This window comes from Coregonus clupeaformis, chromosome 23, assembly GCF_020615455.1.
Source record: "Coregonus clupeaformis isolate EN_2021a chromosome 23, ASM2061545v1, whole genome shotgun sequence".
Lineage (NCBI taxonomy): Eukaryota > Metazoa > Chordata > Actinopteri > Salmoniformes > Salmonidae > Coregonus > Coregonus clupeaformis.
Window position 1 is genome coordinate 31,196,007 of NC_059214.1, and position 62,114 is coordinate 31,258,120.

Below are 62,114 nucleotides of genomic sequence, written 5' to 3' on the forward strand. Positions count from 1 at the left end.
AACACTACCATTCATCCATCCTCCCTCTCTCTTCTCTCTGTTCTCTCCATTCCTCCCTCTGGGATTGTTTATAACAAAGTGCTTCACTTATGTTACATGGTAAATACAGTAATACCACCGTGCACCCATTACTCACAGGCAGAAGATATGATGGATGACGTAGTGTTTTGTGGTTTTATACTATGTGGTGATATGCATCAGCAGAGTTGCATGTGTACGAGAGAGACTGAGACAGACAGACCGACCGACAGAGAGACTGAGAGACAGACAGACAAAGAGAGAGAGAGAGAGAGACAGACAGACAGAGAGCGTGAGAGAGAGTGACAGAGAGACAGAGAGAGAGAGAGACAGAGAGAGAGAGAGCGAGAGAGACATAGACAGAGAGACAGAGAGACAAAGAGAGAGAGACAGAGAGAGAGAGTGACAGAGAGAGAGAGTGACAGAGAGACAGAGAGAGCGAGAGAGAGAGAGAGAGACATAGACAGAGAGAGAGAGACAGAGAGAGAGAGAGAGAGAGAGAGAGAGAGAGAGAGAGAGAGAGAGAGAGAGAGAGAGAGAGAGAGACAGAGACAGACAGACAGACAGACAGACAGACAGACAGACAGACAGACAGACAGACAGACAGACAGACAGACAGACAGACAGACAGACAGACAGACAGACAGACAGACAGACAGACAGACAGACAGACAGAGAGTGCAGTGCTCCCATGTGGCTGCCTGTTTCTCCCATCAGTCCCCAGACTCTGCTGTAGATAGTGCAGTAGGGGTCTGTCTGAGGAGATCTGCTTCTCATTACAGCATAGAGGGGCTTTAGAGAGGAGTCTAATGGCTGACTCCAGTCTTAACCCTGTCACTCCAAACCTGCCCTGACACCCCCAACCACCAAGCCCCACACTGAGCCTCCCAGTCACAATCACACTATACCATTGAATATGAAACAGCCCGTTGCTGTCTCATGTCAGCCCCTTAGTGCCTGGCACTCTATTCATCGGAGCCAGAATGGAGGCCAATGCAGGCTGATGTGGAGACATTCATTAGAGCCGGAATTACCGTGTGCTTTGGGCTGTATCGATCTTAATCCATGGTATAAAGGATCTGTCAGGGGTCTGACCTGAGAATGTGTGAGTCCTTAGAGGATAAAATACAGTTGATACCGTAAGGAACCATGGACCATTTAACCTAAAACATACTGTAATGACCAGATGGTGTGTGCGAAGTCCCACTGTTTCCAGTCAAAATGGCTTCCTGTACGCTCCTGCTAGAGAGAGTATATTTTCACAGTGGAAGGAGAAGTGGAGGAAAAAGCAGAGGATGAAAGACATGGAGTCCAGTAAGTGAAGGAAAGAGAGGAAGGAAGGAGCTGGTGTTTGTTGTGGTATTTTCTCCCTGAGGGTTACTTTCCCTCGATTCAAACCTTAACAAATAGAGCATTGTAGTAATACCGACCGACACAGCTTATTTGTTGCCATCTCTCTGACTGTTCTCTGTGGCTGAGACACACACACACACACACACACACACACACACACAAATGCTCTAAATGAGCGACAGAAGGAAAATAAGTCCATAAAACCATCTTCCTTAGAGCAGACGGCAGTAAATCGGGCTGGCTACAGTGTGGCTAGTACTGGTGTGAGGCTTGTGTCTGCATTCACCACAGTAGAGTGTGGTTCAGAGATGGGATAATAATAATAATAATAATAATAATAATAATAATAATAATAATAATATGCCATTTAGCAGACGCTTTTATCCAAAGCGACTTACAGTCATGCGTGCATACATTTTTTTGTGTGTATGGGTGGTCCCGGGGATCGAACCCACTACCTTGGCGTTACAAGCGCCGTGCTCTACCAGCTGAGCTACAGAGGACCACCGTAGTTACCGTAGTTATTGACTACAGCATATAATTAACCTACAGTACAGTGAGTCACTTCCACAACTTACGAGAGTCATAATGTATGTTTATCTCTGTATGTTTGATTTAGCTCTCCACCCGCTGAGCTCTGATCCAAAGGTGGTGTGTTAGAATTGCTCTAATGAGCAAAGACCAAGGGCGGAAGCTTAAAAGTACTAAAGTCTATAAGGGGGAATTTTGATCTGAGTTAAGCGTGCATAAATGGAAAGTACTTCCCTTTTTATGCACTGTTCTCTCTATGGTTATTCTGACCTTGAACTTAAGCATGAGAATAGCATGCTATTCACCAGCTATTCATTTGAGGTGGAGATCAATGAAAGGAAGGTGTGGTGGAGTTGTGTCTACAGATACGCTGTATTCTGATCTTGACTTAACGCTCTCATAATTCCACCACCTTTGTGCGCGAGGAAACCATGAATAAGGCCGAGCGAACCTGCCGGTTCCAAGTGGAAAAAGGTCAGAATACGGCATATCTGTAGATACACCTCCGCCACAACCTCATTTATTCAAGCTCCACCTCAAACGAATAGTGGGTGAATATCATGCTATTCTCATGCTTAAATTCAAGGTCAGAATACGCAGAGAGAGAACAGTGCATAAAAAGGGAACTATGTTCAATTTACGAGTGCTACACTCGGGTCGGAATCTGGGCCTACCTCTCTAAATGGATGGTGTGTGTGTGCACACACGACCCCTGGTTTTCTTTCTCAGTGGGTAATTGATTGTGTTTTAATGTGTCTTCTGACAAGAGTGAAAGGATAACACATGGGTCATATAAATCTCCCTCAGTCTTCACCTCTCCACCTCCATTTCTCTCCCTCACTTTTTCTCAGTCCACTCCTGCCCAACTCTCCCCATCTCTTTCTCCCCATCGCTCTCCCTTACTCTCTTTCGTCAACTCCATTGCTCTCTCTCCATCTCTGCTTCACTCTCTTTATTTTTAATCTCTCTCTCTCCTGGTAGCCTGCTGTGGCGGGTCATCATTTTTAATGACTGACCTATTGTTAACCCTTTTTCATGTCTGGCACAAACAGAGGGATTAATTTACTGTCCTGTCAAAACACCCCGTGGCCAGCGGAAAACAGATCAATCACAACAGACTTATATGGTTCATCGCTGCATTATCTAATAAACAGACATTCAAACCTCTCCCCTGATACATAGTTACTGCTCTTATAAGTGTCACATCCATTTAATTCAGTGATTTAGCTCATTGTAAGGGGTCTACTATAATGTCAGTATCAGTGAAGGTTCTACTGTGTGCTTAATTTGAGATACTATTGGTTCCTTTTGGATATTTTCAAACAGTGCCAGAAAGGTTTTTCTGAATGGATGTTTGTATTTTGGCTCCCTGAGAGATCCAGATCTGCTCTTCCAGACAGCCGGGCTCTGGCCTAGCAAGAGAGTACCCACTTCCTTGTGGGGAGAAGTGTGGGAGAAGAGAACTATAGAGGACAATAGCAGAGCAGTATGGGTACAGGACTGGAGACTGGGGATCTCCCTCTAGACATACCTTACCCAAACACTTCAACTATTTCTGACAATCATGACTACTTCAGAGCCTGTACATGCTTAAGTATACCTACTCTTGATTTGGCGAATATTAGATGCCAGAAAACTCAATTACACGTTCAGGGAAAACTCCTGGTCCTACGTCATAAACACACTCTCTCGCTCACATAAACACTGCAAAAAGCATCAGCTCCCCCTTAGCTGTGCGGTTTTGTTTCCTACAGTGCCGTCGGAAAGTTTTCAGACCCCTTGACTTTTTCCACATTTTGTTACGTTACAGCCTTATTCTAAAATTGATTCAATTTGTTTTTCCCCTCATCAATCTACACACAATACCCCATAATGACAAAGCAAAAACAGGTTTTTAGAAATTGTTGCTAATTTACAGTACCAGTCAAAAGTTTAGACACACCTACTCATTCAAGAGTTTGGCTTTATTTTTACTATTTTCTACAATGTAGAATAATATCAAATCAAATCAAATTTTATTGGCCACATATGCCGAATACAACAGGTGCAGACATTACAGTGAAATGCTTACTTACAGCCCTTAACCAACAGTGCATTTAATTTTTTTATAAAAAAGTAAAATAAAACAACAGTAGGGAGGCTATATATACAAGGGGGTACAGGTGCAGAGTCAATGTGTGGGGGCACCGGCTAGTTGAGGTAGTTGAAGTAATATGTACATGTGGGTAGAGTTAAAGTGACTATGCATAAATAATTAACAGAGTAGCAGCAGCGTAAAAATATGTGGTGGGGGGTGGGGGTGGGGGGGCAGTGCAAATAGTCTGGGTAGTCATGATTAGCTGTTCATGAGTCTTATGGCCTGGGGGTTGAAGCTGTTGAGAAGTCTTTTGGACCTAGACTTGGCACTCCGGTACCGCTTGCCATGCGGTAGCAGAGAGAACAGTCTTTGACAATTTTGATGGACTTCCTCTGACACCGCCTGGTATAGAGGTCCTGGATGGCAGGAAGCTTGGCCCCAGTGATGTACTGGGCTGTACGCACTACCCTCTGTAGTGCCTTGCGGTCGGAGGCCGAGCAGTTGCCATACCAGGTGGTGATGCAACCAGTCAGGATGCTCTCGATGGTGCAGCTGTATAATTTTTTGAAAGGTTTAAAAAAAAACTAATTTACCAAATTTATAAAAACCTGTTTTCACTTTGTAGTTATGGGGTACTTTGTGTAGATTGCTGAGGATATATATATATTTTTTTTAAAATCCATTTTAGAATAAGGCTGTAACGTAACAAAATGTGGAAAAGTCAAGGGTGTGAATACTTTCCGAAGGCACTGTATGTTCTGGAACAGCCTTCCCAGTTAACCCCATGCGTTCTGACCATGTTCCAAGTGCGCTTCTGCTGTGTGGTGAACCATGGAGGGGCGTGTGGCAATGGGTTGCGTTCAGCCGAAACGAGGGTGCTCCCACTGGCTCCAAACATCACATGGGAGTCATAAATCAATGAGGCCTCTTAAGCCTTCTTCACACTGCAGGACTTAAAGCTCAAATCAGTTTTGTTTTATGATTACTGTGAGCGTAGTTTCCAAATGTAACAACGATAGTTTGAATCTCTGTCTCTCCCTTTCACCCTCTTCTACTGACCCCTCTTTCCCCTGACCAAGCAGTCATGCTATTGTTAGTCCAGTCCACTATGGACCTGTTTTCATTGTATTACGTTAGTAATCAATTACCTATACCGTGTGTGTGTGTTTATGTATTCTGTGTTATTTAGTTAGTAAATAAATAATTAAGCCAATTTGTGTATTGCTGATTCATCAATATTGATTATAAGCTATGTCAACTGTCTACTTTCACTAGGGGCCAATGCCACTCATAGTCTTCAAAGTGAAACACAACGTAAAACATAAAGCTGTAAGTCATTTAATGAGATGTTCACTTTGTGTCATTTCCCAATGCCAACAAATGGGACTTTTTTTATTTTAGGGCAGAAATGCCTTCTGGAATGTGAACTTTCATGTGCCTTAATAACAAACTTGTATGCCATCTGTAAATACAAATAAATCTCTGTCTGTGTAAGGGGGGACGAAGCTCATCTGCGTGCTCGTCTTTCTCACTAGGGTCTTGACCAGACTGCAGTTCGGCGTAACCGACTTCAGTGGGCAAATGCTCACCTTCGACATCAACTGGCATGCTGGAGAAGTGTGCTCGTCACGAATGCATCCCGGTTTTAACTATCGGGCAGATAGCGTCGTGTGGGTGAGCAGTTTGCTGAGGTCAACGGGAACAGAGTGCCACATGGTGGCGGTGGGTTTTTTGGTATAAGCTACTGACAATGAACACAATCACATTTTATGCCACAGAGATACCGTGATTAGATCCTGCAGCCCATGTCGTGCCATTCATGTCGCAAGGATCTGTACGCAATACCTGGAAGCTGAAAATGTCCCAGTTCTTCCATACTCAGACATATCACCCATTGAGCATATTTGGGATGCTCTGGATTGACGGTGTTCCAGTTCCCGCCAATATCCAGCAACTTCGCACAGCGGGACAACATGCCACAATCAGCCTGATCAACTCTATACAAAGGAGATGTCGCGCTGCATGAGGCAAATGATTACACCAGATACGGACTGGTTTTCTGACCCACGCCCCTACCTTTAGGTATCTGACCAGATGTACATCTGTATTCCCAGTCATGTCAAATCCATAGATTAGGGCAAAATGTATTTCAATTGAATGATTTCCTTATATGAACTGTAAATTGTTGCCTTTATGTTTCTCCCCCCCGTGTATAAAACAAATATTTGATTAGCTAGCCAATTGAGTTGATAGCAAGCTGAAGTTTTTAGCTTGGGCTGAATAATGCACATTAGTTGTTACTTGTTGGCCACAAGACCATTTAACAGGTTGCAGTTGTCTGTCACTTGTTTTAGTGTGGAAGGGTTATAACGTTTTGAACATTTGTGATTTATGCACCCTATTCAGGCGAATGTCTGAACTCCTAAGGCTTGTGCGTTCATTATGGAACGACTGGATGGAAACAGGTCTGGGGCAGTCCTACATGAAATGTATCATATTTGTTCAATTAGGAACAGGGAGATCGCCCCAGCGTAATGTGGCACTTTGAAGCGAGGGCACAGCCCCTTCATTGTCGCTTTGTTCTGACAAAGCAGCAGTTCCAGACTCAAGAATGAAATCTAGCAGATACCAGGTCACATTCAGGATTACTTTACTGCAAAAAGCCTAAATTGGAATGAACAAGCAGAGTAGTCATACCACAATGCAGTAACTGCTGAACATCACCCTGATTTAAAGTCAGATTGTGAGACTCCTTCTCCTAGCGACTACATGTCAGACCGTCTACATGGCACCATTTCCTCTCTGTATGAGGTGGAGGGCGTCGAGTGGCAGGGTACAGGCCCTTCGTAGTGACCCAAACCAAAGCCTCTTCTCTGGCAGAGAAGGGTCTGAAGCCTCAAGCCACACCCAGCCCTTCAGTGGGAGCAGGCATAAAGGTCAGCAGCATGTCTGTGTGGAGAGGGTATAGAACTGACACGTAAACTACAAAAGTAATGATGTAGATGAAAGAACTGTAAAAGCCTGAATTTAGTCAAACTATTTCAAAAGACGTTTGAATTACCCAGTTGACTACTTAAGCTACCTAGGAAAAAGCATTTAACACCACACTTGTTAAAGTAGACACCATTAAGTTTAAGGAAACAAATATGTATTTGTGGTTTAGAGCATAAACAGCATGTATAGAGAAGAGCAGGACATTCCTATATTTTCCTTCACACCCCAGCTTTGATCTGGCTGTTGGGTGGGAGCGGCTTGCCCAGGTGGATTCCGACAGACAGGCCAAACTCATTGGCTGCGTGCTTCTCCTGGACATCCTCTTTGAGATGGAAGCCCCACCCACCATCAAAGCTGTCCGAGGGGGTGAAGGTAAGCGGCATTTCTCCGAGAAGCCCTTGCAGCCGTGTGCACCATGCCTCCAGCATGCTGTCTCGAGCCTCAACGGGGATGTGGAGTGGAGCCCAGAAGATCTGAGGAGCCAGAACCTGGAAACCACAGTAGTGCAGGATGCCATTCTACAGGGGGAGAATAAACATGCTCAAGTAGATATTAACACATTAATTGATTTGGTCAAATTATGCAATCCTTCATCAATATTAGTACTTGCCAATCTGAAAGTCAAAAGCAAAGATCCAGTGGGGATAACAGATGAAAGCTTAGGCTCATTACTGTAGAGCAATCTACATGCCAGCCAAGCCTAACATACCCGCAGTGGCCACAGGGTGACATTCATGTCTCCATTGATACCATTGGCACTGAACATAGACTCCTGGGATCCAGTGGTGAAGGACAGCATGGCTTTCTTGTCCTGGAGGGAAACAACGTGAGGAGACATTGATATGAATGGACCACAGAATGGGAGGAACCTTGAAGGAGCATGTAAACCAACCATTTGTGGTGTTATTAAAAGGCCCATTGCAGTAAATGTCTCCTGTGTCATTGAACAGCAGCTGACGTAACAGTAACAGCAAAATCTGAGTCATTTCTTGATCATTGCTGGTTGAAAATATAATCTATGTAGGCCCTACATGCATCCCCTACCTTGAAGATGCCCTGGCTGTACCTCTTTTCTGAGGTGTAGGCAAATCCCAGTGTGAGCACCCGGTCCATCCAGCCCTTCATGATGGCAGGAACAGTGAACCAGTACATAGGAAACTGAGAGATGAGACACTAGTCAAAAACCAGTACCTGGAATGGGTGCATTTCAGCCACCATCCAAAAAGCACTAAAGGCTCTACACTTAAAATTAGGTTAGGAAAATTGGCTTCATCAACGTAAGCCTAAGACACTTAACAGTACTGCAGGAGATCACCTGGAATATGACAAGCTCCGCTTCAGAGAGTTTGCAGTGTTCCTCAGTGATATCAGCAGAGAGTCGGCCCTCCTTCCATGCCAGCATGGTCTCCTCTCCATACTGGAAGTGCTCAGCATCCTTCACCTCCCCTGATAAATCATAACAGACTGAGACTAAGCAAGTTGAGGTAGAAAAGAAAAAGCTCTTGCCAACAGAAAATTGTTGTGACCTTAAGCATTTAATAGGCACTCAAGCTTACACACTTATATCATTCACTACTGTAATTAAGTAACGCATGGTTCAGACTTACCAGTGATGTCGTCAACAGTAGCAGAGGCTTTAAACTTCATGGCGTAGAGGTCAGACACCTCCACCTTACAGCCCTGAGCAGTCAGAGCTGTCACAGCTGCATCTTTAGCTGCAGCGTTAAATGACCCAGTACACTGGTGGGCGTACACGATCAGAACCTTCTCGGCTGCAACCAGATCAGATAAGCCACATCAAAGTATTGAAGATAATGCTTTTCTTACTCAATGAAATAAACTCATTTCTTCTACCTTAAAGACAAAGTGAAAATGGCATCTAATCTGGAACACACAAAAGCGTTTAGGACTCTTACAAATGACTCACCCATTTTGTGTGGCATGGTCTTCTGCTTGTGATGAGCTAAGGGTCAAGGTGACTTGGAAGGAAACTAGCTGAGACTGACAAGGCTGAGACTGCTGCTCTTGTAATGCTCTCTGGACCAAACACACCCTCTCACACAGCTGCCTGTCAATCAGCAATCACGCTAATCGTCTGTCAGTCAATCAATCAAGAAGTCTGTCATATCTCTTTCTCCCCAGGAGAATCTCAATTGATTTTGTTCGACTCCTCAGGTCCTTGTGGACTCCCGAACTATATGTGTTGAGTGTTGAAAAGAAATTGAGCTGATTATAGATCAGTGTGTTTACATGTGTTGTGGGTGTGTTCGCTATAGGTGCAGATAGGGTTGCAAAGGGAGGGTATATTTCTGGTAACGTACAAAGTTGAAGTTAAGTAACTTTCAAGGATTTTATGTAATTTATAACATGACATCTAGTGCCATTTTTCTACCCAGATTATCACAGGTGTCTGTAATTATCTCTGGCCCTTTGTGTTGCCTTATTACATGTAAAATATATAAAATAATACAATACGATGATTTTAAAATAGAAAATATAATGACAAAGCTGTAAAAGATTATCCTAAATATAACCTATCAACTTAGTGAATACCATTGGTGTTTAAGATGAGGGTTTCAGCCAGGGGCGGACTGGCCCTATTCCTGGTTGGCCAGTCTGATTGGACCTGTGTTGGCTAGTCTGATTGGACCTGTGTTGGCCAGTCTGATCGGACCTGTGTTGGCCAGTCTGATCGGACCTGTGTCGGACAGTCTGATCGGACCTGTGTTGGCCAGTCTGATCGGACCTGTGTTGGCCAGTCTGATCGGAGCTGTATTGGCCAGTCTGATCGGACCTGTGTTGGCCAGTCTGATCGGACCTGTGTTGGCCTGTCTGATCGGACCTGTGTTGGCCTGTCTGATCGGATCTGTGTTGGCCAGTCTGGTCGGACCTGCATATAGCCTTGGTCCATGGCGTTAGAACACTGCATGCACACATACCAACTGAGAAGCAAAAACACCATCTGAGACATTCACAGACCGGGCGCCCTCAGCGCTCACTGTCTGCCGCTGGATGCTTCTAAAAAATACAGGACAAAGACCAAACAAAACAATGGTGCATAAAGAATTCAGATATGACGTCTTTGTTTGAAAACTATCCAAATACTTTATAAAATATGCCACGTGACATGGTTCAATGTGCCACTTTTCGTTCTTTTCAAATTGCAGCCGTCTTCGAGCTAAAATTGGGATCATCTGCACTGAGTGTACAAAACATTAGGAACACCTTCTCTTTCCATGACATAGACTGACCAGGTGAAAGCTATGACCCCTTACTGATGTCACCTGTTAAATACACTTCAATCAGTGTACATTCATTTTTTACATTATTAGCTCAGAAAGTGTTTTGCATCATTACATACAGCCGGGAAAAACTATTGGATATCAGAGCGGCGGTAACCCACCAGCATTACGACCAGGAATACGACTTTCCCGAAGCAGATGCTTTGTTTGCTCTCCCCAGGGCAACTGAACTGATTCCAGCGGCTGACCCAAAACATCGCCTGCGAAGGAGAGGCACTCGGAGCGGCCTGCTGGTCCGACTTAGGAGGCGCGCACACCACCCACCGCTTCCAAGTATTCTACTCGCTAATGTTCAATCTTTAGTTAACAAAGTCGACGAACTACGGGCAATGATTTCTTTCCAGAGAGACATCAAGGCCTGTAACATACTCTGTTTCACGGAAACATGGCTCTCTTGGGATATTCTGTCGGAATCGGTCCAGCCAGATGGGTTCTCAGTTCATTGCGCAGACAGGAATAAATATCTCTCCGGGAAGCAGAAGGGCGGAGGTGTGTGTTTCATGATTAACGACTCATGGTGTAATTGTAGTAACATAGAGGAACTCGAGTCCTTCTGTTCACCCGACCTATTATATCTCACAATCAAATGCCGACCGTATTATCTCCCAAGATAATTTTATTTGGTTAAAGTCACGGCCATGTATATCCCCCCTCAAGCCGATACCACGACGGCCCTCAAAGAACTTCACTGGACCTTATGCAAACTGGAAACCACATATCCTGAGGCTGCATTTATTGTAGCCGGGGATTTTAACAAAGCAAATTTGAGGACTAGGCTGCCGAAGTTCTATCAACATATCGACTGTTGTACTCGCACTGCTAAAATCCTCGACCATTGCTATTCAAACTTCCGGGATGGTTATAAGGCCCTCCCCCGCCCTCCTTTTGGCAAATCTGACCACGACTCCATTTTGTTCTCCCTTCCTATAGGCAGAAACTCAAACAGGAAGTACCCATGCTAAGGACTATTCAACGCTGGTCTGACCAATCAGAATCCACGCTTCAAGATTGTTTTGATCACGCGGACTGGGATATGTTCCGGGTAGCTTCCGAAAATAATTTAGACATATACACTGAAACAGTGACTGAGTTTATCAGGAAGTGTATAGGTGATGTTGTACCCACTGTGACTATTAAAACCTACCCTAACCAGAAACCGTAGATAGACGGCAGAATTCGCGCAAATCTGAAAGCGTGAACCACCGCATTCAACCATGGCAAGGTGACTGGGAATATGGCAGAATACAAACAGTGTAGCTACTCACTCCGCAAGGCAATTAAACTGGCAAAACATCAGTATAGAGACAAAGTGGAGTCGCAATTCAACGGCTCAGACACGAGACGTATGTGGCAGGATCTACAGACAATCACGGACTACAAAAAGAAAACCAGACACGGCGCCGACACCGACGTCTCACTTCCAGACAAGCTAAACACCTTCTTCGACCGCTTTGAGGATAACACAGTGCCACTGACGAGGCCCAATACCAAGGACTGTGGCCTCTCCTTCTCCATGGCCAACGTGATTAAGACATTTAAGCATGTTAACCCCCACAAAGCTGCCGGCCCAGACGGCATCCCTAGCCGCGTCCTCAGAGCATGCGCAGACCACCATTGTTACTGTACCCAAGAAAGCAAAGGTAACTGAACTAAATGACTATCGCCCTGTAGCACTCACCTCTGTCATCATGAAGTGCTTTGAGAGACTAGTCAAGGATCATATCACCTCTACCTTACCGGTCACCCTAGACCCACTTCAATTTGCTTACCGCCCCAATAGATCCACAGACGATGAAATTGCCATCATACTGCACACTGCCCTATCCCATCTGGACAAGAGGAATATCTATGTAGGAATGCTGTTCATTGACTATAGCTCAGCATTCAACACCTTAGTACCCTCCAAGCTCATTATTAAGATTGAGGCCTTGGGTCTGAACCACGCCCTGTGACACTGGGTCCTGGACTTCCTGATGGGCCGCCCCCAGGTGGTGAAGGTAGGAAACAAACCTCCACTTCATTGATCCTCAACACTGGAGCCCCACAAGGGTGTGTGCTCAGCCCCCTCCTGTACTCCCTGTTCACCCATGACTGCGTGGCCAAGCATGCCTCCAACTCATTCATCAAGTTTGCAGACGACACAACAGTAGTAGGCTTGATTACCAACAATGACGAGACCGCCTACAAGGAGGAGGTGAGGGCTCTGGGTGTGTGGTGCCAGGAAAATAACCTCTCACTCAACATCAACAAAACAAAGGAGATGGTCGTGGACTTCAGGAAACAGCAGAGGGTGCACCCCCCTATCCACATCGACGGGACCGCAGTGGAGAAGGTGGAAAGCTTCAAGTTCCTTGGCGTACACATCACCGACAAACTGAAATGGTCCACCCACGCAGACAGTATGGTGAAGAAGGCGCAACAGAGCCTCTTCAACCTCAGGAGGCTGAAGAAATGTGGCTTATCACCTAAAACCCTCACAAACTTTTACAGATGCACAATTGAGAGCATCCTGTCGTGCTGGAGAGCCCTGCAGTTGTGGGAGGTGCAGTCTGCCGAACGCATTACCGGGGGCAAACTACCCGCCCTCCAAGACACATACAGCACCCGATGTCACAGGAAGGCCAAAAAGATCATCAAGGACATCAACTACCCGAGCCACTGCCTGTTCACCTTGCTATCATACAGAAGGCGAGGTCAGTACAGGTGCATCAAAGCTGGGACCGAGAGAATGAAAAACAGCTTCTATCTCAAGGCCATCAGACTGTTAAATATCCATCACTAGCACATTAGAGGCTGCTGCTGCCTATTGAAATCACTGGCCACTTTAAGAAATGGAACACTAGTCACTTTAATAATGTTTACGGTCACTTTAATAATGTTTACATACCTTGCACTACTCATCTCATATGTACAGTGGGGAGAACAAGTATTTGATACACTGCCGATTTTGCAGGTTTTCCTACTTACAAAGCATGTAGAGGTCTGTAATTTTTATCATAGCTACACTTCAACTGTGAGAGACGGAATCTAAAACAAAAATCCAGAAAATCACATTGTATGATTTTTAAGTAATTAATTTGCATTTTATTGCATGACATAAGTATTTGATACATCAGCAAAGCAGAACTTAATATTTGGTACAGAAACCTTTGTTTGCAATTACAGAGATCATACGTTTCCTGTAGGTCTTGACCAGGTTTGCAAACACTGCAGCAGGGATTTTGGCCCACTCCTCCATACAGACCTTCTCCAGATCCTTCAGGTTTCGGGGCTGTCGCTGGGCAATACGGACTTTCAGCTCCCTCCAAAGATTTTCTATTGGGTTCAGGTCTGGAGACTGGCTAGGCCACTCCAGGACCTTGAGATACTTCTTACGGAGCCACTCCTTAGTTGCCCTGGCTGTGTGTTTCGGGTCTTTGTAATGCTGGAAGACCCAGCCACAACCCATCTTCAATGCTCTTACTGAGGGAAGGAGGTTGTTGGCCAATACATGGCTCCATCCATCCTCCCCTCAATACGGTGCAGTCGTCCTGTCCCCTTTGCAGAAAAGCATCCCCAAAGAATGATGTTTCCACCTCCATGCTTCACGGTTGGGATGGAGTTCTTGGGGTTGTACTCATCCTTCTTCTTCCTCCAAACACGGCGAGTGGAGTTTAGACCAAAAAGCTCTATTTTTGTCTCATCAGACCACATGACCTTCTCCCATTCCTCCTCTGGATCATCCAGATGGTCATTGGCAAACCTCAGACGGGCCTGGACATGCGCTGGCTTGAGCAGGGGGACCTTGCGTGCGCTGCAGGATTTTAATCCATGACGGCGTAGTGTGTTACTAATGGTTTTCTTTGAGACTGTGGTCCCAGCTCTCTTCAGGTCATTGACCAGGTCCTGCCGTGTAGTTCTGGGTCCTGATCCCTCACCTTCCTCATGATCGTTGATGCCCCACGAGATGAGATCTCGCATGGAGCCCCAGACCGAGGGTGATTGACCGTCATCTTGAACTTCTTCCATTTTCTAATAATTGCGCCAACAGTTGTTGCCTTCTCACCAAGCTGCTTGCCTATTGTCCTGTAGCCCATCCCAGCCTTGTGCAGGTCTACAATTTTATCCCTGATGTCCTTACACAGCTCTCTGGTCTTGGCCATTGTGGAGAGGTTGGAGTCTGTTTGATTGAGTGTGTGGACAGGTGTCTTTTATACAGGTAACGAGTTTAAACAGGAGCAGTTAATGCAGGTAATGAGTGGAGAACAGGAGGGCTTCTTAAAGAAAAACTAACAGGTCTGTGATAGCCGGAATTCTTACTGGTTGGTAGGTGATCAAATACTTATGTCATGCAATAAAATGCAAATGAATTACTTAAAAATCATACAATGTGATTTTCTGGATTTTTGTTTTAGATTCCGTCTCTCGCAGTTGAAGTGTACCTATGATAATAATTACAGACCTCTACATGCTTTGTAAGTAGGAAAACCTGCAAAATCGGTAGTGTATCAAATACTTGTTCTCCCCACTGTATATATATATTTTTTTCATCATTCCATTCCTTTTACCTTTCGTTCCTCTGTCAAGTCCTTGTAAGTTGTTCCTGAGGGTCGCTAGCATTAGTGGATAATATTAGGCTAACGTTGTGCAATAATTTGTGACATGTTGCCTATTTGAATAATTATGGAACTCAGACCACATGTAGCAGGTTAAACCTTGAGCCTGGTGCACGATTCACGACGACTGGACCGTTCCATAATTAGTGAGAATTAAGGTAGATTTATAGGATCATTGTTCAACCCCCTATTTTTTTCCACCTTCCAATAATTTTATGGATTGAACTTGAATATGACAACTTTCAGGAGGAATCAAACCACTGTATTTTTTATTCATCAATATATTTAGTGAGTAAAGGTTCTCCAAACAGTTTTTTTTTATATACATACTTTCCTAACCCTAATATTTGCATTAATAATCTACAAGATCAGAGTATTTTTTAAATCTACTTTAATTAGTTTTTCATTAGCAAGATTGGCAAATTTAGGCATGACATGCCAGCAACAAACGCCGACCCTACACATCCAAGTATAACTGACCAAATCACAAAGACAAGCATTGTAATTTTGAATTCTGTAAAGTGAGTGTGGAAGAGGTGAAGGAATTGTTGTCTATCAGCAATGACAAGCCACCTGGGTTTGACAACTTCGGTGGAAAATTACAGATGATAATAGCGGATGATATTGCCACTCCTATTTGCCATAAGTTCAATCTTACAAGAAAGTGTGTGCCCTCAAGCCTGGAGGCCTGGAAGCAAAAGTAATTCCACTACCCAAGAATAGCAAAGCCCCCTTTACTGGCTCAAATAGCCAACCAATCAGCCTGTTACCAACCCGTAGTAAACTTTTGGAAAGAATTGTGTTTCACCAGATACAATGCTATTTTACTGTAAACAAATTAACAACAGACTTTCAGCAAGCTTATAGGGAAGGGAATTCAACATGCACGGCATTTACACAAATGCCTGACAATTGGCTGAGTGAAATTGATGATTTTGATAATAAAAAGATTGTGGGAGCTGTTTTACTAGACAATAGTGCTGCTTTTGACATTTTTGATCATAGTCTGCTGCTGGAAAAAGGTATGTGTTATGGCTTCCCGAGTGGCGCAGTGGTCTAAGGCACTGCATCGCAGTGCTAGCTGTGCCACTAGAGATCCTGGTTCGAATCCAGGCTCTGTCGTAGCCGGCCGCGACTGGGAGACCCATGGGGCGGCGCACAATTGGCCCAGCGTCGTCCAGGGTAGGGGAGGGATTGGCCGGCAGGGATGTAGCTCAGTTGGTAGGGTTGTGGGTTTGATTCCCACGGGGGGCCAGTATGAAAAATAAAAAATAAATAATGTATGCACTCACTAACTGCAAGTCGCTCTGAATAAGAGTCTGCTAAAATGTAAATGTAAAATGGCTTAACACCCCCTGCTATATTGTGGATAAAGAGTTACCTTTCTAACAGAACACAGAAGGTGTTCTTTAATGAAAGCCTCTCCAACATAGTCTGGCATTCCCCAGGGCAGATGTCTAGGCCCCTTACTTATTTCAATCTTTACTAATGACATGCCACTGGATTTGATGATTCAACAATTAACAAAGAGCTGCAATCAGTTTCAGAATGGGTGGCAATGAATAAGTTAGTCCTAAATATTTCAAAAAATGTTTTGGGTCATTGTCATGCTGGAATACCCATCCACGACCCATTTTCAATGCCCTGGCTGAGGGAAGGAGGTTCTCAACCAAGATTTGACGGTACATGACCCTGTCCATCATCCCTTTGATGCGGTGAAGTTGTCCTGTCCCCTTAGCAGAAAACCACCCCCAAAGCATAATGTTTCCACCTCCATGTTTGACGGTGGGGATGGTGTTCTTGGGGTCATAGGCAGCATTCCTCCTCCTCCAAACAGGGCGAGTTGAATTGATGCCAAAGAGCTCGATTTTGGTCTCATCTGACCACAACACTTTCACCCAGTTCTCCTCTGAATCATTCAGATGTTCATTGGCAAACTTCAGACGGCCCTGTATATGTGCTTTCTTGAGCAGGGGGACCTTGCGGGCGCTGCAGGATTTCAGTCCTTCATGGCATAGTGTGTTACCAATTGTGACTATGGTCCCAGCTGCCTTGAGATCATTGACAAGATCCTCCCGTGTAGTTCTGGGCTGATTCCTCACTGTTCTCATGATCATTGCAACTCCACGAGGTGAGATCTTGCAATGGAGCCCCAGGCCGAGGGAGATTTACAGGTCTTTTGTGTTTCTTCCATTTGCCTATAATCGCACCAACTGTTGTCACCTTCTCACCAAGCTGCTTGGCGATGGTCTTGTAGCCCATTCCAGCCTTGTGTAGGTCTACAATCTTGTCCCTGACATCCTTGGAGAGCTCTTTGGTCTTGGCCATGGTGGAGAGTTTGGAATCTGATTGATTGATTGCTTCTGTGGACAGGTGTCTTTTATACAGGTAACAAACTGAGATTAGGAGCACTCCCTTTAAGTGTGCTCCTAATCTCAGCTCGTTACATGTATAAAAGACACCTGGGAGCCAGAAATCTTTCTGATTGAGAGGGGGTCAAATACTTATTTCCCTCATTAAAATGCAAATCAATTTATAACATTTTTGACATGCGTTTTTCTGGATTTTTTTGTTGTTATTCTGTCTCTCACTGTTCAAATAAACCTACCAGTAAAATTATAGATTGATCATTTCTTTGTCAGTGGGCAAACGTACAAAATCAGCAGGGGATCAAATACTTTCTTCCCTCACTGTATATGTGGTAGTAGAGCGGTGGCCTGAGGGCACACACTTAATGTGTTTTGAAAAGTGTTATGAAATGTAAAGTCATGTAATATCTTTAATTGTATATAACTGCCTTAATATTGCTGGACTGCAGGACGAGTGAGGGGATCCTTAATAAATACAAAATACAATACCAGTTGGTGCTGAAATGGAGACGAATATGCATAGATTGCTTTCTTTCATTGATTCTTATATTCTGACCCGTTCTCTCTATGTATTCTAGTGAGTCTCTCGACAAAAGGGATGACTTAAGATAAATGTACTGAAAATCCCATTGAATGAAAACACCACAAGAAAATATGTTGGCCAGCAAGTGGGAGGGTTTTCAGCAGTTGAATGATATATATTTTTAGCGCGCAAGGTAGCTGCACCTGCATAGCGCATCACGGGCCTAAAAATGTTACGTCTGAATACCAAACACTGAGAAGTGCGTAGGAAAGGTGTGCATAGGAAAGGCATAAATGTCTAAGTCGGGATCGTGCCCATGTTGTATACGGAGGGGAAAAAGGTTGCCCATATTTTCAAGACCTGAGATATTTAATTGATTTATTTGATTTATTACATTTACTAGTTTATTTAGGCAATTTAATTGATTAGTTTAGGCTTGGTCTATTTAGTAGGCTATTCTGACTCACTCATTCATGGCTTTGGTTTAAAAGAAATAAGCACCGACACATCCTTTCTGATCGTCGTTACTTTTTTCTTTCTTTTTTAAAATTGTATTTTATTTTCCAGCTGCACTGTTTTAAACTGTAGGTCTATATGGCCTGTGTATGGTATATGAACAAAAGCCTGAATTAGACAAGTAATTTTACTAAAACAACTTTAGGCAAAGAAATAACCAATTTCATTAGCAAAAATATTCTGTTCATCACTTGAACGAAATCCTGAATTAGCCAACTAATAATGCTAATACAATTTCGAAAACAGTCAATTAATCACTCAGCTTGCTTATGTAGGGTTGTAAGGCACAAGTATCCTATTTTTTTTGAAAATCAAGTGTAATTGCAGCATTTTATTTACCCATGTTCTCGCTCAACTCCGGGACCACCCGTAGGCTAATGATACATTTATTTGCCAGATGCAGGACTCTGTAGTGTGAGAGGAGAAAGACTCTTGGACAGAAACATTCAAACCTCAATTAATTTACAAAAGGATAGTCTAATAGCTCGGCTAGGTGGGAAAGCTGCGGTCAGTCATCTAAGCCAGGGTAGGAGAACAGACTGATCAATAGGAATAGATTTTGATTTGTGCTACTGCAGTTCACAATGAACTAGCAAGTTGGGAGAATACGGTGAATACTGATGATACCAGATGGTAATAGCGTGTCGTTTTTAATTATTTTGTTTTAAGCCTTCCCTAAACCATTGACCTAACCTTTGGAATTAATGCATAAACCGTTAACCTTTTGAGTTGATCCGTAAGAAGCGCCTTCTTTTGTCATTTTTTTAACCCTGTAATTACACAGAATCCGTAAGAAGCGCATTCTATTGTCACGTGGAAAAAAATGACAAAAGAAGGCGCTTCTTAAGGATTATATGTATATGATTATATGAAATTATTTATTTCAGTTGTTGTGAGACTGGAATGTTACTGAACAGATAACAACAATAGCAAGAAGAATCTGGTGGCAATGGTAGAGAGTCAGGCGGAGAAGGACTTGTTGTAGAGGGTGAGGAGATTATGGTCACAATCATGGTTGGGAGGAGTATAGGCCTATGTGCTCACTGTGAATGGCCGACATGAGTGCCCTTCACACAACGTAATTGTTGATGAATAAAATGTTGACCTACAGAAAGCTTGGGACCCTCTTCTTTTCAACATTATCAACGGAGTCAGTGAAAGTGCATTGTAAATACGTTACAAAGCTGTGGGCCAAGTGTAAATCGTTTGGCAGCCTTACCTATTCCATCTTTGATGGGCTATCAGCAGGACAATAGACCCTTGCCAAGTTAATTTTTATGAACTTGAAATGTATTAAAGAATATTTTAGCTATAATAATACTAATTATAATAATACATAAGAAGGATATCAAGGAGGGTAGGAGGAGTGCATGCTGTGTGCTTGTTACAGTATTTGTCTCAAACATGTTCTGTTAGATTACAATATTTTTCTGACCGTTTGGAACAGTTTAAACAACACCACAAGTACAATAACAATTTACAAACAAATATAATCAATTCCATATAGTCTAAAAAGGTATTAAAGTGTTTAATACAGCTGTCACGGTTTCGGCCGAGGCTGCTCCTCCTCCTGGTTCGGGCAGGCTTCGGCGTTCGCCGTCCCCGGAGTACTAGCTGCCACCGCTCTATGTTTCTGTGTTTGATTGCTTTTGTCTGTCTGTCACACCTGTGTCTGTTTGGGAGTTGATTACGTGTCTTATAAGTTCCGTGTTGTGATCTAGGGTATTTGTGTGTTGTTATTCTGTTGCCACTGTGTCTATGATACGTGTTTGTTTTCCGTGTCATTTTTTCATGTTTAGTGTTTTACGCGTGTGCGTAATTTTCCCTCGCCACTTCGTGTTTTCGAGGTCGGGGTTTTGTTCTCGTGTTATTGAGACTATTAAAAGTCTTGTTGGACTAAACCTCTGTTTCCTGCGCTTGACTCCTCCACCACATCCACGACGGAAAAGTGACAGAACAACACACCATCATGGAGTCAGCAGGAACAGCGGCGGCACCCAAATCCCTGCTGGACCGGATCAACTTCCAGGACGCCATGATCCGGCAACTCGGGACCGCCATGGACGAGGTGTCCAACACTCTGCGCCGATTGGTGAACCCTGAGGTGGCCAAGGACCCTTACAACATTGCATCACCAACGGCCAGTCCTCCTCTCTCAGCACCGGAACCCAGTGGCATTCGGCTCTCACTCCCGAGGGCATATGACGGTTCTGCAGCCGGGTGTCAGGGATTCCTCCTGCAGGTAGAACTTTACCTTGCCACCATACACCCGGCGCCCTCGGGATACGAGAGCGTCTCCGCCCTCATCTCCTGTCTCTCCGGCAAGGCGTTGGAGTGGGCCAACGCCGAATGGAGGGGAATAGACGCCGCAACCATCACCTACGCGGAGTTCTCCCACCGCTTCAGGGCTGTCTTCGATCATCCCCCTGAGGGGAAAGCGGCGGGAGAGCGTCTATTCCACCTCCGACAGGGGAAGAGGAGCGCACAGGAGTTCGCACTGGAGTTCCGGACACTAGCGGCGGATGCGGGGTGGAATGAGAGGGCCCTCATCGACCAGTACCGGTGTAGTCTACGAGAGGACGTTCATCGGGAGCTGGCCTGCAGGGACACCAACCTGTCGTTTGACCAGTTGGTGGACATTTCCATCCGTCTGGATACCCTGCTGGCTACCCGCGGACGTCCCGAGTGGGGGTCGTCCAGTCCACCCTCCAGCACCCCCGAGCCGATTCCCCATGGAGCTAGGGGGTGCTGGCGCTAGAGAGAGGAGGAGAGGGAACCCGAGGGGGGGCCATCCCTGCACCACCTGCGGTCGTGGAGGACACACTGCGGCCAGGTGCTGGGGAGGGTCTCCTGGGTGAGGTGACAACAGGCCACGCACTGGGGAGTCATTTCAGGTGAGTAGGCGCCCCACTCACCCAGAGCTCTCTGTTGGTCACATGAGTATTCCTGTGAGGTTTCCACAGGTGGCACCTCATTCCCAGCATAAGGCGCTAGTAGATTCAGGCGCAGCTGGGAACTTTATTGATCGGGCATTTTGTAGTAGGTTAGGGATTCCCCTTCGGCCGGTAGACGATCCATTTCCTGTCCACGCATTAGACAGCCGGCCGTTGGGGTCGGGCCTGATCAGGGAGGTCACAGCACCACTGACGATGACGACGCAGGGGGTCATGAGGAGATCATTCAGTTTTATCTGATTGACTCTCCTGCGTACCCCGTGGTGTTGGGCCTTCCCTGGTTAAGCACCCATGATCCTACCATAGCGTGGCAACAGAGGGCTCTTATGGAGTGGTCTGCTCAGTGTGTAGGGAGATGTCTAGGTGTTTCCGTAGGGGCGACCTCGGTAGAGAGTCCGAACCAAGTGCCCGCACTGCGCATTCCCCCAGTATGAGGATTTAGCACTCGTGTTTAGCAAATCGAGGGCAGCACGGCTACCTCCTCATAGACAGGGGGACTGTGCGATAAATCTCCAAACAGGAGCGGCTCTTCCACGGAGTCATGTGTATCCCTTGTCTCAAGAGGAGACAGCGGCTATGGAGACATACATAGCCGAGTCCTTGGCACAGGGATACATACGGTCCTCTACTTCCCCAGTCTCCTCGAGTTTCTTCTTTGTGAAGAAGAAGGACGGGGGATTGCGCCCGTGTATTGATTATCGTAGTCTCAATCAGATCACAGTTAAATACAGCTACCCACTTCCACTGATTGTGACGATGATGGAATCATTACGCGGAGCGCGGTTCTTCACAAAGTTGGATCTCAGGAGCGCGTACAATCTGGTGCGCATTAGGGAGGGGGATGAATGGAAGACAGCATTTAGCACCACCTCGGGTCATTACGAGTATCTCGTCATGCCATACGGGTTAATGAATGCTCCGTCAGTCTTCCAATCCTTTGTTGGACGAGATTTTCCGGGACATGCATGGGCAGGGGGTAGTAGTTTACATCGACGACATCCTAGTGTACTCTGCTACTCGAGCCGAGCATGTAGCCCAGGTGCGCCGAGTGTTGAGAAGACTGTTGGAGCATGACTTGTATGTCAAGGCAGAGAAATGCCTGTTCTTCCAGGAGTCCGTCTCCTTTTTGGGTTATCGGTTGTCCGCGTCTGGTGTGGAGATAGAGGTAGACCGGGTATTGGCCGTGCGTAATTGGCAAACTCCAACCACTGTAAAAGAGGTGCAGCAGTTCTTGGGTTTTGCTAATTACTACCGGAGGTTTATTCGGGGTTTTGGACAGGTTGCAGCTCCCATTACGTCCCTGCTAAAGGGGGTCCGGTTCGTTTGCGGTGGTCGGCTGAGGCGGACAGGGCATTTGTCAAACTTAAGAACCTGTTCACCTCGGCTCCGGTGCTGGCGCATCCGGATCCCTCTTTACCATTCCAGGTTGAGGTAGACGCGTCCGAGACCGGTATTGGGGCAGTCCTGTCACAACGGTCCGGCGCGCCACCTAAACTCCGCCCCTGTGCTTTCTACTCGAAGAAGCTCAGCTCGGCGGAGCGCAACTATGATGTTGGGGACAGGGAGCTGTTAGCCGTAGTCCAAGCCCTAAAGGTGTGGAGGCATTGGCTTGAGGGGGCTCAACACCCTTTCCTCATTCTGACTGATCACCGTAACCTGGAGTACATCCGGGCAGCTAGGAGATTGAACCCTCGTCAGGCTAGGTGGAATATGTTCCTAACCCGGTTTGTTTTTAAGATCACATACATCCCAGGGTCCCAGAATGGTAAGGCAGACGCCCTGTCCCGGCGGTATGACACGGAGGAGAGGTCCAACGAGCCTACTTCCATATTGCCGGAATCTTGTTTGGTGGCTCCGGTAGTATGGGAGGTCGATACGGAAATCGAGCGGGCACTGCGTACCGACCCTACTCCCCCCGAGTGTCCTGTGGGGCGGACGTACGTTCCGCTCGAGGTCCGTGATCGTCTTATTTATTGGGCTCATACATCACCCTCCTCTGGACATCCAGGTATTGGCCGGACCGTGCACTGTCTTAGCATGAAATACTGGTGGCCAACGTTAGCTAGGGATGTGAGGGTTTATGTCTCCTCCTGCTCGGTGTGTGCCCAGTGTAAGGCGCCTAGACATTTGCCCAGGGGTAAGCTACATCCCCTGCCCGTTCCACAACGACCATGGTCCCACCTATCGGTGGATTTCGTAACTGACCTACCCCCCTCCCAGGGGAATACCACCATATTGGTCGTTGTGGATCGGTTTTCCAAGGCCTGTCGTCTCCTTCCCATGCCGGGTCTCCCTACTGCCCTACAAACCGCTGAGGCCCTATTTACCCATGTGTTCCGGCACTATGGGGTCCCCGAGGATATTGTGTCTGACCGAGGTCCCCAGTTCACTTCCAGAGTTTGGGGAGCGTTCATGGAACGGTTGGGGGTCTCGGTAAGCCTTACCTCGGGTACCACCCAGAGAGTAATGGGCAGGTGGAACGTGTCAACCAGGATGTGGGTAGGTTTTGAGGTCCTATTGCCGGGACCGGCCGGAGGAGTGGTCGAGGTTCATCCCCTGGGCAGAGATGGCCCAGAACTCTCTCCGCCACTCCTCCACCAACTTAACACCTTTCCAGTGTGTTTTAGGTTATCAGCCGGTCCTGGCACCGTGGCACGAGAGCCAGATCGAGGCCCCTGCGGTGGATGAGTGGATTCGGCGCTCGGAAGAGACGTGGGACGCTGCCCATGTCCATCTGCAGCGTGCCATCCGTCAACAAAAGGCGAGCGCCGATCGCCACCGCAGTGAGGGACCGGTGTACGCACCGGGAGATCGAGTCTGGCTCTCGACTCGAAACCTGCCCCTCCGCCTGCCCTGCCGGAAGCTGGGTCGGCGGTTTGTGGGGCCCTTCAAAGTCCTGAGAAGATTGAACGAGGTATGTTACAGGTTACAACTGCCAATTGAGTATAAAAATATTAACCCCTCGTTCCATGTGTCTCTTCTCAGGCCGGTGGTAGCTGGCCCACTCCAAGAAGATGAGATAGGAGAGACCCCTCCGCCCCCCTTTGGACATCGAGGGGGTCCCGGCGTACAGGGTCCGGACCATCTTGGACTCGAGGCGCCGGAGGAGTGGTCTCCAGTATCTCGTGGAGTGGGAGGGGTACGGTCCGGAGGAACGGTGCTGGGTGCCCAGGAGGGACATACTCGATCCATCCCTCCTGACTGAGTTTCACCATGGGCATCCCACGCGCCCGGGTCCGCGTCCTCCTGGCCGTCCCCCGAGGCCGGGGTCGACGCGGCTGGAGCCGCGTGAAGGGGGTACTGTCACGGTTTCGGCCGAGGCTGCTCCTCCTCCTGGTTCGGGCAGGCTTCGGCGTTTGCCGTCCCCCGGAGTACTAGCTGCCACCGCTCTATGTTTCTGTGTTTGATTGCTTTTGTCTGTCTGTCACACCTGTGTCTGTTTGGGAGTTGATTACGTGTCTTATAAGTTCCGTGTTGTGATCTAGGGTATTTGTGTGTTGTTATTCTGTTGCCACTGTGTCTATGATACGTGTTTGTTTTCCGTGTCATTTTTTCATGTTTAGTGTTTTACGCGTGTGCGTAATTTTCCCTCGCCACTTCGTGTTTTCGAGGTCGGGGTTTTGTTCTCGTGTTATTGAGACTATTAAAAGTCTTGTTGGACTAAACCTCTGTTTCCTGCGCTTGACTCCTCCACCACATCCACGACGGAAAAGTGACAACAGCCAAGATTAAAAACAGTTGCATGCATTTGTGAATGCAATTGCTTTAGCTGACATGTTGTGGTTTATTTATTGTTAAATTATTTAAGGATCCATATGTTATTTTGTTTTGTAACTAAAATGATTGACTGTATTTAAAGGCATGATTGACTTGTATACTGTGTAATGAGATGAACAAATTAAGGAATGATTGATTGATATATGTTGAAGTAGACCTTTAGGCCAATAACACTAAATGAGGACCCACTGTAAGTACATGGGGGCTGCCATCTTTATGCACCTTCGCCATTACAACACTTGTGGACCAATATACCTGGAGGAGCTTAAATACGTGCAGCATTGAGTGAATGTAAAGCAATTACATGAAATGACGACTGGCGAGCCTCTCTATGTTACACAAATACCTAGCTAACGTGGGGGAAAGTGAAGTTGGCAAGCGCCTGCGAGAGGGAAGCTACGGACACAGACACCCTGTTAATAGCCAGCTAACCTCTATTATTGATAGTTCTTCTGGTAACTAATAATTGTTTCTACATAACCAGGAAAATACATTGAACTTTATATCAGTATTTAGCAGCTACGTATTATATATGAACAGGTTATTAATGCGTTCTTACCTAGTGGTTGCCGTCTTACTGTAAGTATCCGTACACTGCCTTATTGACTATCGGTGGAGCTAGCTGGTGAAGCAAGCTCTTGGCTAAACCCAGTCAGGAGAAGAGCGAAAACGTTTTCTCCCAGAGAAAAGCATTTAATGCAGTTATTCGCTGTTCCTTAAATTAAGTTGTGACCTCCAGTTCTGATATAACTGCTGATATATCAGCATCAACACCAACCTCAAGAGCAGCCATTGTTATAATATAATAATAATATGCCATTTAGCAGACGCTTTTATCCAAAGCGACTTACAGTCGTGTGCATACATTTTTACGTATGGGTGGTCCCGGGGATCGAACCCACTACCCTGGCGTTACAAGCGCCATGCTCTACCAATTGAGCTACAGAGGACAACATTTTATGATTTTCGACTTCTTCGCCCAGTACAGGTGCTCTTCGTTGTCATCAACTAAACCAGCCCCACAGATTATCAGAGGACACTGATTGGTCCGGCCATATGGTGGACGGAAGGAAGGGGCTCAAATGGTTTGAATCTGGTTGTGGCCAGACTGCATCCTTGCAGCGAAAAAAATAACATAAGCTTGCGGTAACTGGTACCCTGTTTTTGGTCATAATTGTTTATGACTGACTTGTCACGTCATGCCCAGACAGAGAAACTCATTTACTGCCCTGTCAAAACAAATATAATTTTTACAATCAAAAGACTGCCTATGTAATATTATTCCAAGTCCTTCAAACTGGAAATATATAGTTACTGCTCTTAAGTGTAAAATCCATTTAATTCAGTGTTTTGTCTCATTGTAAGGGGTCTAATGTAATGTCTGTTAAGTTTGTGTTCTTACTTTGAGTTGCTATTGCCTTCTATTGGATATTTTCAACCAGTGCCTTTAAAAACTGTTGGTTTGCGTGATTAACAGTCATTTAGGCTTCAAACGCTGTGCCAGAAAGGTTTTTCTGAATGGATGTACGTGTTTTACCTCCCTGAGATACCCAGAGCAGCCGATCCTGGCACGAGTACCCACTTCCTCCCATTGACTGTGGAGAATAGCCTTCCTGTCAGCGTGTGGGAGATGAGAACCATGGAGAACAATAGCAGAGCAGGATGGGACAGGACTGGTGATCTCCCTCCAGACAAACATACCCTGGCCCAAACCCTGTAACTATTGCTGACAAGCATGGCTGCTTCAGAGCCTATACATGCTCAAATATACCCACCCTTGACACAGGTTACATGCCACAAACCTCAATTACCCGATCAGGGAAAACTCCTGGCCCTAAGGCAAACACTCGCACAAACACTGCAATAAGCTTGAGCTCGCCCTTAGTTGTGCTTCCTGTGTCTTGGAACAGCAGTCCCAGATGAACCCAAGGGCTCGGACCATGTTCCCAGTGTGCTTCCGCTGTGGAATTAAGTGCTTCCCACCAAAACAAGGGAGCTCCCCTCACTCCAAACCAATCCTAGAGGTACATTGTCACTAAACAGTTGCAGAAATCCTAATCTGGAGTAACAAGCAGTGTATTCATAGCACAATGCAATAACTTAGCGCTGAATGTAAAGAAAGCCCTCTGCGACCTTGCCTATGGTAAGCCTTCTCCTAAACGGATCAATTTCTTCCCGCTGTATGGAAGCTGAGGGCTTTGAGTGGCAGGGTACAGGCCCCGCCGGTTGACCCAAACCAAAGCGGCATGTGTGAGAGGGGTCCAAGGCTTCTCAAGCCACCCCATACCCAGCCCGTCAGTGAGAGAGCATACAGGTCACAGCATGTCTGCGTGGGGAGAGTATGGAACTGAGTGTTATGAAGCTGCTTTTGTAAAGTAGTGAGCCTCAACCCAGTGGCTACCATACAAGATTAGTGAACTAAACAAAATACTTGAATGCCATCAGAAAATGTGGAAGACTGCAGACGAGTTAATTAGTCAGTTGACCAACTATGAAACCTAGGTTAAAGCATTGAATAACAAGTGTGGTATTAAAGTGAACACCGTTCAGTTTAAGGAAGCCAATCTTTATTTGTTATTTAGAGCATAAGCAGCATGTGTAGGATGACAGTCCTCCAGTATCCTTCACACCCCAGCTTTGATCTGGCTGTTGGGTGGGAGGGGCTTGCCCAGGTGGATTCCAACAGACAGGCCAAACTCATTGGCTGAGTGCTTCTCCTGGACATCCTCTTTGAGCTGGAAGCCCCTCCCACCATCAAAGCTGTCAGAGGGTGTGAAAGTAAGCGGTACTTCTCCCAGAAGCCCTTGCAGCCGTGTGCGCCATGCCTCCAGCATGCGGTCCCGAGCCACAGCGGGGATGTGGGGTGGAGCCCAGAAGATCTGAGGAGCCAGAACCTGAAAACCACAGTAGTGCAGGATGCCATTCTACAGGGGGAGAATAAACATGCTCAAGTAGATATTAACACATTAATTGATTTGGTCAAATTATGCAATCCTTCATCAATATTAGTACTTGCCAATCTGAAAGTCAAAAGCAAAGATCCAGTGGGGATAACAGATGAAAGCTTAGGCTCATTACTGTAGAGCAATCTACATGCCAGCCAAGCCTAACATACCTGCAGTGGCCACAGGGTGACATTCATGTCTCCATTGATACCATTGGCACTGAACATAGACTCCTGGGATCCAGTGGTGAAGGACAGCATGGCTTTCTTGTCCTGGAGGGAAACAAGGTGAGGAGACATTGATATGAATGGACCACAGAATGGGAGGAACCTTGAAGGAGCATGTAAACCAACCATTTGTGGTGTTATTAAAAGGCCCATTGCAGTAAATGTCTCCTGTGTCATTGTACAACAGCTGATGTAACAGTAAGAGCAAAATCTGAGTCATTCTTGATCATTGCTGGTTGAAAATGTAATCTACATAGGCCCTACATGCATCCCCTACCTTGAAGATGCCCTGGCTGTACCTCTTTTCTGAGGTGTAGGCAAATCCCAGTGTGAGCACCCGGTCCATCCAGCCCTTCATGATGGCAGGAACAGTGAACCAGTACATAGGAAACTGAGAGATGAGACACTAGTCAAAAACCAGTACCTGGAATGGGTGCATGTCAGCCACCATCCAAAAAGCACTAAAGGCTCTACACTTAAAATGAGGTTAGGAAAATTGGCTTCATAAACTTTGAGCCTAAGACACTTAACAGTACTGCAGGAGATCACCTGGAATATGACAAGCTCCGCTTCAGAGAGTTTGCGGTGTTCCTCAGTGATATCAGCAGAGAGTCGGCCCTCCTTCCATGCCAGCATGGTCTCCTCTCCATACTGGAAGTGCTCAGCATCCTTCACCTCCCCTGATAAATCATAACAGACTGAGACTAAGCAAGTTGAGGTAGAAAAGAAAAAGCTCTTGCCAACAGAAAATTGTTGTGACCTTAAGCATTTAATAGGCACTCAAGCTTACACTCTTATCATTCACTACTGTAATTAAGTAACGCATGGTTCAGACTGTTACCAGTGATATCGTCAACAGTAGCAGAGGCTTTAAACTTCATGGCGTAGAGGTCAGACACCTCCACCTTACAGCCCTGAGCAGTCAGAGCTGTCACAGCTGCATCTTTAGCTGCAGCGTTAAATGACCCAGTACTCTGGTGGGCGTACACGATCAGAACCTTCTCGGCTGCAACCAGATCAGATAAGCCACATCAAAGTATTGAAGATAATGCTTTTCTTACTCAATGAAATAAACTCATTTCTTCTAGCATAAAGACAAAGTGAAAATGGCATCTAATCTGGAACACACAAAAGCATTTAGGACTCTTACAAATGACTCACCCATTTTGTGTGGCATGGTCTTCTGCTTATGATGAGCTAAGGGTCAAGGTGACTTGGAGGGAAACTAGCTGAGACTGACAGGGCTGAGACTGCTGCTCTTGTAATACTCTCTGGACCAAACACACCCTCTCACACAGCTGCCTGTCAATCAGCAATCACGCTAATCGTCTGTCAGTCAATCAATCAAGAAGTCTGTCATATCTCTCTCTCCCCAGGAGAATCTCAATTGATTTTGTTCGACTCCTCAGGTCCTTGTGGACTCCCGAACTATATGTGTTGAGTGTTGAAAAGAAATTGAGCTGATTATAGATCAGAGTGTGTTTACATGTGTTGTGGGTGTGTTCGCTATAGGTGCAGATAGGGTTGCAAAGGGAGGGTATATTTCTGGTAACGTACAAAGTTGAAGTTTGGTAACTTTCAAGGATTTTATGTAATTTATAACATGACATCTAGTGGCATTCTTCCACCCAGATTATCACAGGTGTCTGTAATTATCTCTGGCCCTTTGTGTGGCCTTATCACATGTAAAATATATAAAATAATACAATACGATGATTTTAGAATAGAAAATATAATGACAAAGCTGTAAAAGATTATCCTAAATATAACCTATCAACTTAGTGAATACCATTGGTGTTTAATATGAGGGTTTCAGCCAGGGGCGGAATGGCCCTATTCCTGGTTGGCCAGTCTGACCAGACCTGTATATGGCCTTGGTCCATGGCATTAGAACACTGCATGCGAACATACCAACTGAGAAGCAAAAACACCATCTGAGACGTTCACAGACCGGGCGCCCTCAGCGCTCACTGTCTGCCGCTGGATGCTTCTAAAAAATACAGGAAAAAGACCAAACAAAACAATGATGCATAAAGATGGAGAAATTCAGATATGATGTCTATGTTTGAGCACTATCCAAATACTTTTAAAAATACACAAATTGCAACCGTCTTTGAGCTAAAATTGGGATCATCTGCACTGAGTGTACAAAATATTAGGAACACCTGCTCTTTCCATGACAGACTATCCAGGTGAAAGCTATGACCCCTTACTGATGTCACCTGTTAAAGACACTTCAATCAGTGTACATGAAGGGGAGGAGACCGATTTAAAGAAGGATTTATTTTGTTCTAAGACAATTGTCTTCAGGCAATTGAGGCATTGATTGTGTATGTGTAACATTCAGAATGTGAATGTGAAGATAAAATATTTATGTCTTGTTGAACGGGCTATGGTAGAAGATGCCAGGTGCACTGGTTTGAGTATGTCAAGAACTGCAACATGCTGGGTTTTTCTCGCTCCACAGTTTCCCGTGTTAATCAAGAATGGTCCACCATCCTAAACGTAAGCCTCATGTGAAGCAGACAATGCAGAGTCGTTCTTTGCTGATGTGAAGAAGAAACTGAATGAAAGAGAGTACAGCGAGGGAAAACGACAGGCAAGTAATCTGTATGCACATGGGCCCAATTCAGACCTGACTTAACCTCTACAGGATCGGTGTCCCGTATACGGGACGGTTGATCTACCGTGCGCTAATGTGATTAGCATGACTGTTGTAAGTAACAGCAAACTTTCCAGGACATAGACATATCTTATATTACCAGAAAGCTTAAATTCTTGTTAATCTAACTGCACTGTCCAATTTACAGTATCTATTACAGTGAAAAAAGACCATGCTATTGTTTGAGGAGAGTGCAAAACAACAACACAAATTATCACTGCAACTGGTTTGATATATTCACCTCTGACGGTAAATAATGTACTTACATATCTTGCTCTGATTTGTCATCCTAAGGGTCCCAGAGATAAAATGTAGCATAGTTTTGTTTGATTAAATCTATTTTTATATTCAAATGTATGAACTGTGTTCTACAGTTTGAACCCCTGCTGTCTCTGGCTCCACACAAACCCCGCCCGGCCATCTAGAAAGTTAGTGTATAAGCTAATGATCCATCATGTATGACATTCCTGGGAGTGTGTAAACTTACATTTTGTATTACCATATCATTTTTGTATGTTCTCTATAGTTATGTACTTGAAAATGTATCAATTGACCAGACTTGATACAAAATAGTCCAGTATTAAAATGCTTCACTGGATCAATCTGAAACTTTTCACACACACTGCTTCCATCTAGTGACCAAAATTGCGCCTAAACTGCAATATTATAATGTGGCCTTTCTCTTGCATTTCAACTTCAAAGTGTTTCCTTTCAAATGGTATCAAGAATATGCATATCCTTGCTTCAGGTCCTGAGCTACAGGCAGTTAAATTTGGGTATGTCATTTTAGGCGAAAATTGAAAAAAAGGGTCTGATCGTTAAGAGGTTAAGCTTGCATAAATTGAATGCAATTCCCTTTTCATGCGCTTTTCTCTCTATACATATTCTGACCTTGAACGTAAGCATGAGAATAGAATGCTAGTCATACACTTTTCATTTTAGGTGGAGCTCAAATAAATGAAGGTGTTTTGGAGGTGTGTCTACAGAAACACTGTATTTTGGACTTGACTTAATGCCACCATGTTTATGCGTAAGGAAACCATGAATAAGGTCGCAGGAACCTTACGGTTACAAGTGGAAAAACCATATTATGTATTCTCCATGCATTGTAATTTATAAATTGATAATAGATCGGTAAATTAGTAATCCGTTTAGAGAAGGACATTGTAAAGACACAGATGATTTTTCCTTATGATCCTTGGAGACGAATGTCAAACCAGCCAAAAGGAAGCAAACTGAAAATCATACCAACATGACATGTATTGCAGACCCTTTTCCACAGTGAAATAAGATTATTCTGTATATATAATGTATATGGACACCCCTTCAAATTAGTGGATTCGGCTATTTCAGCCACACACGTTGCTGACAGGTGTATAAAATCGTAGGAACTGGGTTCTACAGCTTGAACCCCTGCTTCTACAATTTCAACCCCTGCTGTCTCTGGCTCCACACCCACCCCGCCCTATGACGGTGCCACGTTGAAAGTCACTGAAGAGCTCAGTGACTTTCAACGTGGCACCGTCATAGGATGCCACCGTTCCAACAAGTCAGTTTGTCAAATTTCTACCCTGCTAGAGCTACCCCGGTCAACTGTAAGTGCTGTTATTGTGAAGTGGAAACGTCTAGGTGTGAAGAGGAAACGTCTAGGAGCAACAACGGCTCAGCCGGGACGTGGTAGTTCACTCTAGTGGAAAGCCTTCCCAGAAGAGTGGAGGCTGTTATAGCAGCAAAGGGGGGAACCAACTCCATATCAATGCCCATGATTTTGGAATGAAATGTTTGACAAGCAGGTGTCCACATACCTTTGGTCATGTAGTGTATATAAATAGCTGTGCCGTTATTCATAATTTTAATTGTGTGCCCTCCTAATTTGCATGGATGAAATTTGGAGACCTGAACTATAGTCTTCTGTAGGGCTGAATATGCCAAGTTGATGTATGCGCTTTAGAAAGTATTTTTTATATTTTTTATTTCACCTTTATTTAACCATGTAAGCCAGTCGAGAACAAGTTCTCATTTACAACTGCGACCTGGCCAAGATAAAGCAAAGCAGTGCGATAAAAACAACAACAACACAAAGTTACATATGGAATAAACAAAAACAAAATGTACAGTCAATAACACAATAGAAAATCTATATACAGTGTGTTTAAATGTAGTAAGTTATGGAGGTAAGGCAATAAATAGGCCATAGTGCAAAATAATTACAATTTAGTATTAACACGAGTGATAGATGTGCAGAAGATGATGTGCAAATAGAGATACTGGGGTGAAAATGAGCAAAATAAATAACAATATGGGGATGAGGAAGTTGGGTGGGCTAATTACAGATGGGCTGTGTACAGGTGCAGTGATCGGTAAGCTGCTCTGACAACTGATGCTTAAAGTTAGTGAGGGAGATAAGTGTCTCCAGCTTCAGAGATTTTTGCAGTTCGTTCCAGTCATTTGTAGCACATAACTGAAAGGAATGGCGGCCAAAGGAGGTGTTGGCTTTGGGGATGACCAGTGAGATATACCTGCTGGAGCGCATCCTACGGGTGGGTGTTGCTATGGTGACCAATGATCTAAGATAAGGCGGGGATTTGCCTAGAAGTGATTTATAGATGACCTGAAGCCAGTGGGTTTGGCGACGAATATGTAGTGAGGGCCAGCCAACGAGAGCGTACAGGTCACAATGGTGGGTAGTATATGGGGCTTTGGTGACAAAACGGATGGCACTGTGATAGACTACATCCAATTTGCTGAGTAGAGTGTTGGAAGCTATTTTGTAAATGACATCGCCGAAGTCAAGGATCTGTAGGATAGTCCGTTTTACGAGGGCATGTTTGGCAGCATGAGTGAAGGAGGCTTTGTTGTGAAATAGGAAGCCGATTCTAGATTTAACTTTGGATAGGAGATGCTTAATGTGAGTCTGGAAGGAGAGTTTACGGTCTAACCAGACACCTAGGTATTTGTAGTTGTGCAAGCAGCGTTCGATTGAAGAGCATGCATTTAGTTTTACTAGCGTTTAAGAGCAGTTGGAGGCCACGGAAGGAGTATTGTATGGCATTGAAGCTCATTTGGAGGTTTGTTCACACAGTGTCCAATGAAGGGCCAGATGTATACAAAATGGTGTCGTCTGCGTAGAGGTGGATCTGAGAGTCACCAGCAGCAAGAGCGACATCATTGATATACACAGAATAGAGTCGGCCCGGAGAATTGAACGGCTGTGGCACCCCATAGAGACTGCCAGAGGTCCAGACAACAGGCCCTCAGATTTGACACATTGAACTCCATCTGAGAAGTAGTTGGTGAACCAGGCGAAACAGTCATTTGAGAAACCAAGGCTATTTAGTCTGCCAATAAGAATGCAGTGATTGACAGAGTCAAAAGCCTTGGCCAGGTCGATGAAGACGGCTGCACAGTACTGTCTTTTATCGATTTGCAGTTATTATATCGTTTAGGACCTTGAGCGTGGCTGAAGTGCACCCATGACCAGCTCGGAAACCAGATTGCATAGCGGTGAAGGTACGGTGATTATATGCCCAAGCTTTTCTCCATTTTATTTTACAATTCGTATCATGTTAAATATTATCCACTATCAGGAGCCACCCTCAGTAATACCCACATATATGTATACAGTGCTATGAAAAAGTATTTGCCCCCTTTCTAATTTTCTCTACTTTTGCATATTTGTGATACTGAATGTTATCAGATCTTCAACCAAAACTTAATATTAGATAAAGGGAACATAAGTGAACAAATAACACAACAATTACATATTTATTTCATTTATTTAATAAACAAAGTTATGCAACACCCAATTCCCCTGTGTGAAAAAGTAATTGCCCCTTACACTCAATAACTGGTTGTGCCACCTTTAGCTGCAATGACTCCAACCAAATGCTTCCTGTAGTTGTTGATCAGTCTCTCATGTCGCTGTGGACCAAATTATGAAAGACAAGCAATGTAATTTTGAATTCTGTGAAGTGAGTGTGGAAGAGGTGAAAAAATGGTTGTCTATCAGCAATGACAAGCCACCTGGGTTTGACAACTTGGGTGGAAAATTACAGATGATAATAGCAGATGATATTGCCACTCCTATTTGTCATATGTTCAATCTTACAAGAAAGTGTGTGCACTCAGGCCTGGAGGCCTGGAAGCAAAAGTCATTCCACTACCCAAGAATAGCAAAGCCCCCTTTACTGGCTCAAATAGCCAACCAATCGGCCTGTTACTAACCCGAATTAAACTTTTGGAAAAATTGTGTTTGACCAGATACAATGCTATTTTACTGTAAACAAATTGACAACAGACTTTCAGCACGCTTATAGGGAAGGGAATTCAACATGCACGGCACTTACACAAATGACTGATGATTGGCTGAGTGAAATTGATGATTTTGATGATAAAAAAAGATTTTTGCTAGACTTTTGCTAGACTTCAGGGCTGCTTTTGACATATTGATCATAGTCTGCTGCTGGAAAAACGTACACTACTGGTCAAAAGTTTTAGAACACCTACTCATTCAAGGTTTTTCTTTATTTTTACAATTTTCCACATTGTAGAATAATAGTGAAGACATCAAAACTATGAAATAACACATATGGAATCATGCAGTAACCCAAAAAGTGTTAAACAAATCAAAATATATTTTATATTTGAGATTCTTCAAATAGCCACCATTTGCCTTGACGACAGCTTTACACACTCTTGGCATTCTCTCAACCAGCTTCATGAGGTAGTCACCTGGAATGGATTTCAATTAACAGGTGCCTTCTTAAAAGTTAATTTTTGGAATTTCTTCCTTCTTAATGCGTTTGAGCCAATCACTTGTGTTGTGACAAAGTAGGGTTGGTATACAGAAGATAGCCCTATTTGGTAAAATAACAAGTACATATTCTGCAAGAACAGCTCAAATAAGCAAAGAAAAATGACTTCACTATTATTCTACAATGTGGAAAATAGTAAAAGTAAAGAAAAACCCTTGAATGAGTATGTGTTCAAAAACTTTTGGCCGGTAGTGTGTGTTATGGCTTAACACCCCCTGCTATTTTGTGGATAAAGAGTGAATTCACTGCAACACTTAACAAAGAGCTGCAGTCAGTTTCGGAATGAGTGGCAAGAAATAAGTTAGTCCTAAATATTTCAAAAAATAAAAGCATTGTAATTGGGACAAATCATTCACTAAACCCTAAACCTCAACTAAATCTTGTAATGAATAATGTGGAAACTAAGAAAGTTGAGGCGACTAAACTTCTTGGAGTATCCCTAGATTGTAAACTGTCATAGTCAAAACATGTTTATGCAACAGTAGCTAAGATTGGGAGAAGTCTGTCCATAATAAAGCGCTGCTCTGCCTTCTTAACAACACTATCAACAAGGCAAGTCCTACAGGCCCTAGTTTTGTCGCACCTGGACTACTGTCCAGTTGTGTGGTCAGGTGCCAAAAACAGGGAGTTAGGAAAATAATCTGTAAAAGTTTGTGAGGGTTTTAGGTGCCAAGACAAATTTCTTCAGCCTCCTTAGGTTGAAGAGGCTCTGTTGCGCCTTCTTCACCACACTGTCTGTGTGGGTGGACCATTTCAGTTTGTCAGTGATGTGTACGCCAAGGAACTTGAAGCTTTCCACCTTCTCCACTGCGGTTCCGTCGATGTGGATAGGGGGGTGCACCCTCTGCTGTTTCCTGAAGTCCACGAGTGAGAGGGTGAGAGGTTATTTTCCTGGCACCACAATCCCAGAGCCATCACCTCCTCCCCTGTAGGCGGTCTCGTCATTGTTGGTAATCAAGCCAACTACTGTTGTGTCGTCTGCAAACTTGATGAATGAGTTGGAGGCGTGCTTGGCCACGCAGTCATGGGTGAACAGGGAGTACAGGAGGGGGCTGAGCACGCACCCTTGTGGGGCCCCAGTTTTGAGGATCAGTGAAGTGGAGATGCTGTTTCCTACCTTCACCACCTCGGGGCGGCCCCGTCCAGGAAGTCCAGGACCCAGTTGCACAGGGCGGGGTTCAGACCCAGGGCCTCGAGCTTAATGATGAGCTTGGAGGGTACTAAGTTGTTGAATGTTGAGCTATAGTCAATGAACAGCATTCTTACATAGGTATTCCTCTTGTCCAGATGGAATAGGGCAGCGTGCAGTGTGATGGCGATTATATCGTCTGTGGATCTATTGGGGTGGTAAGCAAATTGGAAGTGGGTCTAGGGTGACAGGTAAGGTAAAGGTGATATGATCCTTGACTAGTCTCTCAAAGCACTTCATGATGACAGAGGTGAGTGCTACGGGGCGATATTCATTCAATAAATTGGTATAAAAAAGATGCAGACTCTTGCTAAGTTAATTTTTATGTACTTGAAATGTATTAAATAATATTTTAGCTATAATAATACTAATTATAATAATACATAAGAAGGATATCAAGGAGGGTAGGAGGAGTGCATGCTGTGTGCTTGTTACAGTATTTGTCTCAAACATGTTCTGTTAGATTACAATATTTTTCTGACCGTTTGGAACAGTTTAAACAACACCACAAGTACAATAACAATTTACAAACAAATATAATCAATCCCATATAGTCTAAAAAAAGGCATTAAAGTGTTTAATACAGCCAAGATTAAAAACAGTTGCATGCATTTGTGAATGGAATTGCTTTAGCTGACATGTTGTGGTTTATTTATTGTTAAATTATTCAAGGATCCCTATGTTATTTTGTTTTGTAACTAAAATGCTTGACTGTATTTAAAGGCATGAATGACTTGTATACTGTGTAATGTGATGAACGAATTAAGGAATGATTGATTGATATATGTTGAAGTAGACTTTTAGGCCAATAACACTAAAAGAGGACCCACTGTAAGTACATGGGGGCTGCCATCTTTATGCACCTTCGCCATTACAACACAATTTACCTGGATGAGATTAAATACGTGCAGCATTGAGTGAATGTAAAGCAATTACATGAAATGGCGACTGACAAGCCTCTCTATGTTAAACAAATACCTAGCTAACGTTGGGGAAAGTGTAGTTAGCAAGCGCCTGCGAGAGGGAAGCTACCGACACAGACAAACTGTTAACAGCTAGCTAACCTCTATTATTGATAGTTCTTCTGGTAACGAATAATTGTTTCTACATAACCAGGAAAATCCATTGAACTTTATATCAGTATTTAGCAGCTACGTATTATCTATTAACAGGTTATTACTGCGTTCTTACCTAGTGGTTGGCGTCTTTCTGTAAGTATCCATACACTGCCTTATTGACTACCGGTGGAGCTAGCTGGTAAAGCAAGCTCTTGGCTAAACCCAGTCAGGAGAAGAGCGAAAACGTTTTCTCCCAGAGAAAAGCATTTAATGCAGTTATTCGCTGTTCCTTCAATTAAGTTGTGACCTCCAGTTCTGATATAACTGCTGCTATAGCAGCATCAACACCAACCTCAAGAGCAGCCATTGTTATGATTTTCGACTTCTTCACCCAGTACAGGTGCTCTTCATTGTCGTCATCAACTAAACCAGCCCCACAGATTATCAGAGGACACTGATTGGTCCGGCCATATGGTGGACGGAGGTGAGGGTCTTAAACGGTTTGAATCTGGTCGTGGCCAGACTGCATCCTTGCAGCGAAGAAATAATAACTGGTACCCTGTTTTTGGTCATAATTGTTTGACTGACTTGTAATTGTCACGTCGTGCCCAGACAGAGAAACTCATTTACTGCCCCGTCCAAAACAAATAGGCAGTCTGTTGATTGTAAAATTATGTAATATTATTCCAAGTAATTCAAACTGAAATATATAGTTACTGCTCTTAAGTGTCATATCCATTTAATTCAGTGGTTCGTCTCAATGTAAGGGATCTAATGTAATTTCTGTTAAGTTTGTGTTCTTACTTTTCCCCTTAACTTTCAGTTGCTATTGCCTTCATTGGATATTTTCAACCAGTGCCTTAAACTGTTGGTTTGCGTGATTAACACCAGTCATTTAGGCTTCAAACGCTGTGCCAGAAAGGTTTTTCTGAATGGATGTGCGTGTTTTACCTCCCTGAGCTATCCAGAGCAGCTCTTCTGGACAGCCGATCCTGGCACGAGTACCCACTTCCTCCCATTGATTGTGGAGAATAGCCTTCCTGTCAGCGTGTGGGAGATGAACCATGGAGAACAATAGCAGAGCAGGATGGGACAGGACTGGTGATCTCCTCCAGACAAACATACCCTGGCCCAAACCCTGCAACTATGACAAGCATGGCTGCGTCAGAGCCTATACATGCTCAAATATACCCACCCTTGACACAGGTTACATGCCAAACCTCAATTACCCATTCAGGGAAAACTCCTGGCCCTATGGCAAACACTCACAAACACTGCAGAAAGATTGAGCTCTCCGTTAGTTGTGCTTCCTGTGTCAAGGAACAGCAGACCCAGATTAACCCAAGGGCTCGGACCATGTTCCCAGTGTGCCTCCGCTGTGGCATTAAGTGCTTCCCGCCAAAACAAGGGTGTTCCCTAGACGCCGAACCAATCCCAGATGTACATTTTCACTAAATAGTTGCAGAAATCCTAATCTGGAGTTACAAGCAGTGTATTCATAGCACAATGCAATTTCTTAGGCAAGGTCGCAGAGGGCTTTCTTTACATTCAGCGCTATGGTAAGCCTTCTCCTAAACGGATCAATTTCTTCCCGCTGTATGGAAGCTGAGGGCTTTGAGTGGCAGGGTACAGGCCCCGCCGGTTGACCCAAACCAAAGCGGCATGTGGGAGAGGGGTCCAAGGCTTCTCAAGCCACCCCATACCCAGCCCGTCAGTGAGAGAGCATACAGGTCACAGCATGTCTGCGTGGGGGGAGTATGGAACTGAGTGTAATGAAGCTGCTTTTGTAAAGTAGTGAGCCTCAACCCAGTGGCTACCATACAAGATTAGTGAACTAAACAAAATACTTGAATGCCATCAGAAAATGTGGAAGACTGCAGACGAGTTAATTAGTCAGTTGACCAACTATGAAACCTAGGTTAAAGCATTGAATAACAAGTGTGGTATTAAAGTGAACACCGTTCAGTTTAAGGAAGCCAATCTTTATTTGTTATTTAGAGCATAAGCAGCATGTGTAGGGATGACAGTCCTCCAGTATCCTTCACACCCCAGCTTTGATCTGGCTGTTGGGTGGGAGGGGCTTGCCCAGGTGGATTCCGACAGACAGGCCAAACTCATTGGCTGAGTGCTTCTCCTGGACATCCTCTTTGAGCTGGAAGCCCCTCCCACCATCAAAGCTGTCAGAGGGTGTGAAAGTAAGCGGTACTTCTCCCAGAAGCCCTTGCAGCCGTGTGCGCCATGCCTCCAGCATGCTGTCCCGAGCCACAGCGGGGATGTGGGGTGGAGCCCAGAAGATCTGAGGAGCCAGAACCTGGAAACCACAGTAGTGCAGGATGCCGTTCTAAAGAGAGGGAATGAACTTATTCAATAACCATGCTAAAGTATATAAAACATGAATTGATTTGTCCAACTGAAGCAGTCCTCCAATCGTTAAAATTAGCACTTTCCAACCTGGAAGTCAAATGCTTATAATAAAAGCAGACATCAGTGGAGATAACATATAGAAAGCAAAAAGCACGTTGCAGTACAGCAGTCTACATGCTGGTAGTGTCAGCCAAGCCTAACATACCTGCAGTGGCCACAGGGGTGACATTCATGTCTCCATTGATACCATTGGCACTGAACATAGACTCCTGGGATCCAGTGGTGAAGGACAGCATGGCTTTCTTGTCCTGGAGGGAAACATTGATATGAATAGACCACATAATGGGAGGAACCTTGAAGGAGCATGTAAACCAACCATTTGTGGTGTTATTAAAAGGCCCATTGCAGTAAAATGTCTCCTGTGTCATTGTACAACAGCTGATGTAACAGTAAGAGCAAAATCTGAGTCATTTCTTGATCATTGCTGGTTGAAAATGTAATCTACATAGGCCCTACATGCATCCCCTACCTTGAAGATGCCCTGGCTGTACCTCTTTTCTGAGGTGTAGGCAAATCCCAGTGTGAGCACCCGGTCCATCCAGCCCTTCATGATGGCAGGAACAGTGAACCAGTACATAGGAAACTGAGAGATGAGACACTAGTCAAAAACCAGTACCTGGAATGGGTGCATTTCAGCCACCATCCAAAAAGCACTAAAGGCTCTACACTTAAAATTAGGTTAGGAAAATTGGCTTCATCAACGTAAGCCCAAGACACTTAACAGTACTGCAGGAGATCACCTGGAATATGACAAGCTCCGCTTCAGAGAGTTTGCGGTGTTCCTCAGTGATATCAGCAGAGAGTCGGCCCTCCTTCCATGCCAGCATGGTCTCCTCTCCATACTGGAAGTGCTCAGCATCCTTCACCTCCCCTGATAAATCATAACAGACTGAGACTAAGCAAGTTGAGGTAGAAAAGAAAAAGCTCTTGCCAACAGAAAATTGTGGTGACCTTAAGCATTTAATAGGCACTCAAGCACACACTTATCATTCACTACTGTAATTAAGTAACGCATGGTTCAGACTGTTACCAGTGATGTCGTCAACAGTAGCAGAGGCTTTAAACTTCATGGCATAGAGGTCAGACACCTCCACCTTACAGCCCCTGAGCAGTCAGAGAAATGTCACAGCTGCATCTTTAGCTGCAGCGTTAAATGACCCAGTACTCTGGTGGGCGACACGATCAGAACCTTTCGGCTGCAACCAGATCAGATAAGCCACATCAAAGTATTGAAGATAATGCTTTTCTTACTCAATGAAATAAACTCATTTCTTCTAGCATAAAGACAAAGTGAAAATGGCATCTAATCTGGAACACACAAAGCATTTAGGACTCTTACAAAGACTCACCCATTTTGTGTGGCATGGTCTTCTGCTTGTGATGAGCTAAGGGTCAAGGTGACTTGGAGGGAAACTAGCTGAGACTGACAGTGGGCTGAGACTGCTGCTCTTGTAATACTCTCTGGATCAAACACACCCTCTCACACAGCTGCCTGTCAATCAGCAATCTATTTCAGCCACACACGTTGCTGACAGGTGTATAAAATCGTAGGAACTGGGTTCTACAGCTTGAACCCCTGCTTCTACAATTTCAACCCCTGCTGTCTCTGGCTCCAAACCCGCCTATGACGGTGCCACGTTGAAAGTCACTGAAGAGCTCAGTGACTTTCAACGTGGCACGTCATAGGATGCCACCGTTCCAACAAGTCAGTTTGTCAAATTTCTACCCGCTAGAGCTACCCCGGTCAACTGTAAGTGCTGTTATTGTGAAGTGGAAACGTCTAGGTGTGAAGAGGAAACGTCTAGGAGCAACAACGGCTCAGCCGGGGACGTGGAAGTTCACTCTAGTGGAAAGCCTTCCCAGAAGAGTGGGGCTGTTATAGCAGCAAAGGGGGAACCAACTCATATCAATGCCCATGATTTTGGAATGAAATGTTTGACAAGCAGGTGTCCACATACCTTTGGTCATGTAGTGTATATAAATAGCTGTGCCGTTATTCATAATTTTAATTGTGTGCCCTCCTAATTTGCATGGATGAAATTTGGAGACCTGAACTATAGTCTTCTGTAGGGCTGAATATGCCAAGTTGATGTATGCGCTTTAGAAAGTATTTTTTATATTTTTTATTTCACCTTTATTTAACCATGTAAGCCAGTCGAGAACAAGTTCTCATTTACAACTGCGACCTGGCCAAGATAAAGCAAAGCAGTGCGATAAAAACAACAACAACACAAAGTTACATATGGAATAAACAAAAACAAAATGTACAGTCAATAACACAATAGAAAATCTATATACAGTGTGTTTAAATGTAGTAAGTTATGGAGGTAAGGCAATAAATAGGCCATAGTGCAAAATAATTACAATTTAGTATTAACCACGAGTGATAGATGTGCAGAAGATGATGTGCAAATAGAGATACTGGGGTGAAAATGAGCAAAATAAATAACAATATGGGGATGAGGAAGTTGGGTGGGCTAATTACAGATGGGCTGTGTACAGGTGCAGTGATCGGTAAGCTGCTCTGACAACTGATGCTTAAAGTTAGTGAGGGAGATAAGTGTCTCCAGCTTCAGAGATTTTTGCAGTTCGTTCCAGTCATTTGTAGCACATAACTGAAAGGAATGGCGGCCAAAGGAGGTGTTGGCTTTGGGGATGACCAGTGAGATATACCTGCTGGAGCGCATCCTACGGGTGGGTGTTGCTATGGTGACCAATGATCTAAGATAAGGCGGGGATTTGCCTAGAAGTGATTTATAGATGACCTGAAGCCAGTGGGTTTGGCGACGAATATGTAGTGAGGGCCAGCCAACGGAGCGTACAGGTCACAATGGTGGGTAGTATATGGGGCTTTGGTGACAAAACGGATGGCACTGTGATAGACTACATCCAATTTGCTGAGTAGAGTGTTGAAGCTATTTTTGTAAATGACATCGCCGAAGTCAAGGATCTGTAGGATAGTCCGTTTACGAGGGCATGTTTGGCAGCATGAGTGAAGGAGGCTTTGTTGTGAAATAGGAAGCCGATTCTAGATTTAACTTTGGATAGGAGATGCTTAATGTGAGTCTGGAAGGAGAGTTTACGGTCTAACCAGACACCTAGGTATTTGTAGTTGTGCAAGCAGCGTTCGATTGAAGAGCATGCATTTAGTTTTACTAGCGTTTAAGAGCAGTTGGAGGCCACGGAAGGAGTATTGTATGGCATTGAAGCTCATTTGGAGGTTTGTTCACACAGTGTCCAATGAAGGGCCAGATGTATACAAAATGGTGTCGTCTGCGTAGAGGTGGATCTGAGAGTCACCAGCAGCAAGAGCGACATCATTGATATACACAGAATAGAGTCGGCCCGAGAATTGAACGCTGTGGCACCCCCATAGAGACTGCCAGAGGTCCAGACAACAGGCCCTCAGATTTGACACATTGAACTCCATCTGAGAAGTAGTTGGTGAACCAGGCGAAGCAGTCATTTGAGAAACCAAGGCTATTTAGTCTGCCAATAAGAATGCAGTGATTGACAGAGTCAAAAGCCTTGGCCAGGTCGATGAAGACGGCTGCACAGTACTGTCTTTTATCGATTTGCAGTTATTATATCGTTTAGGACCTTGAGCGTGGCTGAAGTGCACCCATGACCAGCTCGGAAACCAGATTGCATAGCGGTGAAGGTACGGTGATTATATGCCCAAGCTTTTCTCCATTTTATTTTACAATTCGTATCATGTTAAATATTATCCACTATCAGGAGCCACCCTCAGTAATACCCACATATATGTATACAGTGCTATGAAAAAGTATTTGCCCCCTTTCTAATTTTCTCTACTTTTGCATATTTGTGATACTGAATGTTATCAGATCTTCAACCAAAACTTAATATTAGATAAAGGGAACATAAGTGAACAAATAACACAACAATTACATATTTATTTCATTTATTTAATAAACAAAGTTATGCAACACCCAATTCCCCTGTGTGAAAAAGTAATTGCCCCCTTACACTCAATAACTGGTTGTGCCACCTTTAGCTGCAATGACTCCAACCAAATGCTTCCTGTAGTTGTTGATCAGTCTCTCATGTCGCTGTGGACCAAATTATGAAAGACAAGCAATGTAATTTTGAATTCTGTGAAGTGAGTGTGGAAGAGGTGAAAAAATGGTTGTCTATCAGCAATGACAAGCCACCTGGGTTTGACAACTTGGGTGGAAAATTACAGATGATAATAGCAGATGATATTGCCACTCCTATTTGTCATATGTTCAATCTTACAAGAAAGTGTGTGCACTCAGGCCTGGAGGCCTGGAAGCAAAAGTCATTCCACTACCCAAGAATAGCAAAGCCCCCTTTACTGGCTCAAATAGCCAACCAATCGGCCTGTTACTAACCCGAATTAAACTTTTGGAAAAATTGTGTTTGACCAGATACAATGCTATTTTACTGTAAACAAATTGACAACAGACTTTCAGCACGCTTATAGGGAAGGGAATTCAACATGCACGGCACTTACACAAATGACTGATGATTGGCTGAGTGAAATTGATGATTTTGATGATAAAAAAAGATTTTTGCTAGACTTTTGCTAGACTTCAGGGCTGCTTTTGACATATTGATCATAGTCTGCTGCTGGAAAAACGTACACTACTGGTCAAAAAGTTTTAGAACACCTACTCATTCAAGGTTTTTCTTTATTTTTTACAATTTTCCCACATTGTAGAATAATAGTGAAGACATCAAAACTATGAAATAACACATATGGAATCATGCAGTAACCCAAAAAGTGTTAAACAAATCAAAATATATTTTATATTTGAGATTCTTCAAATAGCCACCATTTGCCTTGACGACAGCTTTACACACTCTTGGCATTCTCTCAACCAGCTTCATGAGGTAGTCACCTGGAATGGATTTCAATTAACAGGTGCCTTCTTAAAAGTTAATTTTTGGAATTTCTTCCTTCTTAATGCGTTTGAGCCAATCACTTGTGTTGTGACAAAGTAGGGTTGGTATACAGAAGATAGCCCTATTTGGTAAAATAACAAGTACATATTCTGCAAGAACAGCTCAAATAAGCAAAGAAAAATGACTTCACTATTATTCTACAATGTGGAAAATAGTAAAAGTAAAGAAAAACCCTTGAATGAGTATGTGTTCAAAAACTTTTGGCCGGTAGTGTGTGTTATGGCTTAACACCCCTGCTATTTTGTGGATAAAGAGTGAATTCACTGCAACACTTAACAAAGAGCTGCAGTCAGTTTCGGAATGAGTGGCAAGAAATAAGTTAGTCCTAAATATTTCAAAAAATAAAAGCATTGTAATTGGGACAAATCATTCACTAAACCCTAAACCTCAACTAAATCTTGTAATGAATAATGTGGAAACTAAGAAAGTTGAGGCGACTAAACTTCTTGGAGTATCCCTAGATTGTAAACTGTCATAGTCAAAACATGTTTATGCAACAGTAGCTAAGATTGGGAGAAGTCTGTCCATAATAAAGCGCTGCTCTGCCTTCTTAACAACACTATCAACAAGGCAAGTCCTACAGGCCCTAGTTTTGTCGCACCTGGACTACTGTCCAGTTGTGTGGTCAGGTGCCAAAAACAGGGGAGTTAGGAAAATAATCTGTAAAAGTTTGTGAGGGTTTTAGGTGCCAAGACAAATTTCTTCAGCCTCCTTAGGTTGAAGAGGCTCTGTTGCGCCTTCTTCACCACACTGTCTGTGTGGGTGGACCATTTCAGTTTGTCAGTGATGTGTACGCCAAGGAACTTGAAGCTTTCCACCTTCTCCACTGCGGTTCCGTCGATGTGGATAGGGGGGTGCACCCTCTGCTGTTTCCTGAAGTCCACGAGTGAGAGGGTGAGAGGTTATTTTCCTGGCACCACAATCCCAGAGCCATCACCTCCTCCCTGTAGGCGGTCTCGTCATTGTTGGTAATCAAGCCAACTACTGTTGTGTCGTCTGCAAACTTGATGAATGAGTTGGAGGCGTGCTTGGCCACGCAGTCATGGGTGAACAGGGAGTACAGGAGGGGGCTGAGCACGCACCCTTGTGGGGCCCCAGTTTTGAGGATCAGTGAAGTGGAGATGCTGTTTCCTACCTTCACCACCTCGGGGCGGCCCGTCAGGAAGTCCAGGACCCAGTTGCACAGGGCGGGGTTCAGACCCAGGGCCTCGAGCTTAATGATGAGCTTGGAGGGTACTAAGTTGTTGAATGTTGAGCTATAGTCAATGAACAGCATTCTTACATAGGTATTCCTCTTGTCCAGATGGAATAGGGCAGCGTGCAGTGTGATGGCGATTATATCGTCTGTGGATCTATTGGGGTGGTAAGCAAATTGAAGTGGGTCTAGGGTGACAGGTAAGGTAAAGGTGATATGATCCTTGACTAGTCTCTCAAAGCACTTCATGATGACAGAGGTGAGTGCTACGGGGCGATATTCATTCAATAAATTGGTATAAAAAAGATGCAGACTCTTGCTAAGTTAATTTTTATGTACTTGAAATGTATTAAATAATATTTTAGCTATAATAATACTAATTATAATAATACATAAGAAGGATATCAAGGAGGGTAGGAGGAGTGCATGCTGTGTGCTTGTTACAGTATTTGTCTCAAACATGTTCTGTTAGATTACAATATTTTTCTGACCGTTTGGAACAGTTTAAACAACACCACAAGTACAATAACAATTTACAAACAAATATAATCAATCCCATATAGTCTAAAAAGGCATTAAAGTGTTTAATACAGCCAAGATTAAAAACAGTTGCATGCATTTGTGAATGGAATTGCTTTAGCTGACATGTTGTGGTTTATTTATTGTTAAATTATTCAAGGATCCCTATGTTATTTTGTTTTGTAACTAAAATGCTTGACTGTATTTAAAGGCATGAATGACTTGTATACTGTGTAATGTGATGAACGAATTAAGGAATGATTGATTGATATATGTTGAAGTAGACTTTTAGGCCAATAACACTAAAAGAGGACCCACTGTAAGTACATGGGGGCTGCCATCTTTATGCACCTTCGCCATTACAACACAATTTACCTGGATGAGATTAAATACGTGCAGCATTGAGTGAATGTAAAGCAATTACATGAAATGGCGACTGACAAGCCTCTCTATGTTAAACAAATACCTAGCTAACGTTGGGGAAAGTGTAGTTAGCAAGCGCCAGTGCGAGAGGGAAGCTACCGACACAGACAAACTGTTAACAGCTAGCTAACCTCTATTATTGATAGTTCTTCTGGTAACGAATAATTGTTTCTACATAACCAGGAAAATCCATTGAACTTTATATCAGTATTTAGCAGCTACGTATTATCTATTAACAGGTTATTACTGCGTTCTTACCTAGTGGTTGGCGTCTTTCTGTAAGTATCCATACACTGCCTTATTGACTACCGGTGGAGCTAGCTGGTAAAGCAAGCTCTTGGCTAAACCCAGTCAGGAGAAGAGCGAAAAACGTTTTCTCCCAGAGAAAAGCATTTAATGCAGTTATTCGCTGTTCCTTCAATTAAGTTGTGACCTCCAGTTCTGATATAACTGCTGCTATAGCAGCATCAACACCAACCTCAAGAGCAGCCATTGTTATGATTTTCGACTTCTTCACCCAGTACAGGTGCTCTTCATTGTCGTCATCAACTAAACCAGCCCCACAGATTATCAGAGGACACTGATTGGTCCGGCCATATGGTGGACGGAGGTGAGGGTCTTAAACGGTTTGAATCTGGTCGTGGCCAGACTGCATCCTTGCAGCGAAGAAATAATAACTGGTACCCTGTTTTTGGTCATAATTGTTTGACTGACTTGTAATTGTCACGTCGTGCCCAGACAGAGAAACTCATTTACTGCCCCGTCAAAACAAATAGGCAGTCTGTTGATTGTAAAAATTATGTAATATTATTCCAAGTAATTCAAACTGGAAATATATAGTTACTGCTCTTAAGTGTCATATCCATTTAATTCAGTGGTTCGTCTCAATGTAAGGGATCTAATGTAATTTCTGTTAAGTTTGTGTTCTTACTTTTCCCCTTAACTTTCAGTTGCTATTGCCTTCTATTGGATATTTTCAACCAGTGCCTTAAACTGTTGGTTTGCGTGATTAACACCAGTCATTTAGGCTTCAAACGCTGTGCCAGAAAGGTTTTTCTGAATGGATGTGCGTGTTTTACCTCCCTGAGCTATCCAGAGCAGCTCTTCTGGACAGCCGATCCTGGCACGAGTACCCACTTCCTCCCATTGATTGTGGAGAATAGCCTTCCTGTCAGCGTGTGGGAGATGAACCATGGAGAACAATAGCAGAGCAGGATGGGACAGGACTGGTGATCTCCCTCCAGACAAACATACCCTGGCCCAAACCCTGCAACTATGACAAGCATGGCTGCGTCAGAGCCTATACATGCTCAAATATACCCACCCTTGACACAGGTTACATGCCAAACCTCAATTACCCATTCAGGGAAAACTCCTGGCCCTATGGCAAACACTCACAAACACTGCAGAAAGATTGAGCTCTCCGTTAGTTGTGCTTCCTGTGTCAAGGAACAGCAGACCCAGATTAACCCAAGGGCTCGGACCATGTTCCCAGTGTGCCTCCGCTGTGGCATTAAGTGCTTCCCGCCAAAACAAGGGTGTTCCCTAGACGCCGAACCAATCCCAGATGTACATTTTCACTAAATAGTTGCAGAAATCCTAATCTGGAGTTACAAGCAGTGTATTCATAGCACAATGCAATTTCTTAGGCAAGGTCGCAGAGGGCATTCTTTACATTCAGCGCTATGGTAAGCCTTCTCCTAAACGGATCAATTTCTTCCCCGCTGTATGGAAGCTGAGGGCTTTGAGTGGCAGGGTACAGGCCCCGCCGGTTGACCCAAACCAAAGCGGCATGTGGGAGAGGGGTCCAAGGCTTCTCAAGCCACCCCATACCCAGCCCGTCAGTAGAGAGCATACAGGTCACAGCATGTCTGCGTGGGGGAGTATGGAACTGAGTGTAATGAAGCTGCTTTTGTAAAGTAGTGAGCCTCAACCCAGTGGCTACCATACAAGATTAGTGAACTAAACAAAATACTTGAATGCCATCAGAAAATGTGGAAGACTGCAGACGAGTTAATTAGTCAGTTGACCAACTATGAAACCTAGGTTAAAGCATTGAATAACAAGTGTGGTATTAAAGTGAACACCGTTCAGTTTAAGGAAGCCAATCTTTATTTGTTATTTAGAGCATAAGCAGCATGTGTAGGATGACAGTCCTCCAGTATCCTTCACACCCCAGCTTTGATCTGGCTGTTGGGTGGGAGGGGCTTGCCCAGGTGGATTCCGACAGACAGGCCAAACTCATTGGCTGAGTGCTTCTCCTGGACATCCTCTTTGAGCTGGAAGCCCCTCCCACCATCAAAGCTGTCAGAGGGTGTGAAAGTAAGCGGTACTTCTCCCAGAAGCCCTTGCAGCCGTGTGCGCCATGCCTCCAGCATGCTGTCCCGAGCCACAGCGGGGATGTGGGGGTGGAGCCCAGAAGATCTGAGGAGCCAGAACCTGGAAACCACAGTAGTGCAGGATGCCGTTCTAAAGAGAGGGAATGAACTTATTCAATAACCATGCTAAAGTATATAAAACATGAATTGATTTGTCCAACTGAAGCAGTCCTCCAATCGTTAAAATTAGCACTTTCCAACCTGGAAGTCAAATGCTTATAATAAAAGCAGACATCCAGTGGAGATAACATATAGAAAGCAAAAGCACGTTGCAGTACAGCAGTCTACATGCTGGTAGTGTCAGCCAAGCCTAACATACCTGCAGTGGCCACAGGGTGACATTCATGTCTCCATTGATACCATTGGCACTGAACATAGACTCCTGGGATCCAGTGGTGAAGGACAGCATGGCTTTCTTGTCCTGGAGGGAAACATTGATATGAATAGACCACATAATGGGAGGAACCTTGAAGGAGCATGTAAACCAACCATTTGTGGTGTTATTAAAAGGCCCATTGCAGTAAATGTCTCCTGTGTCATTGTACAACAGCTGATGTAACAGTAAGAGCAAAATCTGAGTCATTTCTTGATCATTGCTGGTTGAAAATGTAATCTACATAGGCCCTACATGCATCCCCTACCTTGAAGATGCCCTGGCTGTACCTCTTTTCTGAGGTGTAGGCAAATCCCAGTGTGAGCACCCGGTCCATCCAGCCCTTCATGATGGCAGGAACAGTGAACCAGTACATAGGAAACTGAGAGATGAGACACTAGTCAAAAACCAGTACCTGGAATGGGTGCATTTCAGCCACCATCCAAAAAGCACTAAAGGCTCTACACTTAAAATTAGGTTAGGAAAATTGGCTTCATCAACGTAAGCCCAAGACACTTAACAGTACTGCAGGAGATCACCTGGAATATGACAAGCTCCGCTTCAGAGAGTTTGCGGTGTTCCTCAGTGATATCAGCAGAGAGTCGGCCCTCCTTCCATGCCAGCATGGTCTCCTCTCCATACTGGAAGTGCTCAGCATCCTTCACCTCCCCTGATAAATCATAACAGACTGAGACTAAGCAAGTTGAGGTAGAAAAGAAAAAGCTCTTGCCAACAGAAAATTGTGGTGACCTTAAGCATTTAATAGGCACTCAAGCTTACACACTTATCATTCACTACTGTAATTAAGTAACGCATGGTTCAGACTGTTACCAGTGATGTCGTCAACAGTAGCAGAGGCTTTAAACTTCATGGCATAGAGGTCAGACACCTCCACCTTACAGCCCTGAGCAGTCAGAGCTGTCACAGCTGCATCTTTAGCTGCAGCGTTAAATGACCCAGTACTCTGGTGGGCGTACACGATCAGAACCTTCTCGGCTGCAACCAGATCAGATAAGCCACATCAAAGTATTGAAGATAATGCTTTTCTTACTCAATGAAATAAACTCATTTCTTCTAGCATAAAGACAAAGTGAAAATGGCATCTAATCTGGAACACACAAAGCATTTAGGACTCTTACAAATGACTCACCCATTTTGTGTGGCATGGTCTTCTGCTTGTGATGAGCTAAGGGTCAAGGTGACTTGGAGGGAAACTAGCTGAGACTGACAGGGCTGAGACTGCTGCTCTTGTAATACTCTCTGGATCAAACACACCCTCTCACACAGCTGCCTGTCAATCAGCAATCACGCTAATCGTCTGTCAGTCAATCAATCAAGAAGTCTGTCATATCTCTTTCTCCCCAGGAGAATCTCAATTGATTTTGTTCGACTCCTCAGGTCCTCGTGGACTCCCAAACTATATGTGTTGAGTGTTGAAAAGAAATTGAGCTGATTATAGATCAGTGTGTTTACATGTGTTGTGGGTGTGTTCGCTATAGGTGCAGATAGGGTTGCAAAGGGAGGGTATATTTCTGGTAATGTACAAAGTTGAAGTTTGGTAACTTTCAAGGATTTTATGTAATTTATAACATGACATCTAGTGGCATTTTTCCACCCAGATTATCACAGGTGTCTGTAATTATCTCTGGCCCTTTGTGTTGCCTTATCACATGTAAAATATATAAAATAATACAATACGATGATTTTAGAATAGAAAATATAATGACAAAGCTGTAAAAGATTATCCTAAATATAACCTAGCAATTTAGTGAATACCACTGGTGTTTAATATGAGGGTTTAAGCCAGGGGCGGAATGGCCCTATTCCTGGTTGGCCAGTCTGATTGGACCTGTGTTTGCCAGTCTGATCGGACCTGTATATAGCCTTGGTCCATGGCGTTAGAACACTGCATGCGAACATACCAACTGAGAAGCAAAAACACAATCTGAGACGTTCACAGACCGGGCGCCCTCAGCGCTCACTGTCTTTTTTATTTATTTTTATTTATTTCACCTTTATTTAACCAGGTAAGCCAGTTGAGAACAAGTTCTCATTTACAACTGCGACCTGGCCAAGATAAAGCAAGCAGTGTGATTAAAAACAACACAGAGTTACATATGGGGTAAAAAAACATAAAGTCAAAAATACAACAGAAAATATATATACAGTGTGTGCAAATGTAGCAAGTTATGGAGGTAAGGCAATAAAATAGGCTATAGTGCAAAATAATTACAATTAGTATTAACACTGGAATGATAGATGTGCAAGAGATGATGTGCAAATAGAGATACTGGGGTACAAATGAGCAAAATAAATAACAATATAGGGATGAGGTAGTTGGGCGGGCTAATTTCAGATGGGCTGTGTACAGGTGCAGTGATCGATAAGGTGCTCTGACAACTGATGCTTAAAGTTAGTGAGGGAGATAAGTGTCTCCAGCTTCAGATATTTTTGCAATTTGTTCCAGTCATTGGCAGCAGAGAACTGGAAGGAATTGCGGCCAAAGGAGGTGTTGGCTTTGGGGATGACCAGTGAGATATACCCGCTGGAGCGCAGACTACGGGTGGGTGTTGCTATGGTGACCAATGAGCTAAGATAAGGCGGGGATTTGCCTAGCAGTGATTTATAGATGGCCTGGAGCCAGTGGGTTTGGCGACGAATATGTAGTGAGGACCAGCCAACAAGAGCGTACAGGTCACAGTGGTGGGTATTATATGGGGCTTTGGAGACAAAACGGATGGCACTGTGATAGACAACATCCAATTTGCTGAGTAGAGTGTTGGAGGCTATTTTGTAAATGACATCGCCGAAGTCAAGGATCGGTAGGATAGTCAGTTTTACGAGGGCATGTTTGGCAGCATGAGTGAAGGAGGCTTTGTTGCGAAATAGGAAACCAATTCTAGATTTAACTTTGGATTGGAGATTCTTAATGTGAGTCTGGAAGGAGAGTTTACAGTCTAACCAGACACCTAGATATTTGTAGTTGTCCACATACTTCTAGGTCAGACCCGTCGAGAGTAGTGATTCTAGTCGGGTGGGCGGGTGCAAGCAGCGTTCGGTTGAAGAGCATGCATTTAGTTTTACTGGTGTTTAAGAGCAGTTGGAGGCTACTGAAGGAGTGTTGTATGGAATTGAAGCTCGTTTGGAGGTTTGTTAACACAGTGTCCAATGAAGGGCCAGATGTATACAAAATGGTGTCGTCTGCGTAGAGGTGGATCTGAGAGTCACCAGCAGCAAGAGCGACGTCATTGATATACACAGAGAAAAGAGTCGGCCCAAGAATTGAACCCTGTGGCACCCCCATAGAGACTGCCATAGGTCCAGACAACAGGCCCTCCGATTTGACACATTGAACTCTATCTGAGAAGTAGTTGGTGAACCAGGCGAGGCAGTCATTTGAGAAACCAAGGCTATTTAGTCTGCCAATAAGAATGCGGTGGTTGACAGAGTCGAAAGCCTTGGCCAGGTCGATGAAGACGGCTGCACAGTACTGTCTATTATCAATCGCGGTTATAATATCGTTTAGGACCTTGAGCGTGGCTGAAGTGCACCCATGACCAGCTCGGAAACCGGATTGCATAGCGGAGAAGGTACGGTGGTATTCGAAATGGTCGGTGATCTGTTTGTTAACTTGGCTTTCAAATACTTTCGAAAGGCAGGGCAGGATGGATATAGGTCTGTAGCAGTTTGGATCTAGAGTGTCACCCCCTTTAAAGAGGGGGATGACCGCGGCAGCTTTCCAATCTCTGGGGATCTCAGACGTTATGAAAGAGAGGTTGAACAGACTAGTAATAGGCGTTGCGACAATTTCGGCGGCTAGTTTTAGAAAGAAAGGGTCCAGATTGTCTAGCCCAGCTGATTTGTAGGGGTCCAGATTTTGCAGCTCTTTCAGAACATCAGCTGTCTGAATTTGTGTGAAGGAGAAGCGGGGGGGGGCATGGGCAAGTTGCAGCGGAGGGTGCAGAGTTGGTGGCCGGGGTAGTGGTAGCCAGATGGAAAGCATGGCCAGCCGTAGCAAAATGCTTAGCCTTTGCTTTCCTGACTGCTTGTGTATATTGGTTCCTAACTTCCCTAAAAAGTTGCATATCGCGGGGGCTATTTGATGCTAATGCAGTACGCCACAGGATGTTTTTGTGCTGGTCAAGGGCAGTCAAGTCTGAGGAGAACCAGGGGCTATATCGGTTCTTAGTTCTGTATTTTTTGAATGGGGCATGTTTATTTAAGATTGTGAGGAAATTACTTTTAAGGAACAACCAGGCATCCTCTACTGACGGAATGAGATCGATATCCATCCAGGATACCTGGGCCAGGTCAATTAGGAAGGCCTGCTCGCTAAAGTGTTTTAGGGAGCGTTTGACAGTGATGAGGGGTGGTCGTTTGACCGCGGACCCGTTACGGACGCAGGCAATAAGGCAGTGATCGCTGAGATCCTGGTTGAAGACAGCTGAGGTGTATTTAGAGGGTATGTTAGTCAGGATGATATCTATGAGGGTACCCATGTTTACGGATTTAGGGTTGTACCTGGTAGGTTCGTTGATAATTTGCGTGAGATTGAGGGCATCTAGTTTGGATTGTAGGATGGCCGGGGTATTAAGCATATCCCAATTTAGGTCAACAAGCAGTACGAACTCTGAGGATAAATGGGGGGCAATCAATTCACATATGGTGTCCAGGGCACAGCTGGGGGCTGAGGGGGGTCTGTAGCAAGCGGCAACAGTGAGAGACTTATTTTCTTAGAAGTAGAAGCTCAAACTGTTTGGGCACAGACCTGGATAGTATGATAGAGCTCTGCAGGCTATCTCTACAGTAGATTGCAACTCCACCCCCTTTGGCAGTTCTATCTAGACAGAAAATGTTATAGTTGGGGATGGAAATTTCAGAATTTTTGGTGGCCTTCCTGAGCCAGGATTCAGACACTGCTAGAACATCAGGGTTGGCGGAGTGTGCTAACGCAGTGAATAACTCAAACTTAGGAAGTAGACTTCTGATATTTACGTGCAAGAAACCAAGACTTTTGCGATTACAGAAGTCAGCAAAATGATAGCGCCTGGGGAGTAGGAGTGATACTGAGGGCTGCAGGGCCTGGGTTAGCCTCTACATCACCAGAGGAACAGAGGAGGACTAGAATAAGGATATGGCTAAAGGCTTTAAGAACTGGTCTTCTAGTGCGTTGGGTACATAGAATAAAGGGGGCAGATTTCCGGGTGTTGTAGAAAAGATTCAGGGCATTATGTACAGACAAGGATATGGAAGGATATGAGTAAAGTGGAGGTAAACCTAAGCGTTGGGTAACAATGAAAGAGATAGCATCACTGGAGGCACCAATTGAGTCGGTCTCCGCGTGTATGGGGGGTGGGACAAAGGAGCTATCTAAGGCAGGTTTAGCTGGGCTGGGGGATCTGCAGTGAAATAGTACAATTAGAAATAACCGAAACAACAATAAGCTAACCATGTTTGGGCTGAGGCTAAACATAAACAGGATGTAGTACCGTAAAAAGGAACAGTCCAGCAGACATCAGCTGTATAGCTGAGTTATCATAAGGTCCGGTGAACAGCAATAGGATAGTTCGGAGGCTGCTAAAGCACTAGCGAGTAAGAGGCCCCGGCTAGCGTGTGCTAGCGGGCCGGGGCTAGCAGATGGAATCTTCGTGATCGACGTCGTAACCACATCAGACGATTTCGTCGGCAGACCAGTCGTGTAGGATCGACGGGGCTCCGTGTCAACACTAGGTGGTCCCGTCCGGTTGACAGAGAGGTAGATAGCCGGGAGATGGGCCTAGCTCAGGATGATTAGCCAGACCACAGCGTCCATTTTGTTGCAGCTAGCTGGTAGCGATGAATCCGGAGTTAAAGGTCCAGTGATTCAGTGATTCCGGCAGAAAAACGGATATGTTCTGGGTCGATAACGCGCTGTGCAGACTGGCCGAATAATAGTCCAGACTAGAGCTGGCTGGTGAGTGGTGCAGGCCACGGACAATGGTGAAAAACCGCTAACGGTAGCTGATAGCAAGTAGCTAGTTAGCTGGCTACTCCCGTCCGGTAAACCTAGAGGTAGATATGAGCCTGGATCTAGGCTAGCTCGAGGCTAACTGGTGCTTGCATCGGGGGCAGTGGTGATTAGCCAGACAGCAACATCCATTTGGTTGCGGCTAGCTAGTTGCGATCCGGTGATTAATGTCCAGTGATTAAGTTAATCCCGCAGAAAAAAAAATAATAAAAAATGTTCCAATGTTCTGGGTGAAATACCGCTAACTGTGGCTAATAGCAAGTAGCTAGTTAGCTGGCTAGCTAGTTTCAACTGGAGATTCTAGATAAAAGGTAAGTCAATAATAGAATCCGTTCCACATTGAGTGAGGCGGGTTGCAGGAAAGTATATTTTGTAGAAGGATGAAAAGTCTGATAGGGAAATATGTACGAAAAATACAAAAAAACAGGGTATTTACAGGCTATTTACAGACACACGACAAAAACAGAACTGCACTACTACGCCATCTTGGATTCAGCTGGATGCTTCTAAAAAATACAGGAAAAAGACCAAACAAAACAATGATGCATAAAGATGGAGGAATTCAGATATGACGTCTTTGTTTGAGCACTATCCAAATACTTTTAAAAATACACAAATTGCTACCGTCTTTGAGCTAAAATTGGGATCATCTGCACTGAGTGTACAAAATATTAGGAACACCTGCTCTTTCTATGACAGACTGACCAGGTGAATCCAGGTGAAAGCTATGACTCCTTACTGATGTCACCTGTTAAAGACACTTCAATCAGTGTACATGAAGGGGAGGAGACCGATTTAAAGAAGGATTTTTTTTTCTTCTAAGAATATAATATATAAATAATAATATGCCATTTAGCAGACGCTTTTATCCAAAGCGACTTACAGTCATGCGTGCATACATTTTTTTGTGTATGGGTGGTCCCGGGGATCGAACCCACTACCTTGGCGTTACAAGCGCCGTGCTCTACCAGCTGAGCTACAGAGGACCACAGAGGACCACAATTGTCTTGTCGTATATGATGAATGGTGGCAATTATTGCTGTCAACAAAAAGTCCGCTATGCTGCATCGTGTTAGAGGCTTTTATTAAAATCACGAGTTTACAGCATAGATACAGACTCGCGATGTCCGGAGAACGGCTCCCCAGATTGATATGGCCGTTCTGCCGTCTCATCGTTTACCCCCTATTTATAAACAATGCAAAAAGAGGAGTGACTCCCCTCTTCTGGCCAATCACCAGTCTCCCCTGGGGCATCACCCTCCCAACGCTACATTTGAACTAAGATCATAAAACAACATTCTTTGTTCCTCCAAAACATTTAACAAAGGCATAATCTTCAGATACGATATTCCCCCTTTCGAGACGAAATAAACGTCTCGAAAACAAACAGAATAAGATTATGACTATTAACCATTTATCTTATTGAGTATCTTTAACATTAAACCAAACACATTCTCCTCTAGAGTGTAAATACCTTTCTATGAAATACCTGTTTATGAAGTGTGAATACATTACTATGACATATGACCAACTGTTTATGAAGTATGAATACATTACTATGACATATGAAGAAATCTCTATGGAGTGTAAGAGCGAAAAACTGTCTGGCAGCCATCCATCCATATCAATCAAGACAGTAAAATTCTCCCACGGTCCCTCTGCCCCAGGCAACCACCGTCGGTACTCCAGATAACCTCATTAACCATGTAAATGCATTTGAAACTATGATGTAATTAAATACACATGTAAGCCCTGCAAACAAAATCCTATCCATAAACATTCATTGTACGGCTGGTCAACCCATAGGACCGGACAATGAAACTCTCCCTTCCTAGCCTCTCTGTCCCTAAACATTCACGAAATAAACAAAAACATCTAAGATCCTCCCATGTATCCAATTACATCAAACATCATTCTACAAAAATTAATCCCTGAGACTATTACACAATTATGTATTACACATGTCCATATTTCATTGCCGACACTGGAATGTAGTCCACTACACTTCATCTCCCCGTAGTCTTGACTTGGATGAATGGATTGTTGATGATGAAATCAGCCACACCCTCCTTGTTTCATCTCCTCCAGTCATATTGTCCCTTCATATTGTCTTTGTTTGAGTATTTCAATCTCCACATGTTCTCCCAAATGCCTCTGGAATGACAAGAAAATAAACGACCAAACAGTATCTTTTGCAAAACAACATTTTCAAATTAAACCTCAACATCAATTTAAGAATATAAAAATGACCTATAAATGATGTATGAATCACATTAACCTATCCCCCCCTTGATTCATAAATCATACCAACATCACCCTACTATTGAAAAAAAAAAAAAAAAAATTGAAAAATAATCAACCCATAAAAAATGATATTTATCCATCAGTAGTCCATCCATCTTTATCCAGATCAGGAACAGTCAACACCGGCATCTGAGTGTTGTCTCCAGGAATCACTCTCCAACCTATCTCAATATCATAACTTTCTCAACGATCAGTAACAAATTACAAACATCACAGTGTTATCAAAGCTGAAACTAAAATCTGACCCATCACTGCCCCTACTGGCCTAATTAATCTTGTAACCAAATCTTCTCAGATCTCCCAAACACATCTCTTATAATGTATCTATAACCCCAGTGATATTATCTGACCTATCTGGACTCAAAGTATAACTAATATTTATCCATATGATCTTCCCAAATGTTACACCATACCATGGAAGAAGTCCCCCCTTCTCCCTTAGACTTATTCTCCAATGGTAGGCTTGAAGACTATGACATGTAGCCATGTCATCCTTTTAACCCTAGATTCAGATTTCTGTGTTCGTACCACTCCTCTTTTAATGGTAAAAACCTCATATGGAAGCTTAAACATTGACCTGTAACAACATCCTATCCCCCATAGGGTAAGAATATACTCTATCATCACAAACCCACCAAATATCTCTCAAATTCCCATAGTTACATTGTCAGTCAAAAGCTAATCTTTTAACCATCAAAGTCCTGCTCTTCTTACTACCTGGTATATAAAAAATAACCTATTATTTGTCATTACTACCCTTAAAGTCATACTTATCCAAAGTTATACTATACTCATCACCCTCTGATATTCCCATAAACATACCCCTTACCTCATATGTTTTATTAGAACAACAACAACTTTTATCCTCACTGTTTCACCTGAATACTTCAGGGTTCCGTTGTTACCTGATCTTACTTTCCATCTAACACTTCCCATAGGGTAATCCCTTTACCCCAGAACACTTAAACCCTACTGTTCTGACAACTACATTATTTTATCTGTCAATGACTGTTGCCGACACCACAGTTATGACAAAGCATAACACTTACCCACACCTGATAGAGGCTGCGCAACCGTCCAACACGTCTTGGGCTGGCATCCCCAACAGACATCAACCCTCAAGATTCCTCACTGATTCTTACAGAATGAGTTAATCTATCTCTAACTTTCACAACAGAGGAACGAGCAGCACTGATCAGATGCCCCCCCCCTCCGTCATCAAAATCAAAAGACCTCATCCTGCAGCTTCCATGATGAATCTCTCTTCTCCATTTCAGATTAATCTATATTGTTTCTATCTGCCCTCCTATTTTCCATAACCTATTCGTAGTAACCTAAACCCCTGAGTCTCTCTTGCTGCCTCCTTTAATTTCAGAAAAGTTGTTGTCATCCTTCCTACATTTGCTATTACTATCGTATCATTAATCCCTTCCCAAAGTTACCATTAACGTTGTTGATTTAGTTGATGAATTAAAACCCTTAATTCTCTGTAGTGGGAAACTACCAACATCCTATTCGATTATTCCCTGTTGGAGTGACTACTGTAATAAACTTATCCTTAACTCCCTCTATGACTGTGGAAAGTTTTACAGACTTCAAATCTTCCATTATAAGCGTCACCTTACAAATTACATAGCCCTTTAACCAATAATTCTTAACCAAAACAAATTTTAATGCTTGCACTAGATAAGTACACATATATATTCTCCCTGATCTTTATCTGTAACCTTACGCAAAATAATCCCTTGTTTGAGTAGGTGCAACAGCTTCTACTTCTGATCCTGCTAACAATACTTATCCTCCCTAATTATCTCTCTCTCTCTGTGAAAGAAACGTCATCATCCTAAATGACATATTATTATTATTATTATCCTAACTCTAATAACAGTATTTTCCCCCTATAATTGGTGCTGGACCCCTATAATCAACCTAGTTTTCCCAAAGCTCTGAACTCTTTACTTGTACTTCCATCCATCACCACTAGTGTCACGTTTTCCCCAAATCTCAGTCCTATCTCTAAATCCCTGACTTTCAAACTTTTGATTACACAAAATACACCTATAATGACCTTGATCTCCCTGCTGGAAACTGTAAATATAGATACTCAATCACCCTCAAATCATTCAGCAACACATACTTTCTCAATGCATCTGCTCCTAACCGATTTAAACTCCTACCATATCTTCCCACTAAACTTTAAAATGTCCTTCCTCACTGTTCTCTCTCTGTCTTACTACTAACTTTGAAACTTAGCCTACTGTCTCAGAGTTCTTCCAACCCTAATCTACTCCTAACTTATTTTAATCTAATCTTTTCTCTCATAACATTTAAAACCTTTTCCCCTGATTTTCACAAAATCCCCTACCACCAAATTTTTGGAATATGTGATTGGGAAAGTTCCCCACCTGCTTCTGACTCATTACACACAGACTTGGCAAAACCGACTAAACACCTTTAGCCTAACCTCAAATCTCTTTGTGTCAGGATGTAACCCAGAATAACAGTCACCCTATTAAGTTTATTTTCCCAGACAGATTGTCTAATAGGCAATCTAATACATTATCATCCTTCCTATGATATTATCTTTTAAGCAAATGATTCCCAAAAAACCCTACTTCTTAAAATATTCTACCAGACAGTCAGTCGTCTAGTGTACATCTTATTGTACGCTTCAATTTACACCATGCATCTCTTTCCCAACAATGCCATAGGTATATTGTCCTAATATTAGTATGTCTCTTTTACTTCCTCTTTGACTTTTATAGCAGAGCTCAATTGATTCCCTAAGAGTAATTAAACTGTTTTACTACATCAAATCCTATCCTACCCTAATTAATTTTACATAGTGAGATGTTTAACCTCTTTAGGCCTAAACCCAAATAAGTTTTTCCCCTATTCACTATCACTTCTAATGGTCGGTTGTTTTTACTTCAATTGTTGGCTATTTTCTCTTCTTCTCTAATCGATGCTCTCAGCTGATACCCCCTTCCGGATATTCTAGACACTCTAGAATATTTAGTGTTCACCTGAAGCACAGGTGATCTTCACTTGCTCCTTGATCTTCCTCTGTTTCTTCTTCTCCAATTCTGTGTCTGTCCAGAAACTGACAGTGGATATGGATAACCTGGTACCCCCCTTGGCTGGTACAATTGCACTTGACATTGTCCAGTTGAAGCTGTAACAGTGATTGTTGATTTGGTTCACTCTGATTCTTCATAACCAACACTTCTTTTCTTCTTCTCCACCACCAGTTATAAGTTGTATTTGATTGAGTTTTCTTCGTCCGGTTCTTCTCGTTGTGGACCTATCAGTATTCTTCCAAAGGTTCTCTTCTAAGTTCTGTTCTTGAAATATCATCTTCTTACCAGTGGCCTTTCCTTTGGCCTCACTGTATTATTCTTCTCCTTCAATTCTTGAGGTCTTCATCCAGTCGTGTTACTTCTTCCACTTCTCCATTTCTTCTTTGCTCTTGTACCTTCAACTTTCATCAGAGATCAAATCTCTAGTATCCATTTCTTCTTTCCTCTCTTGCCACTTCCCTCTGATCACAGAGTCACCTCCACCCATGACCTCTCATCAATCACTCATCTTCATCATCCTCTTCTCCTTCACGTTCCAGACCTCTCATTTTCTTCCT

The 62,114-nt window shown here is 43.9% G+C and overlaps 2 protein-coding genes and 2 pseudogenes across 5 annotated transcripts; all 4 read right to left on the minus strand.

The window, feature by feature from the left end:
• Positions 1–6,612: 6,612 nt before the first annotated feature.
• LOC121536854 (NAD(P)H dehydrogenase [quinone] 1) lies at positions 6,613–8,992 on the minus strand. Of its 2 annotated transcripts, none has more exons than XM_041844451.2 (7): positions 8,901–8,992; positions 8,581–8,745; positions 8,289–8,419; positions 8,018–8,131; positions 7,683–7,784; positions 7,180–7,491; positions 6,613–6,928 (listed from the first exon to the last, which is right to left on the minus strand). In XM_041844451.2, the coding sequence occupies exons 1-6, from the start codon at positions 8,914–8,916 to the stop codon at positions 7,192–7,194; spliced, it is 828 nt and encodes a 275-aa protein (XP_041700385.1). In that variant the 5' UTR covers positions 8,917–8,992; the 3' UTR covers positions 6,613–6,928; positions 7,180–7,191. The 2 variants fall into 2 exon arrangements, with proteins under 2 accessions (XP_041700385.1, XP_041700386.1); XM_041844452.2 differs by having other exon boundaries at positions 7,320–7,491; positions 8,901–8,991.
• An 18,562-nt stretch (positions 8,993–27,554) lies between these two features.
• LOC121536853 (NAD(P)H dehydrogenase [quinone] 1-like) lies at positions 27,555–41,739 on the minus strand. Of its 3 annotated transcripts, none has more exons than XM_045206425.1 (6): positions 41,678–41,739; positions 29,023–29,187; positions 28,731–28,861; positions 28,459–28,572; positions 28,125–28,226; positions 27,555–27,933 (listed from the first exon to the last, which is right to left on the minus strand). In XM_045206425.1, the coding sequence occupies exons 1-6, from the start codon at positions 41,691–41,693 to the stop codon at positions 27,634–27,636; spliced, it is 828 nt and encodes a 275-aa protein (XP_045062360.1). In that variant the 5' UTR covers positions 41,694–41,739; the 3' UTR covers positions 27,555–27,633. The 3 variants fall into 3 exon arrangements, with proteins under 3 accessions (XP_045062360.1, XP_041700384.1, XP_041700383.1); XM_041844450.2 differs by lacking the exon at positions 41,678–41,739 and adding an exon at positions 29,343–29,445 and having other exon boundaries at positions 27,555–27,903; XM_041844449.2 differs by lacking the exon at positions 41,678–41,739 and adding an exon at positions 29,343–29,445.
• Positions 39,866–41,654, minus strand: LOC123481719 (annotated as a pseudogene).
• Positions 41,740–49,504: 7,765 nt separating the features above from the next.
• On the minus strand, positions 49,505–51,402 carry LOC121536851 (annotated as a pseudogene).
• Between the last annotated feature and the right edge of the window lie 10,712 nt (positions 51,403–62,114).

Coding starts and splice junctions, on each gene's coding strand:
- LOC121536853 (XM_045206425.1), bottom strand. Junction 28,573..28,730: donor CGGAGCTTGTCATATTCCAG/GTGATCTCCTGC, acceptor CTCATCTCTCAG/TTTCCTATGTACTGGTTCAC. Junction 28,227..28,458: donor ACAGCCAGGGCATCTTCAAG/GTAGGGGATGCA, acceptor GTTTCCCTCCAG/GACAAGAAAGCCATGCTGTC.
- LOC121536854 (XM_041844451.2), bottom strand. Junction 8,420..8,580: donor TACTGTTGACGACATCACTG/GTAAGTCTGAAC, acceptor ATGATTTATCAG/GGGAGGTGAAGGATGCTGAG. Junction 7,492..7,682: donor TCACCCTGTGGCCACTGCGG/GTATGTTAGGCT, acceptor CTCCCCCTGTAG/AATGGCATCCTGCACTACTG.